Raw genomic sequence first — 72,089 nt, 5'->3', positions numbered from 1 at the left:
AAGAAATGATTTTTTACTATTGAACCATGACCTCTCATCTTACACAAAATTTTCTTACCATCTCACCTCACAGTTTTAGTTTATAGCTATGGGTGATTTATTATTTTGACTTTTCCTGTATAAATCTTTAGAAAATTATTTAGGCATCTATGTTTCTTCGAATAAAAAAGTTATCAACTACAAAATTGTAGATCTCATCGAGATCTACAATTTCATATAAAGTTTGTCTTCATATGACTCTGTATGAAAAAGTTATGAATTTTCCAAAATAGACTATATTTTATTGTAAATGTCGATTAATATAACGAACTGGTAGTGATAATGTATCTATAATAACTTCTAGTTCATGGTTAGAACCGGCAGTGATAATCAAGTATCGCTGTTGGGTTCATGAACCGGTCGTGTTAGTATCACTATCAATTTTTTAGTTGAACCAGTCGTGATAATCAAGTATCTGTCGATTTTTTTAATTAAACCAGCGGTGATAATTAAATATCAATGTTAGTTTTATGAACCGGTAGTGATAGTATTATTATTGGTTTTTTAATTGGACTCGACAGTGATACTTGATTATTACTGTCGGATTTTGCCAGATGAGCTCTTATTTCTGGTTTTTTATAAAAAAAACTGATAATAATATTTTATTACTATTTGTTATTTTCAAACTGATAGTAAAAGTGGGACATGGATGACTTTTTTTAATAGTGTTAATAAGCTTGTAACTGGCAGCCGTGTGTGGGGGCATCAATTCATGGGACAAAGATCTCTTTCTCTAGTGCCAATTATCATCGATGGATGCCGAAAGGAAAGAACATGAGAGCACAAACACAAGCTAGGATGAGAATGTTGAATCGTTTGCCTCTATGTCTCTCTAGTCTCTTCGCTGTAAGATCACGCACCTATCCATAGGAAAGGAAAGGAAAGGAGAGAGGAGAGAGAACGCAACATTGCCATATATAAGAAATGATGAGGCTTGGAGACTTGTTGAGTGTCTGAGTGTGCAGCTAAGGCAAGGAGAGAGTTGTACAGCGCATGCATGCATGCACCTTGTGTTGATGCATGTGACACTACAGGTACTGTGACAAGCCAGTGAGATGTAAGATAGAGGGAGAGGGGCCAAGCACTGACCGCTCGATCGCCAAGACTACATGCACTTCTTTCTTCTCTTTCGGTTACCCTAGCCAGTTGTGCAACGCAAGAGCAGGGCCGCCCCATCTTTTGTTGGTGCCATGCCCATGCATGGGCCCCTCCACTCACCCACCCACCATGCATGCACAGCACGGTCTACCTCTCTTTGCAGTGTGACGCGTGGTACGTACGTGCGAAAGCAGAGCCACCCGTTGGATTCCTGCTCCTTTCGCATCATCACGTACCATCACGCGAGAAAGGACAGGAGAGGTTTGGCAAACGTACGCGTGGTAAGTATGTGCCAAACCCAATTTTTTTTAATAATATTATTTTATTAAAAAAATATTAAAATAATAGTTAAACTTAGTGAGTGTAGAAACATGTCGGTACGCATGGGGGTCGAAAAGGTATGTCGGCGTTTTATGTGCCGACATGCCCCTAGGTGGATATTGATATGGTTTTTGGGCTAGACGATAGTCGATTGAACTGTCGGTATTCCAAGTGCCGACAAACATGTCAGTAAACAGTGTGCCGATATATGGTATTTCAATAATTTTTTTACTTTTTAGTAATATTTTTTAAATTTTTTGAAAAGAATCATGTATTTAATGATGCACAATCAATACAAAATTAAGTGTATATCCATATGGCTGGGTTAGGCATATGTCGGTACTAAACAATATCGTTTATAATATTGAAATTTAAAGTGCACGAAGCACCATTACCCATACACCAACTCTAACAGCGATAATGGCATGTTCGGTGTATTTTTCATTTCATCATAGGTATATACCGATGACAAACCTAACATGTCTTAGAGAATTTAAAAAAGTCACATACAGAAAGTAATGATGACATTGACACATATAATATAATTCTTAAAGTAACCTAGACAGGTAACGATTCTAAACCTAACATACCTTAGAGAATTGAAATTAGCCGATTACTACTGACACTCTACTAAGTGTAGCATGGGTACTTTCCCTTCCTCCCTGCCTTAGATCTAGCTTCACGAGCCCAACATACCCTCTAGCGCTTCCACTCCCTATCTGCCTCACGCACCTCCGATTTGAAGATGTTCTGCTCCTCTCTCCTTTTCTGCTCTTCTTTCTATAGGCGTTTGTGGGTCACCTCTCTCCTCTCGTAGCTTTCATTTTATGGAATTGTCTCCATACCACCCCATGTTGGGTGTGCAGGAACACATCTGCTTCACTTTGCTTAGTATCGATCCACTGTATGAATTCGTATAGTGGTGGTGGAGACTAGCAAAGAAGGAAAAATTCGTAAGTGGTAAATGAAAAATAGTTGTGTTTTAGTTCTACAATATGTGAGTACCTAGCTGCAGTATCCACTACAGATGCTGCCCTCCGATGGGTCGTACTCATAGTTGGAGCATATGAAGAACTTCCTGCCATAGGTGTCCGAGAAGTTGTTGGACTTCCTAACCCTACTTGGGTCTTCACAGCAACACATCGAAACTTCGACCCCAGCAGGAAAAAGATCTGGCATTATCTTCTTCGGGCAAGGATCAGATGCTATTTTGGTAAGGGGAGATGGATTTTGTTTGTTTGGACAAATTGCATCACAGCTGCTATTTATATAGAAAATCAGTGCTGGTTCATGGACTGAGTCCATGGAGATTTCACTTGAAAACCTAAGTCTGAAAAGGCTACATCTGAAAAGCCTACTTATGAAAATGCTACATCTGAAAAGGCTACATCTGAAAAGATCACGTCTGAAAAAAGCTAGTTCTAAAAAGGCTAGTTCTGAAAAGCCTACGTTTGAAAAAATTATGTCTTAAATCATTGGATTAGGCTTAAACATTACGATAAGAGTCGTACGTAAGGCTCAACGGTAATGTTAGCATAATTAATTTGCAATAGTGCATCTATAAAAGGGTTCGTGTAGTTGCAACTGTAGGCATAACGAAACAATAGCTGCTAGAGGTGGGAGAGGGATAACTAGAGAGTCTACTAGCGCGAGGAAGGCACCGGTGATATGGCCATGTTCCTTTGATCCTAGTGCGTACAAGAAGCCACTCGAGAACTTTCCTTTGTAACGGAAGAATGATTTTTGACCACCCCATCATCTGCGGACTTATGACCGCCCGAAAGAGGAGTGACTGAAGTGCTCCCATCGATACGACTATGTTGTGCAGATGTATGATGGTAGGATTAACGAAAGCCGTCGATTATTCCGATGTACTCTTGGAAGGGTGAGAGTGCCAACAAGTCCAGTATCGTATTGTAGGACATTATAGTCTTTAATTTCTATGTATTTGCATGAGTCCAGCGATGACGAGAGCTACCAACAAGTTCAATAACATGTTATTTGTAATTGAATAAATTGCACCCCATCATGTAACTTTATATTCTGGTTGCACACGTAATAATAGTAGGGTTTGTAATGCGAAGGGATTTTATCGCCTGATAGGACGGCACGCTGATACACTTTGAAAGCGGATATGATTGCACGATGCTATGCTTTGGGATGAAATGAGAACATAGGTAATAAAAATGGTTTATATCATAGTTGTGATAAACATCATACATGACATGACAACTACATAATAGAAAGAACATGAACATGTCCAAGTACTGTCTAATGGCGCAATCAAGGGTCGTCGTCATGGCCATAGGCAAGCTTGTTGGTTACGCTCGTCGACCTACACCGGCCAGCTGCTCTGTGACGCACTTGGTCAAATGAGTACGCTAGGGGCTCGCACGGAGGGTGGCGGGGCCGTGCAGCGTCTGCAAGGGTCCTAGGGTTAGGCTGTGATGGCTGCATCGGTAGAGGTGCCCTCACTATCTGCGATGGGCCCTCCTTGTTGGGCGTAACGGCAAACCAGTCTTCCAGTAGGGAGTGCGTCGAGCCAGACACAGCATCGAATGAGCCTAGAACTGTTGCATGGTACAACCATGTCAAATATCGTGTATCACATAATAATTAAATTGTGAGGTGAAATACTGAGTTATCAAATTGAGAGTGACAGACCTAGAATTGTACCACCCGAGCGGAATCTAGGAGTCAGCTTGTAGTGCACCGGTGGTGGCTAAGACAATGACGCTGGTTCCATGTAGAAGCATGGCGTTGTAGCCTTAGTGCATGCTGGAGACCTTGTCTGTGTGCTAGGCTCGACAATGTTCAGTAACCTCTAGCACGATGCGCATCGAAACTCATCTAGGCAAAGAAATGTGAGTCGACACAGACTGGCCATCAGCTTGGTCGGATCAACCCAAGGTGGGACCGACTCCCAGCAGTCCACAAAACCTAGCAACTTCGTGCTAAGATCCCTGCATGCATCCGACTGCAATACATGAGAGAACACATTTAATATAAGAATGCAAGTCAGTAGAATATAACAAGCCTCACGTATCATGGCGTGGTACACCACTGACGACTCCGTAGAGAATGTGTCGGTGATCTCTGGCTCACCCTATGGTGCGTCCAGAGGCACTATGATGCACCTAACCCGCATCGCAGCGTGGAACCAACACAAGTACGTGACCTCTGTCGACGGGTCATAATGGCCATTGGGAACATGGATTTAAACATTTCACGTCGTATGTCCGAGGATTAGAAATAACCACTTTAAACTCCCTCTTCTCCGAGAAGCATTGTATCCTCTCTCCATGCTGCAGATGGAACTTGTCATGAAACATCTGGCCTTTAGTCACCACGATAGAATCATACTGCCATGAAGACTCGTGTCCATCATTCATTGTCAAAATCTCTAATGCAAAATTCATACATTCCTTCGAAATTCTAGCACATGAGTCCACAAATGTGCGACACTCATCATCATCTGTCTCCATCTAGTCCACATGTGCCTCATCCCGCTCCCCCTGATCAGCAAGCATTGCGACCTTATTATCGTCTCCGTGGTTACATTCTTCATTTTCCGTCTCTACCTCACCTGGTGCACTAGTCCGCAACGGAACCTCCGGAACCACACTCCCTTGCTCCTCATCAACAACATTTTTGCCAACAGCTTCTATTGTCCTAGGCCTGACTTCTGTCGAACCAAGATCGTTCGTTTCTACGAGGATGCAGTGGGAAAACCCCATCTCAACCCCAGTGACACAAATTGATGCCATTGCTTCAAACATGTAAGCTCTCAAAGGTCCCACTATCACCTAGTTTTGCGACATCTAGGAATCAGAACCTTCATCGTCAGCCACTAATGCGCCAGGCTAACTTTTAGCAGATTATACAGCCAACCTAACACCTGAGCCCTCCTCATCTCTCCCGGGCTATTCAATTATTTGTCTACATACTAAAAGTTATTCAAATTCACCCTATTGTCACAATGCAAGATAGATCTAAGGCTGTAAAAAACCCAAAACCCCAATACGGTCGACATCACTGATTCAACAACCATACTATACTCCGTCAGTTTAAATAATTATAATCACCATAGAACATCTCTGACAACAAAATCTATTCAACCTCAACACTTGTATTCTATATAACCATCAAATATCATCGCTATTATACCCTTTATGTTGACACTATACCATTCTAAATGTAATGCTGCCAAAAAAAAAACTACTCCATTTCTATTCTAAATGTCCTACAACTATGGAATATTTTTACTATATATTTATAACAATTCGACTTCAAACTATTCTATATTTTCTGACTAATGTAAACTTTTTAAACTACATAAATTGTCCAAATATTCTAGATTACTTCAAACTATTATAATCAAAATTGTCTACCTACCTATAAAATTCCAAACTGGGTATACTCTATGCTAAATTATCTATTATAATCTAATCTAAATTTTTGTGCTCTAAATTCCAAATGAATCTAATTTTTTCCCCTACCATTATAAATACAATACTGCAAAAATCCATAACAATTCAATTTTACAATTCCCACATCGACGGAAAATGTGTAAGTCTAATAATATAAAATTTTCTAAGAACATTAAATAACCTTTTTTAACTCTAAATTATTGAAATATTTGAACTTTTCCAACTATTCTACATTTCCTAACTAACTATACTATATTTTCAACCTATAGCTAATTTCTAAATCATACCTACTCTATTCTAAATTTCATATCCTTATTTTTCTAAATAATCTACTCTATACTGATTTATCTAATGTTCTCTAACAATTTTCCTTATTTTTTCTAACTATTCCTATTTTCTAACTATTTTCTACTATTTTTCTAAGTATATCTAATTTTTCTAACTGTTCCTAATTTCTAACTATTTCCTACTATTTTCCTAAGTATTTCTAATTTTTCTAACTATTCCCATTTTATAACTACTCTAAATTTATAACTATTCCTAATTTCTAACTATTTCTAAAAAAAGAAAAAACTCACCGGTGTCGCCGCCGCCCCTGTGGTCGCCAGCCCCCCCCCCCGGCTGGTCGCGGGCCCGCTGCTGCTCACCTGTGCATCGTTGCCTGCCGCTACACACCAACCCGCGCCCCGCTTGCGCTCGCTCGCTCACTGCGCCTACCTTTGTGTTGCAACGGTCGCACGTGGAATAGGAATCAGCGACCGGGGAATGAATAAACGTCTATCGACATGCAGAGTGCCAACAGACCTAATGTGGCACCTATCAGCACATGGAGTTCTGACATGCCCCTTCGGTCCTTCAACAGGCTGTGTGGCACCCCCGTTTCGCCAGGCCCAACAACAGGCTACGGAATGCAGACAAGACCCCGAGCCCACTGGCATATAGGATATTGCCACACGGAGTGCCGATAAGTCCCCAACCGGTACTTCGCGTGCCGATAAGTACTTATTCTTGCAATCTTGTGAATTTGGCTATTATTTTTGCAATTCTCTAATAAAATAATATTATTAAAAAAAGTCCAAAACAATGTCACGTGAGACAAGGTCACAAGCTAGTAGGGCAAGGTTGACCAAGTAGAATGAAAAAAATGCGTAACTATTATGTTAATTAAATGAGCTACTCTAATTAATAAACACTAATACACACATACGAAGTGCAGTCGGTTCGGGATGGCTTGTACAGTCAGTTCCTAGACCTACTGGACTCAAGCGAATGAGTTATTATCACATTCGGTTCTAATACACAACTGACTGTGAAACTTACATTATCATAAAATTATCATAATCGGTTTTATACTTGAACCAATTGTTCTATGGCTCATTTTCCTAGTTGGTTCAAGCAGAAAAGTTAGTTTTAATTTGAACAGAAGGCATCACAAATATTTAAAATTCAGGTTAGCCTCAGAAATTGCTAGGTATGCCCTCTGAAAAAGCAAACACATATGCAAATTCATCACAGGCACCATATTCACATGATAATATAGTCACAAGTCAAAAGTAAGCGTACAACCATAAGTTAATCGATTGACATAAAACCATAAATCCATCACATTTATCCACAAGTTAATTTGTACAACATGCATCATATTTATCCACGAGATAGAAAAAATTCACAGATTTATCTCAAGTTCATCTACGAATCATTGCCATAAAACTCCTCCTTTGAGAGTTGATGGCCTCCCTCAGTAAAAAGTAGCACATCTCATCTCGGATTTTAGTGGGCTTCTTGAGAGTTGATCAAGGTTCACGTTACCGATCGGAGCTCGGTTACCGAGCTCCGATGGTAACCGAAATCTTGCGGTAACCGCGGTTACCGGTCAAAAATTCAAAAAAAATCGGAGAAAATTCATTCGGCAAAATTTGAATTTTTGCGAAAAAATCGTGTTTTTGCCCTCTCGGTAACCGCTCGGTTTTGGTCGGTTACCGAGCGGTTTGGGTCGGTTACTGAGCGATTTTCTCGTATTTTTATTTGGTCGGTTACTGAGCGGTTTGGATCGGTAACCACTCGGTTTTCTCGATTTATCGAGCGGTTTTATCAAATTTCAGCGCAGTTCAACAAAAAATCTAAAAAAAGGCTCAATCTTGTAAAATCAATAACTAATTCATCTGAGCTTCAAATCAAGTGAAACAAATTTTGTTGGCTTCCTTGTAACATGATTTACATGATAAAAGTATTTATACTCATAAAAAAGTTCAAAATTTTCTGTGAGAAATTTTATTTGTTAAACCAAGTTAAATGCATAGTTTACTCTTTGCTAATCTAAAAATCATGAAACTAATTTTTTTTAGTCTTCTTACATGATCCTATATCTTTTAAAAATACACAAACTCATGAATTAGTTATTGTAACATGCATGATAGTGTAAATGTGTTGCGACTAGATTAATTCATAACTGACCCATCACACCTAAAAAATTAGTGAAACTACTTTCATTAGCTTATTTATACTATAATTTACATAGAAAAAATAATAGTAGACATGAAAAAGTTAATTACAGTGCTGTTTCTTAACATATTCACTTTATGCTTGTGAACTTTGTAAAAATCATAGAGAATTTAATAAAACTCTAAATAAAGTGAAATAAATTTTAAAGATTCTCTTAAAATACGTTTTATACAAGAAAAATATGTGTTTGCATGTTACACTTTTTCTTAACGTGAGTTAATAACTGAGCCGCACGCTTCAATTTTTTTCATTTTTTTCAAACTTTCTCCCTATAGAATATGATGCAAACGACATTATTTTTGAAAATGTTTTTCACAGAAGGTCTTAGAATTGTGTCTAGTTTTCTTTAAGGTTTTTTTTTGAATTTTTTTATTTTTTCGAATTTTTTGAATTCAAATTTCGGTTACCGTTCGGTTTCTGAAACCGGACCGGACCGAGAAGGTCGGTAACCGCGATTTTTGGACGGTTACCGACGGTTTTTTGAACCCTGGAGTTGATGGCCTCCCTCAGTAAGAAGTAGCACATCTCATCTCGGACTCAAGAAGCACGGACTGATCACGTTAGGTCTTCCTCTATGGAAGGAAAAAAACATGTATTAATCCATTGAACATGAAAAGGTGAAAGTAGTACTATATTTAGTAAAATGACAAATCTTATGAATTCTTTGAGGTTCATCTTCAGTGCACGTATATAATGGTAAACATAGTACCATATATATATAAGTTGGGTGATTACCTGAAAATGAGTACGGACAGTCATGGTGACCTTGGATCAGTTGTTCTTCCTGTATTTTAGGGTTATGTCACTACGTGAAGAAAAAAAAAAATTAGTAATAGGTGATAACGAATATTAGTGATGGGTCGTAACCGTAACTGTCACTATTAACTGAACATTAGTGACGGGTTATGACCTATCACTAATAACTAATGAATATTTTTTATATTTTTTAGATATAAAAAAGTAAAAAAAAAATCACCCGAGCCATTCCAACATAGGTCCATCCATATACCTCACAAGCCACACTTTTTTACATTGTTTTCAAGTTTACGTTCCATGGAAATCAAGCCTGCAACCCCCTCCTCACGTGTGTAGCTACCTTACCACCTCTACTATCACATAGTTGTGACATAAACTGGATATTTTATCCTTTTAACATTCTTTGCCGAAGGTCATTAGTGGCACATCATAACTATGACCCGTCACTAGTGACTAATTTTGCCAAATTATAGATAACATGGAGTGCATTCGGTAAAATAGGCATAACTTTTGCATACGGACTCTAATTTCGACCTTTATTTTACTCTACGGACATCTAAAAAAAATTATATATGTTTCTCCCCGACCATGTCAGTTTAAACGAATTTTTTGAGGCCAAAAACGGCTTAGAAAATTGAGTTCTCGTTCCCGGAAGTTTCTGCACCATTTTCAGAACGCGTGTTTGTGTCCATAGCCGTCATACCTTACATCAAACTTGAGCAGAAATATACAATGGTTCCTAGTACTGCTGAGGTGAGAAAAAATAAGAGAAAAGTAAAATAAAAAATAAAAAATATTTACAAATACTGTCATTAGTGACTGAAGTTGGTCATTATTTACGGATTACAAGTTGACATGTCATTAATGACTGACATAGGACGACATGTTACTAATAAGTAGATCATTAGTGATGTATCAAGTTGTGACTCATCACCAATGACTGGTCTAGGACGACCCATCACTGATGACCTTATCGTTAGTGATGAGTCACAACTTGACCCTTCACTTATAACTGACCTAGAATGATCCATCACTGATAACCTTATCATTATTATCATTAGTGGCGGGTCAAGTTGTGACCTATCACTATTATCATCAGTGGCGGGTCATGTTACGACCTGTCACTAATGAGTGGTCATTAGTGACGGTCTATATCTTGTCCTGATCAGAAGGGACATCAGTGACACGTCCTTATTGGACCCGTAACTAATAGAATATTAGTGACACGTGGTGAACAGTCGTCTCTAATATGGTGTCTCCTTTGCTTATTTCTTACATGTGGTGAACAGTCGTCTCTAAGTCTCCTTTGCTGATTTCTTACATAGCATGTCTTAAATATCCTATATGTAAATGAGTGAGAAAAGTTATCGGTCTTATCAATCACTTTAGTATATCGTAAGATGATGATTTATATATGATTTCTTTTACCTCTTTTTATGGCAATCAGGTCTTGGTATTAGGTTGTAGGATAGTCCAAGGGGTCCAAACACCATATGGCTACCACACGATATGAGGAAAACTAGTATCCAATGGTCACTGTACATATCACTACCTCAGAATGGGTTATCATAGACTGTTATTAAACCCTATCATAGATGAGTTTTGTCAAATATTAGTGCCAACAATGTATTCATAATTAAACAGGGGTACTTTTGAGATCAGGGATCGAATAAGAAACAAGACACACAATGTATACAGGTTTGTGCCTCCGATTGGAATAATACCCTACGTCCTATGTGGATGATATTGTATATTGATTATATCGAGTATGAGCAATATGGCTAAACCTATTATGATGAGCCTATGGCTCCTTAGGATACGATCAATACCGCCAATAATCCTCAAATCATACAAGGTCCAATTATAAGAGCACGTGCACGACAATTAGATCACCAGGTGAACTCGTTTCTCTTTGTTCATACTTCCTTGGATAAATTCCTACTAAATTCTTATGATGTTTTATTACTTAGGAACAGGGGAGAAGCACCACAATCTTGTGCTTGGATCATAAGGAGCATGTTCTACGCAACATAGAATCCGCAGGTGTTGTCAGGTGATTGTTGGTGGCACTGAGGAAAAGAAATTTTACTATTAGATCAAAAGGAAAAAGCCTAAAGGCACATCTGTTTGGTAGCACTTACTGTAAACCCGGTCTTGTGTGTCAGTCTACAGCCGTATATCGCGTTGTAGTCAGGATCAGCTCGAAGGTACTTGTCAAAAGCCCCACATAAAGAGGGATCGATTAGGGAATATTTGAATGTTAGAAAAGTTAAATATGTAAATAATGTGTTCTCATGATCCTTTCCTTTTCTCTTTATTTGGAGCAATGTACCGATCAGACTCTGGCAAATATTCTTTTTTACATAAATGTTGTCGATAGAGTGGCAAACATCTAATTTTTCCCAATACTCTAGCTCGAATAGTATTAACTTCTTGTTCCATATTCCTTTTTGTTCATCATCCTTGTAGGATCATTTTTTCTTTCCAATGACAACATTGATATTCTTAACCTGATTGTGGATATCTTCCCCACTGAAATGCCTCGAAGGTAATGCTCTCTTCCTTGTTCCATCAAACTACTTGTCCATGTTTCAATATAGGTGCTTCCTAGGAAGGAAACATCAATGCCGTATATATACTATTTTCTTTGAGTTGTTTAACCTCAAACTGTATGTGTCATCTAAGCAAGAGGGGCAAGCTTCAAGTTTTCTTTTGCTTTGACCTGACAAGTTACGAAGTGCTGGCAGATCATTGATGATGACGAACAATATGGCGTGCAAGGTAAAGTACTCTTACTTATACTGATCCCAAACGTCGATGCCTTCCGACCAGAGTTTCTTAAGATCATCGATTAAAGGACTGAGTTACACATCGATATCGTTACCAGGTTATTTCGATCCTAATATCAAGATCGACAACATAATATATTTTTGCTTATTACAAAGGTAGGGTGGAAGGTTGTAGATCGACAATACAACAGGCCGGATACTATGTGAGGTACTCATGTTACCAAATATATTCATACCATATGTGCTCATAACAAACCTAATATTTCTCAATTCTTTAGCGAACCAACCAAATGTGGAATTAACGATTCGCCATTGAGCGAAATCCGCCGGGTGTCATATCATTGAGTCATTATTATGACTCTCCTTATGCCAACGTATTAATTGGGCCTCCTTTTTATTTGCAAACAAACATTTTAGACCGTGAATTACAAGAAAATGCCACACCACCTTCCTAAGAGGCCCTTTACTTTTCTTGCCTCCATCCCCATCACCACCGTCATTTCTATGCTTATATCGATGAGTTCCACACACGAGGCATTGATCTAGCTCTATATAATCTCCATGAAACAAGATACAATCATGCTTACATGCATGTATTTTTTTTTTATTTCTAGTTCTAAAGGAAAAATTATCTTCTTTGCGTCGTAGACGCCCTCGGGCACTAAGTTCCCCTTCGGTTGCATATCCCTTAGCAGATCCAACAGTGCTACAAAACTCTTGTCAGTCTAACCATAGGTTGCCTTCAGTTGTAGAAGTTTTAGATTCTCAAATATCCGCATGTACTTTTCCTTACAGTTGGGATAAAGTGACGTCTTGAAATCCCACACAAATTCTTGAAATTTAGCAAACTTGTCATTATTATACTCATCATGTCGCTCAACATCCCGCACCATCTGGTTCATATTCTCCACAAAATCCTCGAGATCATTATCATTAAAACCTAATATGTCCTTGTTACTGAGATCATGATCCATATCACAGGGTATAAGTCCTTGAGCCACTCTGTCGACATTGAGGGCCCAATCCATCTCTCCCTCGTTAAGGCCTTCCTCGCCATATTTGTTCCAATATATATAATTCTCTTTAAATCCACGTATGACCAAGTGTGCATGAATATTGTATAGTTTGGGAACTTCTTATCATTCATGTAATCACGACATGGGCAATACATTGCCGTTTTACCATGATCTTTCATATCCTCCAAAGCAGTACTCATAAAGTACTTCACCTTGCTTAGGTACTTCGGACAAGTCCGGGTCTCAAGGTACATCTAACTTATATCCGCCATCTACAATTAGTGTAAAAACATTCATTCATCATTAACAAATATCTTAATTGGGTGATTAAGCATGTAATTAAAAAATTTATATAATTACACTAGATCTATGGCATGAAGCGGTAGATCGGGCAAACCTAGTATCAAATCTAACATAAATATAACTCATTTGTATTAATATTTTGGATAAAAATGCAAAATGACCTATTACAAATTAAAGTATAAAAAATCAAGATTAAATAAGGATCAAAGGAAGAGGAAAGGGGAAGATGCAAACCTTCAAAGATCTAGCAACAATTTAAACTTCAAATGAACAAGATATGGGAGTGTCTCGGGTGAAACCGAACAAAATCGTCAGATCTACTATATGTGTGGTATTATTGAGTTTCTTCTACGCGCACACTAGTTGAACAATTCTTATAACAAAATTAAATCATCGGTGATGAATCGGAATATAACCCGTCACCTATTTTAACTTTCCTAGCTAAAAAACTTTTCAAGCTAGCTAGTCAATTTTACACCAGAGATCTCTTGCTTCTTCCTTGCCTAACGAAGCAAAGATCACAAAAAGTCCTTGCGAATTAGGCTTTCTGTTTCGAAGAGCTTACGTGTAACAGTACTGGTGACCGACGAGGCATTAATATAAACAAACCTAGACGACGTCTAGGTTTCGCCTAATAAACTATCTCGATCAGCGTCGTCTTGTCGTTCATCTGAAAGTTGATGTAAGACATAAAAGTTTTCAGAGGGAGGGATCGAGATATCGAACGACGATCATTCAGTACTGGATGTCAATCTGCACTTACGACGATCGTTCGTTTTAGGCCAAAGCCAAAGACCAATCTTGGTCTGTAATGTCGCCTTCAGTTCGTGGCGATGGTGAGGCTATGTGCGTAGCGTCTCCTTTTCGCTGCACAGATTTCAGCGTCTATAGTTAGTTGTTGCTCTATCACAGCTTTAGTGATCCTCGAGTACTACGTTTCAGTTGCGGGCATGTAGGATTTCTGCCTGACTTAGTTGTAACCTAGAAAATGGTATGCATCCTACAACCTATGTATGCAAAGCCCGGCCACAATCTAACAATTTAGAAAAATGCGACGGCACGGTTTGTGGTCTTGAAAAATGGTTCGATGCCTCTTTGATGTGCGGGACCAGGACACACATGCCTGTCTCACAACGAATAATAACATTTTTCAGGGTCAGTAGGGAGGATCTTCGTTGTTAATCATTCTAATCTCTAATGGTTGTCTGAAGACTGTTTTGTTATTTTTTTTAAGGTGTGTTACCCAGTTTGTACTTGCTTTTTTTACATTCTGGCCTGTGTTTGGCCGAGCACAACTGTATGTATTCAGGTGTTCGCGCGTTCTACCTTTCTGGATAGCTTTTGTTCCAGTTCAGTACTAGATGCTGCGCTGGCGTGGCATGAGTATGGTAGTAGTGTTAGATCGTTCTCTTGTAATGTATGTTTGGGCACGTTGTAATTTCGTTACTCTGGGTAATGAAATTCGGGGAGCACCTGTTCTGGAAAAAAATAATATTTTTCAGAACTGCATATCCGAATCGAACCCGAGACGAAACGAGGACCGAAATGCAAAGCCCCCTGCCGCATCATTTCAAGTGCAACATCGTTCGACGCAGTGGAGCTCATAATTCTTGGCAAATGAGAAGGATAGATCAGAGACGAGGCACTACTGCGAGAGCCTGAGTGGACGCCCTCAATGAGAGGGTCAGTGGTGACGATCAACAGCCAAAGGATGAGGTCTCTCTTGCTTGCTAAGCCCCTTTTGGCAAGCTCTCTTGTTCGCGTTGGTCCGTCAGTAACTACAGTGCCACATCAATGAGATATATCACCAAGACATGCACACAAACCTTGCACTACTTCACTGTTCATCCATTTCCATTATTGAGTTAGGCATAGACTACATATATACAAACCCTGACCTAATTTGTCTGCACCGTGCGTGTGTGTATACAGCAGATATGATCCAACTTTTCGTCTGTACTTGCGAAGAACAATATCGCTGTTTCCTGATGACTTGATTTAGGTTACACGCATGCGTATCAGAGACATGCATATAGGATATGGCCAGAGCTTTGTTGCTGAGGGCCTAACTTACTGTGTCAGAACATCCAATGTATCTCGGCCAAACTGAAGGACTATTGCTTCTACCTGTTCTTTTTTTTAAGAATTGTTTCATGTAAAAGACCAATGAATTGACCTTACTAAACAAATTACTCCAAGGTACTCCTGCTGATCAAGCCCACACATGGACAAACGGCCTGCCTGCCTTCAGGCACTGACTCTCATGCATATAATCAGTCAACTGTTGAATCATCCGCATGCATGATCCAAAAATTCTTGGTCTGCTACCATCAGTGACGCTGACGTTTGATCGTACGTCATCACAATATTTATGCTTATTCCCAGCAAAGCCAGTCAAAGACCAATGTTTTATATTACTACTGTACCATTATGTACTGGAGCATGTAACCTGAAGAAAATTAAGTAATCAATCAAGAACAAGGGGGTGTGCAGGAACCATGTGATGAGGTGATCAACCTTGCAAGCATGCCTTGACCTTTGCATGTGAATTTAGACGGTGGTTGTGTCCAATGCCACCGATTAAAGTATTCCTCTGCATGCATGGCATGTATAAATTAAGTACAAAATGAGAACAACTTCCAAACTGTGCTGAAGATTTCAATAGGAGCTAGAGTACGATCACAAGGATCTTAATTTGTAGTTTATCTCGTTTAATTATTGCACGATTGAATCGCGCTCTGAGTTTGTTCACGGCCATTATATATTTGGCATGTACCATGAATGTGATCGAGTTGGGCTCGATGGATGTGATGTAAAATTTGGCATAACCAAACTAGGGAAGGAGGTAACTGAAGCCGACACGACATCAAATCTAGCTAGAGAGCGACCTATAGCCTATCGCTTTGTGAAAAATGAATAAAAGAGATATAATTTAGTGACGAATCATTACATGACCTATCACTTATATCGTCTTAGGTTGTGATAGGTGTAGACCCATCACAGATATCAATTAAAAAGTGACGGGTCATAATATTATCTGTCACCTATAACATAGATAACGGGTAATGACTACATCTGTCACTTATAACATGATCATAAGTGATAGGTCTCCCTGCACCAGTCATAAGTGACGGGTCGTGTTATAACCCGTCACTTATAACTTGGTATAGGTGATAGATCTCTCTTACAACCCGTCACTTATTACATAGATCTGTTTTAAGAGCTCGTCATCCACTGTGTGGGCGAACATTTACTCAACAGTGGATTTTCACTGGCTCCGTTAGAGATTTTCTAATATCTTGTTGATTTAAAGTTTGAATTGGTGCTAGGTCTTTGAAGATTTGCACCTTCCTCTTTTCTCCTCCTCTAATCTCTATTTGGTAGATTTGTTGTGCTTTGAGTTGTAATCAGCCATTTTGTATTTTTATCCAAAATCTTAGTACAAATGAGTTGTATTTATGTTAGATTTGATACTAGGTTTACCCAATCTATCACGAGATGCTACAGATCTATTGTATTTATATAAAATTTTTAATTACATATTTAACCGTGAAATTAAGCAAGGAAAACCACAGCATGCAGGCCCCATATGGTGGAGCTGCCCGATCTATTGCAGCAAGGCAAACCACATCATGCATACCGCATATGGTGGAGCTACGATCTACGACGGTACAAGGGACATCGTCGAAGCCATGAATCGGCATGTGTTATATGAAAGTTGTTGAGATAATTTTTGATTACATAAAAGCTATATCAACTCTAGCACGTAATTTTGCGTGGGACATCTTGCTAGTTTTACTTTTTTTAAAGTTGTACCTTTTTTCGGTGGCATAAGATAGGCTTCAATAACACAACTTAAGCATCATAAAAATTCAAAAAAAATTGCAAAAACTCATTTACATGATAGGAGATTTTATTTACCCACTCACAAGAACTTCTAATTCAGTCTTACACTTGCAAATTTAAAGTATTTTTAAATACCCCTTAGATCCATATGTCGCTTTGACCGTCACACGTGTGCACCACATGGCCGTGGATCCTACTGTGTGACCTCCGTTGGCTTGTCCAGCATAGCAAGCATGCAGATTGGCTCATCTCCATAGCTCTCACGGCTCGGCTCCACTACATCGCTCCCATCCCAACTCCCGAGCTCGTCGCCCGAGCGCCCCTCTGCCCAACGACGATCATTTGCCCAGCGTTGATCTGGCTAGTGCTAAATTTGCTAGCGTCGATCATCTACTTAGTGCAGAGGGCTTAATCGCACCGATCACGACTGTGCTGATCGTGGTGATTACACCGATCGGGTCAACTCGGGCTGACCGTCGTGAGAGCTATGGAGATAAATCAATCCGCCCGCCCGCCACGCTGGACAAGCCAACAGAGCCCGTGCAACAGGATACATGCCCAAGTGGCACACATATATAACGGTCAAAACGACATATAAATTTAAGGAGTATCTAAAAATATTTCGTGAGAGCTATGGAGATAAACCAATTCGTCTGCCCACCACGCTGGACAAGCCAACAGAGGCCATGCAACAGGATCCGCGCCCAAGTGATACACATATGTAATGGTCAAAACGACATATAAATTTAAGGGGTATTTGAAAACATTTCGTGAGAACTATGGAGATAAGCCAATTCGCCTGTCCACCACACTGGACAAGCCAACAGAGGCCATGCAACAGGATCCACGCTCAAATGGCACACATATGTAATGGTCAAAACTACATATAAATTTAAGGGTATGTGAAAAAATTTAAATTTACAGGTGTAAGACTATATAAAATTTTTTATAAGTGGATAAATAAAACCCCACAATCATGCAAGTGAGTTTTTATCATTTTCCCTAAAAATTCAGTTGCGTACGCATGGAAAACCCCAAAATGTTAGCTATCCGAGAGACGGATCCGAAATTAGACCCAAACAAAAGCGATGGATGGCGTTTAGCCGCTTTTTTCCTACCTCGATCACGGGAAAAAAGCGGCTTTCGGCGAGGAGTCGTAACCCTCACGAACACACGTGCTGTTGCCGCGTCTCGTATACTCTCCCCGTCTCCTCTCTTGCTCTCTTCCTTCCACAGTGCTCGGCTCGTCGCCCCCTTAAAGCTCCTGGATCCCTTCTCCCTGCCGCTCCCACAGTCCCACTCACTCGCTGCCACCACTACCACCGTCCCTGTTGCGCGACCAGTGCCACCCACCTCGATCGCCTGCTCACATGGCTCGCTGTCCCGTGGATTCGGTGGCGTCCTAGTGAGTAGCTAGTGGGTGGGGAGCCGCTTCATTGGTTGCGGGGTGCGCTCTGTCCATGGCACTCTGTTTCTTGGTTCCAGAGTTCGCGTAGTGCGTGTCTTGCTGTGCTGCTCGCTCAGGGGTAGTTCCTTGCCGCGTCTTGGTACGATGACGGCCGCAATGGCGTCGCCCGTGGCGCGGCGGCTCTTGCTCCCGGTGGTGGTTCTATTTGCGGTCCTCGCCACGGCGGCGGGGGTGGAAGAGGTGGAGGGCGGAGCGGCGGCGCTGCGGGAGTTCAAGCGCGCGCTGCTGGACGTGGACGGGCGCCTCTCGAGCTGGGGCGGCGCGGGCGCGGACCCGTGCGGGTGGGCCGGCATTGCTTGCTCCGGCGGCGGCGAGGTGACGGTCATAACGCTCCACGGCCTCAACCTCCACGGCGAACTCTCCGCCGCCGTCTGCGCGCTCCCGCGCCTCGCCGTCCTCAACGTCTCCAAGAACGCGCTCTCCGGCCCCATCCCCACCGGCCTCGCCGCCTGCCGCACGCTCGAGGTCCTCGACATCAGCACCAACGCCCTCCACGGCGCCGTCCCACCGGAGCTCTGCGCCCTGCGGGCCCTGCGCCGGCTCTTGCTCAGCGAGAATCTGCTCTTCGGCGAGATCCCCGCCGCCATCGGCAACCTTACCGCCCTCGAGGAGCTCGAAATCTACAGCAACAACCTCACCGGCAGGATCCCCACCTCCATCCGCGCGCTCCAGCGCCTCCGCGTCATCCGCGCGGGCCTCAACGACCTCTCCGGCCCCATCCCCGTCGAGCTCACCGAGTGCGCGAGCCTCGAGGTGCTCGGGCTCGCCCAGAACAAACTCGCCGGGACGCTGCCCCGCGAGCTATCCCGCCTCAAGAACCTCACCACATTGATCTTGTGGCAAAATGCCCTCTCCGGCGAGGTCCCGCCGGAGCTCGGGAACTGCACCAACCTCCAGATGCTCGCCTTGAACGACAACGCCTTCACCGGCGGCGTCCCCATGGAGCTCGGGGCGCTGCCGTCGCTCGCCAAGCTGTACATTTACCGGAACCAGCTCGACGGCACCATCCCACCGGAGCTCGGGAACCTGCAGAGCGCACTGGAGATTGACCTCTCGGAGAACAAGCTCATCGGCGTCATCCCTGGCGAGCTCGGCCGGATACCAACGCTCCGGCTGCTCTACCTCTTCGAGAACCGTCTCCAAGGTACCATCCCGCCGGAGCTCGGCCAGCTGAGCAGCATAAGAAGGATTGACCTGTCCATCAACAACCTCACCGGCACAATTCCGGTGGACTTTCAGAACCTGGGCAGTTTGGAGTACTTGGAGCTCTTCGACAACCAACTCCATGGTGCCATCCCTCCGTTGCTGGGGGCCAACAGCAACCTCTCGGTGCTCGATTTGTCGGACAACCAGCTGACAGGGAGCATCCCTCGTCACCTTTGCAAGTACCACAAGCTCATGTTCTTGAGCCTTGGGTCGAACCACCTCGTCGGCAACATCCCTCCAGGAGTGAAGGCTTGCAGAACTCTGACGCAGCTCCGATTGGGGGGCAACATGCTGACCGGGAGCCTCCCTGTCGAACTGTCGCTGCTGCAGAACCTGTCATCGCTTGAAATGAACCAGAACCAGTTCTCCGGTCCAATACCGCCTGAGATTGGCAAGTTCAGGAGCATAGAGAGGCTGATCTTGTCCAGCAATTACTTTGTCGGACAGATCCCTGCTGACATTGGAAACCTGACGGAGCTTGTTGCCTTCAACATTTCATCGAACCAGTTGACTGGGCCGATTCCTCGTCAGCTAGCACGGTGTACAAAGCTTCAGAGGCTTGATCTCAGCAGAAACTCTCTCACTGGAGTAATTCCTCAGGAGCTCGGTGCGCTAGTGAACCTGGAGCAGCTGAAGCTATCAGACAACAGTCTGAATGGAACCATTCCAAGAAGTTTTGGAGGCCTTTCACGGCTCACTGAGCTGCAGATGGGAGGCAACAGTCTGTCTGGTCATGTCCCGGTTGAGCTTGGCGAGCTCACTTCCCTTCAGATTGCTCTAAATGTAAGTCACAACATGCTGTCTGGTGAGATCCCTACACAGCTAGGCAATTTGCACATGCTGGTGTACCTGTACTTGAACAACAATCAACTTGAAGGAGAAGTTCCTTCCTCGTTCAGTATGCTTTCCAGCCTCCTGGAGTGCAACCTTTCTTACAACAATCTCGTCGGGCCACTTCCCAGCACCCCATTTTTCGAGCACCTGGACAGCAGCAGTTTCCTTGGGAACAATGGACTTTGTGGTATCAAAGGGAAAGCGTGTCAAGGTTCATCAGTGTCATCCTACTCAAGCAAGGAAGCAGCAGCGCAGAAGAAGCGCTTTCTCAGGGAGAAGATCATCAGCATTGCCTCCATTGTCATTGCATTCGTTTCATTGATGCTGATTGCAGTTGTTTGCTGGGCCTTGAGAGCCAAGATACCGGAGCTTGTATCAAGTGAAGAGCGCAAGACTGGGTTTTCCAGTCCTCACTACTTCATGAAGGAACAGGTGACCTATCAGGAGCTTATGAAAGCAACCGATTGCTTTTCAGAGAGTGCTGTGATTGGAAGGGGTGCTTGTGGCACAGTCTATAAGGCTGTCATGCCTGATGGCCGGAAAATTGCAGTCAAGAAGCTGAAGTCTCAAGGAGAAGGTTCCACCATCGACAGAAGCTTCCGAGCTGAGATAAACACACTTGGAAATGTCAAGCACCGCAACATTGTCAAGCTTTATGGCTTCTGCTCCCATCAGGACTCCAATCTGATCCTGTATGAGTTCATGGCAAATGGTAGCCTTGGAGAGTTGCTTCATGGCAGCAAGGATGCCTATCTACTGGACTGGGACACACGTTACCGGATTGCTCTGGGGGCTGCTGAAGGCCTGCGGTATCTTCACAGTGATTGCAAACCGCAGGTCATTCACCGTGATATCAAATCGAACAACATACTACTCGATGAGATGATGGAGGCTCATGTGGGGGATTTTGGTTTGGCAAAACTTATCGACATGTCCAACTCCAGAACAATGTCTGCTGTTGCCGGTTCATATGGCTACATTGCACCAGGTTAGATCTATTACTGAACCACTGTGTTAGTGATTGCACCTTAAAGTTCAATCTGCTCTGTGTAAACACCTAGTGACATTTGATTTCATATACCATAGTATGTACACACAGTTAGATGTGTTTTTGCAGGTTGCCACATATAGTAGCACATGGTAGTTTACTCGACCGTTCTTGCCAGCACTAGAATGTCAAGTTCAAGTTTGTTAAGCACTATGTATGGCTTCTAATGATGTGCTTCTTGTTGTGATGCAGAGTATGCCTTCACCATGAAGGTCACTGAAAAGTGTGATGTTTATAGTTTTGGAGTGGTTTTGTTGGAACTATTGACTGGGCAATCTCCAATTCAGCCTCTTGAGAAAGGAGGAGATCTTGTCAATTTGGTAAGGCGGATGATGAGCAGTATGACACCAAATTCAGAAGTGTTTGACAGCAAACTGAATCTGAACTCAAGGTTAGTTGTAGAAGAAATGTCACTGGTGCTAAAAATTGCGTCGTTCTGCACCAATGAGTCACCCTTTGACAGACCTACCATGAGAGAAGTCATATCCATGCTGATCGACGCTCGAGCATCCTCCTATGACTCATTTTCATCGCCAGCATCGGAGGCGCCTACAGAAGATGATTCTTCTTTGAAACTTAAGAGGTGACATCAAGTGACCTTATGCTTTTGTTAAAGAATTCTGAACAAGCACTCAATCATTGGTTTTGCCCCTGCTTGTTTTCATAGTTGGGATTATACCTGCTAATTTTCAAGTTGGGATTAGACAATATCTGATGTTTACTATATTGTTCTAGTGTGGAAATCAATATGCTACCAGTCTATGGCTACCAAATAGTTCAATCATGTCATGTAATTGGTTGTGCATGAAACTGATTTAGTGTAGACCAATCACTTGGTAATCTGAGACATAGGTTAGCTAGCTAGAAGTACAAAATATATGCACCATCACATTGTCTTTAGTTGGTTATATCAGGAAAAAAAAGAGTAATGTGGTTTTGATTCACTTCAACTGGACAAATTAGATGCTTACCAGTAAAGTTTTCGCTTGTTTGGCAGGCTGATATAATCATTTTTTACCAGTCACGTATGATGTATCAAGGGAGCATCCACAAGTAATTGAGTTCATAGCTGAAGCCTGATGGCCATCTAGTGCATGTGCTATTGAGCTTCAAGAAGTTGTTGACTATAACCTGACTTCTAATGGAAAGGAGATCTTTCTGATTAACCACCTGTTGAAGGCTTGAAGCATTTGAAGTGAAGTTGTTCACTCCTACCTCAGAGTGCTCTTTCAATGCCAATGGAGACAGACACCTATTGAGTGTTCCTTTTCTGAAGCACTCAGGCAGATAGGTTCAGTCAGCAAAACATACAGATTCACTCATCACTAGCTTGATATAGTAGCATTGCATTGTACATACTACATAGACTATAGTATGCCTATAAGAAATAATGATAAACTAACCTCTGAATTATTATTTTTATTTTCTTTTTGACTTGCCACTAACTGTAACATGATGAATTCAAACAAATTACCATATGTGGACAAGCCTGCAGCTGCAGCCTCCTCAGTACCAAAAGTGGATGCCTTGACCATCTTTTTCAGCTCCTGTTGGGTTTGACTTGGTGTCCTGCAACCTGCAAGCATGTCATCAAAGGCACACAAAATTAGGTGGTACTCCTGCAAGCTCTTGATAAAAGTGTGCTAGCCTGATCCATGCTGCCACGGCTCAAAGGCAGGTTGGAATGCACTTGCTGCTTTATCAGACTGCACGCAACAGCTAACGACACCTAACAAATAGTAACTGTACACTGAAAATTCATGGCTTTTAAAAGCTTTGGAGCTGACATGTCGACGGCATGCCTAAAATTCGTGTACTGCCAGGAAAGTGAGATAATCTGACGAGAAATAACTGATTTATTCAGAACGTGTATCTATTTTTCATAAGCAGATTAACTGAAATGCAAGGCAGACTGTACTCTGTACACTCAGTGTTGGTACATTACAATGTTCAGAATGCAGTCTGTTAGCATATGGACTACCTGCAGCCGCAACCAGCATCTTTCGACCACACATTACTAGCTTTTCACAAATCAGGGAGCAGTACAAAATAATCACCGGAGAAAAGTTAATTTTACATCTCAGACTCAGTAGAGCTGTGTATTCAGCACACAACAGGGGAACAGACTTGACCACAGATGACTGCATCTGATAAATTGGATCACGAGTTCTCTTCTCGGAACACACAACCAAGAACCATAAAAATGTCAGGGGTAAATGTCAGTTTAGAATGGAAAGGATTACAATGGCTTCTGATAGGGCACTCCAGCAAGTCTTGCACCGAAAATCTCACCTCCACAAAATGAATACAACAACAGCAGGCAGCAGAAAAGAAAAGGCAGAAGATGTCAGAGTAACGGCGATGACCAGAGTAGATGTCTGAACGGTGATCTACTTCCAAGAAAGGAATCATCCCCAATGCACTTTTGGCAGCTTCAAGCAACGGATGATGCTCAAAGAAATAGGTTGCAATTATTTGAAGTCTTCAGTCTTCACATCCTGTAAAGTGTCAACAATGATGATTTCGGTCAGATAAAAGAGGAAAACATGTATTGTGCGCATTGTTTCAATTCATGTAATGAACTGGCTGAGACTGTACAGTTATTATCATCAATAACAGAAAATACATTATATTGTGTTCTTTCTCATCTGTCACTCACAATAGTTTGGAAGGCTGACAAAGCAGACTGAGACTGAGCTGTGATACTTCATATATACAACTACCCTTTTTAACCGAAAATGGATAGTGGAAATAACTATTTTAAAAGAACACTCTTTGGTTCAATCCAGTTTACTTGATAGAAGAGCATTGAAGCCATTTTAATAAGGTTAATCACAATTGCAGGTCAAATAACCAATTATATTGGTGACTTGACCAACCCTCCAGGGATGATTATATTAGCATACATAGTAAAATCAAGGTCCATTTCACTAGTCAGGGTAAATATTGAGCATAATGACAAGATATAATTCTCAACAGCTTTCTACTTATCAATTATGTAAATATATTCCAGGAGTCCAGAGGAGCATAGTAATCAGGAAGACCTTAAGTCAAAGATTCTAACAAGTATATCATATATTATATGTAAGGCTAAAAATACAGATAATTTCATGCTTCTTAAAAATAAAAGAAACATGGAAATACATGATAGTTATTGGGAGGTGAAAAGCTTAACATTGCCATTATGTAGTGACCAACTTTACTGGCAAGACTTAAATCTGACCACCATAAGAAACTTGGAGCAGATATATGCAGACTAGAATCTGACCACCATTCAAGCTTACTCCTATGGCCCAAGAGCTTGTTCGATTTAATTTAGGCAAATCCCAGTTTTCTTACTGTGTGCATAGCCTGCAAGCCATATAAGCTAAGCTAGGTAAATATTTTGTCAACACCATTCATAAAGCCTATTCAAACTAGGAGGCCTTGTAAGCCACTTGCTATATTTAGCTTCTGTTGAAACAGGATCCAAGTTATAGTTGAGACAAAACATTACTTTTTTGCCATGTTGACGAGTAGCCCTTATTTTGGTGATAAGCCAAAACTCGAGATAACAAAGCCTATATGTAGGATAATCTAATTATTTAAAGTGCTTAGCTTTGCATCATAAAGTCTCCACTTCGTGAGCTTTCCAGAAGTAAGATGGGGAAACTACATTCAATGATATCTAGGGGTTTAGCATACATTATAATCTATATAGCGTCATTCAAGGAAATCATAAAATATAAAGGCTGTGCTATAATCAAAATTAATTCAACCTTTTTCATGATAGCATAACTAATAGCAGTGTCCTTTATTTAATTTCTCTATTAAATATCTTAACAGGTAAATGTAAATAGTTGGTCGAGAACGGAAAAAGACAGCTATGAAAAATAGTTCTTCCATAAAATAAAAAAGTATGGTCTTGACAGTGATATCCTCTATCACACTACGAAATTAAGACTGAGAATCTTCTATGACTATTGACTACTAACTATTTTATCAATGCAAACTCCATAGATAATAAGACTCATGAAATGCATTATTAAGAACTCAGTTTTCTGTAACATTCCTTCCCCAAAAAATAGAACTAGAAAAGTGTTAATGTAACTATAGCACTAACTACTAGTAACTGTTGGGTGCAACTGCAAGTGATACTGTGCAAACCACAGACCCTCTTTTTTTGCTGTTGTACGTTTTATCCTTTTCTTGTCAGATTGGAAGAACACAAAGCAATTGCCCTTGTTTCTTAATTTTGGAAATGAGAAAGGCACTGTCTAGTTAAGCACGACTAGAGTTTTTTTTTTAGATAATGGGAAAACCGTTCCAGCCTTTTGCATCATGTGATGCATACATCCTTGCATCACGACTAGAGTTACTTTGAAACATTTTACCACTATTATTATGTTCTTCATGCACATGCTAGCTAGTTTACTTGTGGATACCAATTACAGAATAAAGAATACTGTGTAAAAGAGCACCGGTGTAACCGAGATTAGAAGTCATGGTTGATGTGAAAATGGATGGCATTACATCATGTGAAAGATCTAGTATTCAACAGAACAATATTCATATTTTGTGTAAGTTTCATTACTAGACTAGCATTTGATAGTTCACCCTGAAAGTATTCAATGGTAATCAAGTATTGACAATAGCACGAGAAGATCATGGTGTACGGTTCATCCTTTGAGGGATATAGATGTTTTGTTTTATTAGAACAGCTATTACAAAAAATTGGCCGCCTAGACCGCCTAAGCGCTAGGTGCCACCCTCCCACTTAGTGTCGAATCACCACCTAACCTGCTTGATTGATGCTTAGGTGCTAAGCGCCATGCAACCACCCGACTGCCCAGCTAGTGCCTAGTGCTTTTTAAAGCACTGATTAGAACTCAGATTTAAATACACCATAGATATCCTAAGAAGACTAAGACAACAATATCTTACTTATTTTTCAGGACATCAATAAATTATTAGCATAGTTTCCCTGTTATGTTTTTCTTATTTGTGCAGTTACATATTATTCTTGATTTCTCTTCTCATCAGAAAGAGCTGAAGATCCTTATTTCCACCACTATCACAGATACTTCAACAGTCCATCAGAACATTAATTGTGCATGCCTTATGGTCCATCTCTACTATAAGACTCAGGCACTCAGCCAAAAACTTATGAACTCAATAGCAGATGAAACTCCTATAACCATACCAAAATGAATCAAATGAAAAACGAAAGACTTCACTTGGATACCAAGTGCTGTATTGTTTAGCAAGTACTTCAGTCTGTGTTTTGACTCTGAAAAACATTCAAGCATGGTCAAATTATGTGTTTCAACCAAAAAAGATTTTAGCTCTGTTCTCAGTTGAAGTTTCAATGCATTTAGCTCAATAACAGAAATCTATGATATAATAAAAGATGATGATTAGAATTTTACAGCTGCTAAGAAAAAAGAGAATTATGCTGTAAATTCTTTTAAAAAAAAGCCATACAATTTTCGGGGGACATATAACATTAACTGTTTGAATTTTTTTCAAGGAGCAAAAGATAATATACTTATATGAACTACATTAATGTTTATCTTCTGTAAGAAGCCATTTTCAATTAAAGATATGGTGGAGCCAAACTTCAATCCTTCCAGATAGATTAAAACATATGAATGTGGCAATGTTAATGGGTGTGACAATATTGGCATTCTGCATGCCAGGCATAGGGTAACAATATGTGCAAGTTGAGCTCTTATGTGTAGTTGAAGGTATATGGTATTGGGATTTGACAATAGATATGACACAAGCATCATAGTTAGATATATTGCGTCAAAGAGATTATGGGATCGAACCACACAATGGCACGGGTAAAATGGATAGTTTTAATAAAAACGAGAAGCTTAACTGTTTGAAATACCCAATTTTTTATGTTATAAGAAGTACAGCCCAAAGATCAAACACAGTATCAGAGTAACCTGCCAAAAATCATAGCTTTTCATTACATGAACAAGAGTTTGTTTTAGCTAGTTGCATACTCAGCTCTTGTGAAAAATCTTCTAGTGCTTGCTGAAGAAGAACATGGGAAGGAACTGGTCAACTATGCTATCACCTCTACCTGAACCTTGCAAAAGTACTTTTGGAAATGTGTTTAGGCTATATGACAATGCTAGCTGGATGTTTTTATTGCTTCATAGAGATTTCAGGGTTGAGTTGTGCAATTGCACAGGTAACAATTGGCTAGTTTCAATATATGAGCAACTTAAATTGTTAAAGGCACAACTTTGCTCTGTGAAGTATAGCGAAAACACCAAGCACATTATCTGGATTACTTTCCAAATATCATAGCTTTTCATGGCATGGAAAAGAGTTTGTTTTGGTTAAGCTTAGATGCATATTCACCTAATGTGAAAAGCTGCAGTACGCGCAGAAGAAGAGGAAAACATGGGGGAAGGAAATGATCAACTACACCACTAACTCTATTGAAACCTACCAAAAGCCTATTTGGAAATGTGTTTAGACTATACTACAATGCTAGATGGTATTTATATTGATACCATGTTTCATGTTCATGCATTTGATCATAGTACAACTGACCCCTTTCATGCAATACTACTACGACAACGTAGCCTGGGCTTACTACAGATTAAGGCATTAAAAATCCAATGCCGGGCAAGCAGAAGCCATGTGATTGGCCTGTCTCCTATGAAATTGTTGTTGGGTGGAACAGAACACCAAACCAGATCCCTCTCCGGTGAGTCGTGAATTGACACCTGTGCTAATTTGTAAAGTTGGGCCAAATGCTCCCCCTAAAGCCTTGACACTCGTCAATTGCAAAGAACAACCTGAGGGTTTTATGGAATTTAGGGACACAAGGCCACCTCGAGAGCCACCAAAAGGGAGAGATAATCATATCAAATTGGCAAACGGCAAGCATAGGAACCTTAAATTAAGGCATCAAAACACAAGCAGCCAAAAAGCAAAGAAGCTAGAGAGTTCACCAGCTTACCATCCAGAGAAGCACTGTATTGCGCAGCCCTTGATCAGTTCTTGCCCTTCTCCTTCATGTCTGCGTGCTGGAACCCGTTCCAGAGCTGGAAAGCGGCCAACTGGCTCTCCGCCATGGACAGCGTGGTCGCAGCAGCGGCCGGGCTGAACAGGAAGGGTATGTTTGGAGCGTCCAGTGGAGTAGACAGCCTCTGGAGCTGGTGGTGGTGGTTGCCGGAGAGGTGCGGCTGTGAATTGGACTGAAGGGTCCCCCTACTGTTGACGCCCACAAGACTCGAGGACATGGAGAAGTTGAGGTTGTAGTCTCCGGCGGGACCTGACGCCGCCACCGCGTGGACGGGCATGAAGTGGTCCTGCAAGAAAGAGAACTGCGTCATCTCCGCGTGCGGCTCACCTCCGGCGCCGCCCGTGGCGACGGTGACGGCACCACCCGCCAAGCCGAAATGCTGCGCCGGCGCCATGGAGAGCGGCGCAATGTTGCCCAGGTGGGGAGCGGGGGAGGCAAAGGTGTGCGCCAACGCGTGCCCGGCTTTCTGGGGCTGCGCGAACCCGATGTAGTCGGCCGTCTCGGAGACAGCCATCGGCTGCCACGAGGACGACTGCTGCTGCTTGTGCTCGGCAACGGCGGGGGCGGTGGCCGCGGCCATCCCCGTGAGCAGCTCCGTGAAGGAAGCCGCCTGCGCCGATGTGCTGGCCGCGGCGCGTCTCCCGGTGGCGGCGTCGTCGCCAGGTTCCTTGTCCTTGTCCCTCGCGACGGCGCTCCGCTCGCGCGCGCGCTCCCTGGCCTTGACTCGATTCTCGGAGCGGGAGAGCGAGAGCACGGAGCCCTTGCTGGTCTCCGACGTGCTGCTGCACCCCGATCTCGTGAGCTGCTGCTGCTGGTCGTGCAGGGAACCTTGGTCCGCAGCGCCCTCCGGCGCCGCATCCTTGGCGGCGGCGGACGCGGGGTGGGAGGGGAACCCGGCGGCGGCGTCGAGCGAGGGCAGCTTGTCGATGGCTGCCGCGGCGGCTTTGATGAGCCACTCGATGGCCTTGCTGGGCTGGTCGTAGCCGAGGCGGTCCTGCAGGTCGTAGAACTGGATGGCGGTGGCGACGGAGAGGCGGACCCGGCGGTCTCGGATGCCCTTGGCCGTGTACACCTTGCTGTGGCGGTCCTTTCCCCCCGACGCCCGCGAGACGCGGTAGATCCGCGACGACGGGTGCTGCTGTGCCCACGGCGTGAGCGCCATCCGCCGCTTGGCGTCCGCCTGCGCCTCCTCGCCGTCGGCTTCCTTCACCCGGCCCCGCTTGCGCCCCTCCCCGCCGGTGGCCTCCATCCCGATGCTGCCCCCGCCTCCGGGCCTACCATGCCCCAGCGCCGGCGCCCCGCATTGGGCCGGCGCGCTCTGGGGTGCCAATTACTCCACGGCCACGCGGGCGGGTAAAGATTCGACCAGCGCTAGCTGCCGGGGCAGTAGCAACGAGCAGGAGATGGAGTGAGCCGGTAAAAGCGATCGGCTCGGGCAGTGGGAGGGGAGGCTGCTCACTTTGCCTTGGCCTTCTTTCGTCGTCAGATCTGGTGCGGCAACGGCGACGGCGACGGCGTCGGCGCCAGCGGGGGCGATCGGTGCTTGTGATCTGGAGGCGATTCGGTGGGCGAGTGATTTGGGGACTCGAAAGGCGAGGTTTTTGGGGGTGCGGGACTGAGACTGACGGACGCTGCTAGCAGCAGCAAGTTCCAGACTTCCAGTAGGGTGATGACTGACGAGGACGAGCGGGGAGAGGAGTGAGATTTTATGAGCAGCGAAAGGGCAGCTGGTGCGCGGAACGAGGGTAGCTAGGGAGGGGCCGAGGCTGAGTCGGCAATGGCACGGCCGGGTCTACGGCCACGGGGATGGGTTGGTTCGTCAGCCAGGCTCGCTGGCATGCGCCGCGGTCAGGCCACACGTCGTGCTCACCGGCAGCCCGTCACGGCTGCCGGCCGGGTTGCGGGGAGGAGAGCAACCGCGTCGCTGTCAGGAGCGCGCCGATGTGATCGATCCACCCATCAGTCCAGTACTCCAGTCGATCAGAAAAGCAGCTTGCCGCCGCGCCGATGGATCGATCGCACTTGGTCGCCTTGTGTACGACAGACAGCACTTGTGCTAAGTACTGTTGGTCGTGCTGTAAGAAGGAAATGCTAACACTCAAATGCAATGTACTGTACTGTACTATCGTCTCGTGAGAGTGTCCAACCAGATTATACCTTGAATTTTTACATTTTGTTTTATTAAATATATTCTAGAAATAGATTTCTGCAAAAATATTTTTTGAAAATAAGTCCTTTTGCACAGCGCCAAATACCCGTGATTGAATAGCATGGCGTCTTAACATTTAGCGTTATATTAATGATCTTTTATTTTGAACCTAAAAGATAATACGTGGTAATTACGATAATATCAATTGTTACGGCGTCATGCTATTTAACTACGGCACTAAATATTTTTTTACGAGAGAAAGCGTTAATGTAATGGCGCCATAAAATGAGTCTTTTTTAACATTGTTTTCCTATAAATTCATACTTAAAAAAAAGTTTTTAAAAAGAATGATATGAGCCCATTTGGCACCAAAACAAAACAGCGATACCACCGCATGTCCAAAACGACTAACATTTACAAACATAACAATTCCCCTTCAACAGGTTACTAGCTCCCGAAAAAAAAAGGCACATACCTACTTATACAAAATTGAAAGGTTGGATCTGGCGCCGCTGCTGCAGGTTGGGCCTGCCCAGCTTGAATTGCTCCATCAAATGACCCTTGTTTTTACTGCCGGTTGGTAGGGTTCTTCCTCCATCCAGGAGAGCCAACATTTATCAACACCTTTCGCAAGCCAAGCGAAGAAGACTTCAGCGTTGGAGAATAAAATTGGTTCGCAAGCGAAGAAGCGTTTGTTTGCTTCTTCGTGTGGCCAATGCGTGCGTCAGTAAGGAAGAAAACTTTTAATCAATGCAAAAGATGCATAAAGCTAGAGAGAGAGTGTAAGGACAGCTATTTAACTATTGCGTCTTAAATAATATCTCTTAAATAATATTTCACATGTGTTTAATATGGATTTTCTTTTAGTCGGTTTTTCGATTTTAGAATGAGTGGTAATCTGTTTTATAATAGAGATCTTACGGTAATCGGTTTTATTATTTTATAATGTATAATTTCCTGTTTTATATTAAGGATTTTACTTTGGTCAGTTTTCTTGTTTATATATACATGCAGCTAGGTAGACTGAACTAATTTAACAACTTTGTATGCTCAAAATCATTTTACTAGTATTAAACTATTAATATCAGCGGAGCTTTTTGTAACAAAAACAGCTGGAACATTTTGAGCGGCGCGCATTATTGCCCATGGCCTACTCCCCTGTATCTCTCCGGTTGCCCCAAGAAAAAAAAGCACAATGTTCATGCTTGCATGCTTGCTTGATGCATCATTTGCCACCTAGCTCGTTTTGCTCTTTTTCCTTCAGATTATCAGTAAAAGAAGCGAGCTTTTCCCTGAATCAAGTTGCAACCTTTTCCATCTCCCCTGTATAGTAATGTATGGAAACCTGATAGCAGTACAATAATTTCTAGCATTTTCTTGTGCTCCTTCCTCCATTCTTTTAATGAGAGTGTATTGGCATACTATAAGCTTTTCATACCCTTCATTCAACCAGCAAAACCAAGGTGGTTCTTCAAAAAGAAAACATTTTTTTCTCAAACAAATTTGCAATGTTTTTTGACATCCGGCCCAGTTAAGAATTAGGACAAATTGTAGTCAATGCATGAGGGTGTGAAAGTTTAGTCTCATCTTGCTTTGCTGGCTTGAGTACGACCTAACATATAAGCTTAAGTGGTCCAATAGCACGAACCCCAAGTTAACATTTTTACGCGAAGTGTGCACCAAAACGTAAGCAGGTTGGAACAAGTGTGTGGTTAACCCGGTGTATGGGTAGGCTAAGACAGATTTGGACCCTAGAATATTATAGTTTTCTTAAGTAATTTTTTGCAATCTATGATAAAATCATGAGAAATAAACAAGTAGTAGCACAGTAAACATGTACTTAAGCCTCGCAATTATGCAGTTACTGTTAGTAACCGAAAGCTGAGCCTGTGATACAGTGATAATGCACAGAGATGCATTCTTGGAGGAAACACAAAGTACAGTGATGGTAATCATCGCTTTTTGCTCCCTCGCCATGTCGTTTTGACACCCAAAACAGTGGTAGATCCAGAGAAAAAAACAATGGGCTCTTCCTCTTTTTCTTCCTCCTCCCCTCCTCTTTTTCTCTTCATCCTCCTTCTCTTCTTCTCTTCATTCTCTTCCATATACCCAAAAATTGAAAGGGGGCTCCCAAGTGTTGGATCCGCCGTTACCCAAAGATATTATTGTTCAGTTCAGCTGAGTTTCACTGGGCTCATGTCTTGTTCTTGTGCTGTGCATGCTCTCATCTCATTCTCATCTGCCAATAAGATAGAAGAAGATCAAAGAAGAAGAAAAAAGGTGCCGATATTTTTATATGTCCTTTTGTGGTTGTCATTGCTTCCAACAAGGTCCAATTATTGTTCTAACAAAGGTTGAGCTTGTAAGAGAAAATTTAACCTTGGCTTTTCATAGCCACGTTACAAGCTTCTTGCCATCCTTGTGCTTCACTTTGCTCTCATTTCATGTGTGTATTACCTACCTTATCTACAATCTTGAGTCACATGAGGGGATGCAAAAGCTAGCTACCAGCTTAATTAGCTTTGTTATAATGCTCTTGATGACTATACTCATGTTTGTGACAAAGCCACTTTCTCAAAAATCAACATTAATCTAGGGTTCAAGCGCATGGGTAGATCTTGGTGAGGTCAGGGGGGCATTCTACTCCCTACCTCCTTTCAAAAATCAACATTAGTTCTTTGAATTCAAAGCACTAGTGTTTTGTATATTTGGTTGCTCACATAGACACATGCCACCATGTCATTGATTTGCTAGCATTTGATTACTACTTGCTAAGAAACAGGTGGTTCAGGACAATGGATAAAATGAGTAAGTGACAAATAGGAGAACTCCATGTTGTGGTCATTTTAAATTGCTTGCCTTTCTTCTTCTTTTTTTTCTCATACCAAATCTATCAGATATGTACTCTCAGATATGAACTATTTGGAAGTCAAATGATTTGATTAAACAAACGGTGGATTAGATCGATGAGGTCAAGTTCTGACATCTGTACACTCTTATTAGTTTCCTCCAACCTTTTGTAAGCTTCATGTCTATGGGACCATGGAAATAGTTTACACTTTTTTTGGGTACGGCAGTACTATGAAATAGTATTACAATCTATTTATTTGGGACAAAAAAAGAGAGAGAGAATTGTTTGGACGTACGTGTTCTTATCAAATATACTGGAAGAAGTATCGGGTTTCTGGGGACCATGGTAATTTTAAGTATTATCGCTCCTAAACGAATTTGAGAGCGATAGAGGGCTAATTGTTTAATACAAGTTAGAATTGGATATAAGAGTGGAGAATAATCTAGTACAGGTGCCTTTTCTTTTTTTTCAACTATTTTTGATTCAGATAGTACAATTCTCCAAATAGTATATTTCATTGGATATTAAATCCAAGAATATGTAAACAACAACTAGCGCAAACCCTAGAGTTGTTGCATGAGCTTCTACACGTACCGTCTTCTATTTGATCCACCGAATCATCTATTGGCAGTTTGGCACAAAGACTACTCAAAATCTATATTCCTGGACTGTAAAAACGATATACTAATCTCTCACTCTAGACCCCTGATATTGTAAAATTGGAACCCTTTTCTTCGCAAACAAAAAGAAATGGTGTTTTTGGTATCGGCATCGTTCAGAAATGTAGGCACAGCACTTGCAACAGCGTGTATCTTGTATTAGTTGAAACACAAACCTTCCGGCGCCGCGGCTCGATCAGCCTCAATCTGCGTATAAACTTTTTTTTGTGAACATTTCATCCAGTAACCGAACATTGCTACCCCACAAACAATATCATCAGAGTACCAGTTCGCCAGGTCAGGCTGCATCTGTTCTTCTCCTCCAGCAGCTGTGCTGCCAAGCGAAGAGGCCGAGCTCTCCTGTGGAGCAACCGACAAGTGAGACTGTGAACCTGGCTGCTTGAATGCATCTGTCCCCTCCTCCCATCATGGCTCTCCTCTCCTCTCCTCTCCTCTCATCTTACACAACAGGGTGGCTGCTGGGGCCAGACAGTTATGGAGCTTGAGCACGCGGTGCTGTGCCATTTGGCCATGGTGATGGGGGTTCCTACGCCGTTTTTCGCCCTGCCGGCCGCTGCATCCGCATCTACTGATTTTGCTCTGGCAAAAGTCCGAGTGGTACAGTAAATCGTGAATGTGCAAACAGTACAATGCAGTCTATTAATGTAGCAAAACACTGCAGAAGCTACTGTAGTGAAATGGTACTGTAACAGTACTGTATCATAAAATGTCAGTCCATTGATCTGGCTAATAGAAAAATACGAACTACAATTTACTGTAGCACCTCTGACTTTACAAATCCCCGGCCGCTAGTACTGCACTGCAGCAAGCGAGGTGAGAGTGAGACAGCCTGCTCCTGTTTGACATCACTGAGCAAGAAAAGATATTGTGCCAGAATTTGGTCAGGGGAGGAGTTAAAAGGAGTCAATATAATGGGTTTACTGGCTCATACAGTTAAAGTTGCATGTCAGATAACTCAGCTGAAAAGTGCAGCATCCTTTTTCTCGAATTTCTGTTGGAAAATACTCTAGGACTGCATGTCAGATAACTCAGCTGAAAACGGATGTTGTATGTGCACCGTACCGCGGTAACTTTGAACTCTTGTTCTTGCCTTGCATCACCTTCACTACTAAAAAAGCCTCATCGCCGGTTGAAAAATGATTTCACTGTCGATTTTTCAACCGACGCTCTTTACTCGGTACTGATAGTAGGATACTATCAGTGCCGGTTACCCACTCGACACTATTACTATTTTCAGAGAATAAAAAAAATAGTGGACGGGAGCAGCATCAGAGCCGGCTCTGAATCGAGCCGGCTCCCACTGCCGCTCCCCTTCTTCCTCACCACCCTCCTCCGCGCCTCCCCGTGCCCCCTTCTTTGCTAGAATCAACATACATCGAGCTCCACATACACAAATCAAAACCACAAAATCGAAGGTAGAGGTGACTGATACACGCATTAACAAAGAAAGTACATACACACATACAAGCATACACCCAATTCTGCTTGCTACTAAACACGATCCAAATTTGCTCGAAGAAAGTACATGCACATATACACCCAGAGCTTGTTCCTTTACTTCCCTTCAGCATCGAATTCGGTGACGCCCGATAGGGAGGCCGACAGGCAAATGAGTGTGCACACACGGGCACCAAGCTGCACCGCCACTGCCACGTCTCGCCTCCGAGCGGACAGGCGTGAGTGTGGGCACCGGGCCACATCATCGCCGCCACGTTGCTCCACTTCACGGCCTCCACTCCTCCAGCGCTAGCGCCATATCATGGCTGATGTCCCGAGCACGTTGATGTTGACTCCCAGCCCAACAGCCGACCTGTTGGTCATTGACGCCGCTGGTCGCGGACGCTGAGCTGCATCTAGGGCGCGTTCGATGTGGGCGGTAGTGTGGAAGGTAGAGGCGGAGGGGGTGGTGTGGAGCAGGGCAGAGCAGGAGAATGGCACCGGCATGGGAGGGCAATGGCGGATGAGACGGCGGGAGCCGGATTTGGGTGGAGTGTGTGAAGCAAAGAGATAAGGGAGAGAGAGAGAGAGAGAGCCAGATCTAGGTGGCGTGTGTGAAGCGAAGAGATAAGCGAGTGAGAGAGTCGGGTGTGTGAGTGAGAGAGAGAGAGAGAGTCGGATGGGACAAATGTCGAGTTAAAATCCGATTGGATTATAAATTCAGGTCCAGACAGTATCAATACCAGTCGTAGATGGAACCGGCACTGAAGAAACACTATCAGTGACGGTTCATAGCTAGAATCAGCACTGATGTATCAGTGTCAGCTCTAGCCATGAATCAGCACTAATAGTCCTTTTCAGTGCCGGTTCTTAACGTCTCAGTCATTGTTCATGTGCGAGAGTTTAACAACCGGCACTGATATGCATTCAGTCATGATTTTTACATAATTGACACTAATAGGACACTACTTATGACATGTTGTATAATAGTGCTTCTACCCTTCGGCTAAGCGTGTACTATAGAAAATAATCCATCTCAGGTTTGTAGCATCTTCATCGTCTTAGGAGAGCCATCAGAAAACCCTAGCTATCTGTGCTGCGCAAGATATTGTTTCAGGTGAGGTTAGGTTCTCTTTTCATTTGTTTACGATCGTCTCACATGAACTGCACAAGAACTTATGTGCATGCATGGTACGGGTACTACCACTTTTCTTGTAAAGAGGGCATGTCACAAATCTCCAAGCACATCATCAATTGCAAAAGATAAGAGTAGATAGCAAACCCTATTCATATGTTTCAATCCAAAAGGCATCTAAAATTGCAACCAGATAGTAGCTGAATAGCCCCAATGCTGGCAGTATATTACTCCCAGTCCTACCTGGGTGCAATGTCCACCTGTGCTGACAGACATTGTCATTTGTAGGCATTATTCTGAAGTTGGTAATAATACTTTTTACTTATGATGTCTCAGATCATAGGAGTAATAAAGTTTGATTACTTTTTTTTTCAATTCAATACATATATTAAACTAGCGGTATCGATTCTAACTTGGTGCTACGCTACGCTCAATATTATAAGATTCCCTACACATGTGAGCATAGACGATAAAGAGCTTCTATATAAAGAAAACCCGGTGCAAACAACTAAAGCATAAACACGAAGACAATAATAAGTCATATCAGAATGAGATCTTCACATAATTTATATACCACACAACCATCGCACCTAACTAAATTGTTTCAGAAGACGAGGCAGGCATGATAGCGCAAAATCAAGCAAGATGTGGCAGATACTTTTAGTGTTACTCTATCCACACCACACCGAAGTGAAAAAGAAAAAAAAAATCACACTCCTACCCATCCAAAGGACGGATGAAAATATTTAACGCCTCTTTCGCAAGAGGGGTTAAATAAAATCGACAAGTGGCGTTGCCCGTACAAGAGCGGCAGGATAAAGATCGCTCACCCCATGAAAAGAACGATATCCAAAAGCTGGAGATGCGTATTCTCGTACTCCCAAACAGCCATAACCACGGGAAGGTGTGGTAGCATGCAATATTAGACCATAAACTAATCACATCCAATACCGTAGCACCTAGTTAATGACTAGCCCTAGCCCTCGAGCATTATATTGCTAATCATTCCCTAACGGTGCCGGCCATGCCTGCCTCCTGACGCAAATCCACGGCGCAGCGCTGTCGCGGGCGCACCGGCCGTCGAGATCGGCGCCACGGCGACGCGTGGCCGGAGGCGCGGTGGTTTGCCGGAGCAGGAGAGGCCAGGAGGGGGTGTCAGGAGTAAACAATGGGGTTAAAAGTGGCTTAAAAGCCGGCCTGCGCCTAATTTTAGATCATAGAGGGAGCTGGCTCCATCGTGCATCTATGAGTGGCATGAGTAATAATGTTGTTTAATCGCCAGCAGATCCAGAGCCAGGCTAAACACTCGATTAGTCTAATCGCTGTAATTGTGTAGCTGTGTAATCTAATGTGCCAAGTGGGACGTGTACAGTCTCTCGGCGGTTTCGCGACACTTGTCCAGCTCTGATTGGCTGCGGCAGGACACGTTTCGGAGCACTAGTGGCTGCCTGCTTTGTACTAGCGGTTAAAAATGTTGCCTCCATTGTCACCAATATACTATTTTGATCCCTAATTGTAAATATCAAATGTGTGTAATATAGCAAATTTATAATATTTTGAAATTATTTTTCAAAACAAATCAATCGATACCATTTTCAAAAATTCAATTGAAGTATTTTAAAAAATATAGATGGTCAAAGTTTAAAGGGTTAACTGCATGTTACCCAAAATAACATTTTTTTGACTGCATGGACTAAGTGAAAAAAGCATCTTGGTTTGCTAATCTTGTTATTTAATTGAAATTTTTGGGTAGCTCCCATGCATGGACCAATAACGAGTCTTAGTTAAGGATCGATCCCCGCTTAATTAGTGGTGAATAGTAAGGGCACGCACAAATGTATGATATATATCAGTTGTCTGTAAGAGCCTCGCCACATAGGATTTTTAATGGTGTGAAGGGATCTTAATGAAGAAAGAGAAATACAATCTGTAATGTAACACGTCAAACGAAACCAAATGTCTCCTGTACTATATTTATTATGAGCCAATGCTAATAAACTACTGGTTCTAGAAGTTGTCTCTAACGTTGTCTTTTTCAATGACATTGAGGATGTTATACACAACAATTGTCTATACCTTTGTACATACTCTAGTCTAGTAGTCAAGTGCTGATTAAAATGGTTAAGTACTGACATTTTGGCTCTTAATTAGCTATGGATCAGATTCTTACCTACTTGTTGCTTAGGTCCTACTACCTCCGTTCTTTTTTACTTATTGTTTAGGACATCGATATAGTCTCTAACAAGCACGTTTGATCATTATTTTTTATAATTATCTTTTGGTAAAAATTGATAAAAATTAGATGATATCAAAGTATTTTTTATGATAAATTTATTACTATCATTTTCATGTGTTAAATTCTAATAGTTTTATGTATATTAGTGGTTAAAGTTTATAAAATTTGACTGCACATATTCTAGAACGACATCTATATGAAAACGGATATAGTATACAACTAGCTCTAGTGAACTCTTGAGCTGCGTGCTATTCTCTCCACTCACGAAAAAAATCGTTATCTGTGATGAAATGCCAAGCCTTTTGAATTTTCACAACTGATCTCGTTACTTAAATGAAAATTTTGTGTATCTACACTATTCATGGACCAATCACGAGTCTTTAGTTATGGCGGATCGAATTCCCACTTAATTAGCTGTGAATAGTACTCTAACTAAGATAGTATTTGGTTCGCTAATTTGTAACGGTATCCGATTATATGGTTAACTGATTGCCTTTGTTTATGTTTGGTTGGAGCGGAGCACAATCAGATACCATGGAAGTGCTTATTACCGGCTCAGTTCAAATCTGTTACACCTCGATTTGAACACAAAGCCACACTCGTCCCTTCCCCACTTCAAGCCAACTCGTGATACCGAAGCCCCAGACGCCATTCTCATGAGCAAGCACGGCTGCTGGAGAGCACTTGCGTGAAAAAAAAAATTTATAAGACCCTTTGGTGAAAGATCCCCGTAGTATCTTGATTCACGTCTGATCCAACGATTCCGTGTGTAAGATAGGTAGGTCTTTCGAAAGGATGAGATCTTATAAAATTTTCTTTTACTGACATGCGACAGTGCATAGAGATCTAGCGATGACCTCAGCTGACCGGCGCGTGCGACTGGTCGAGCGTGAATGGATCTGACGGGGAAAACAACTTGGACGAATCTTCCAGCGAGTGTAACCGGAGAGCACTTAAATCTGTGCAGTAACACGGTGGGTTTACAAGCCGGTCTGGCTCCATGCGCAATGGGCGAACTCGCGGATATGGTGGCAAGCACGGGCGGTGAGTATGAGCAGCCGACGAGCACATGATGACGACCATAATGTTGTATAGGCAATTAGCACATTATCCGGTGAACGAAGCACAACCATAGTATTTGATATCATTACCAAGTGGAACCAAACAAATATATCAAGTAATCCACTATTCCATTCCCATTTCCCCTGTAAACCAATCCCCTTTACATTTACGTTACCGATCTATAAATCAAACACTATTTAAAAGTCAAGTGCTGATTAAAATGGTTAAGTGCTGACGTTTTGACTTTCAGTTCAACTCTTACCTATTTGTTTATTAGGTTCTACTACAACATGCTCTAGTGGTCTCTTGCGATGCGTACACTATTCTCTTTGTCCATAAAAAATGTCGTTTTGGGTGGTGCAAAGCCAAACCTTTTGAACTTTTACAATTGATATCGTTTCGAACAATAGAAAATGGTACTAGTATAGGCTTGTCCTGCAGAGTAGTTCTGTAATTACAATTTTTTTTTGTGCTACATAAGTATATTACAGTAGTGACTTTCTGTTTTTTTGTGCAATTTTAGTATCGGCCAACCAAAATGAAAGGTACAAAATTATACCACTAGTATTACCGACCATTGAGGCATGATAGCAGTTACAGTTTTGGTGGTACTTAATACATTCCGTTTCTTAATTTTAAGCATGATAACAGTTGTACTTAAATAGTTGTATTTTAGTATTAGCTAATAAAAACGTCAAAATGTTTACATAATTAACATAGTTCATGTTTGAAAAAATTATTAAGAAACAGTACGGGAGAAGCTACAGAATACAGATAAGACTATGAACCATAATATTCTTAACAGAAGTACTTAAACAATAATTTTTTTAAGTGTTTAGTGTTGAAAAAATAGCAAAATATGGTGTCTTGCTAGGTTTTCACGCCTTCTAGCGAAGTTGGATTCAAAATTGACTTTTTTTTTTTTGGCTTATGGGTATGTATGTAGGATAGTGGAGCTATCTCTGGCTACTACCTTTGACAAATAGTGCAGTTATGGAGGGCTATAGAGCTCATATATAGCGAAAGGTTGTCACGTCACTTCGCATTTGAAATCCAAAACAGCTATTGTGCACCTAAAGCACAGATATAAGATATGTTTGTTTTTTTTTTTCCACTCTAGCCCACTAGCCTTACTTGGTAAGGTTAAGTAAGATAAACCTTGTTAGAAGAGGAGAGCCAATTGCACTCTCTTAAAAGTAAGGAAATCTTTGTCCATTTTATTCAAATTCAAACTAAGCAAAGGAACCAAACATATTTACTTAGGCAATGGTGGACAAAGAAATCAAACATATTCATAGGTAACTATTTAGAACCTTGGTGATAATCAAATGCATGCATCCATCGTTTAGGGCATCCACAATATGCTAAAAAACCAGATAGTAAGGGCTTATTACCTGGTAGTAGTCATTGTAGGAGTCGCAAAAAGATTCATCGAGTCGGCAATAGCCTTGCTACCGAGTCATAAGCATTTAAAAAAAGATTTCTCCCTCCTCTCTCCCCTCTCTCTCCCCTCTCTCTCCATGGCACACTTGGCTTGGCTTACTACCTCCTCTTATCTATAAGTATTATGGAAATTGTAACAACTAAAATTCATTTTATGTAGGATTCACCTTACTACCTAATTGGGTAATATACATTGCCCTTGCTCTGGTGATCACATAATGTTACCAGTGCTGCTTTTGGAGAATCGTATGTAATTCAGTCCAATACTATGACCTGTGAACCGCTACATAGCTGCGATACGTGCAAATTCTTATTGATTTGCTCCTACTTCATTTGATTATATATGTTTGGGTTTGAATTGAAAGAAGGGAGGCGCTGGAATGATTAGGCCGTGAGCCCATGGGCTGCAGCACTGACGTGAGAGCTTTGTTCGATCTGCTAGTGACCGCGGGCCATGTGGCGAACAAGTCCGTAGGCGGTTTTTCCCGCCCTACAGAGTTTTGCTTCCTTCCAGCCAACGAGGGAACTGAAAATCGTATCATCTATTCGGCCCATCAGGACTACAACAGGCAGACAATTTTTTAACGATGGAATAAAATGATCTTAACCTCTGCATCACATGATGCACAAAGCCGTTCATTATTATAGGGTTGTGACCCTTGGCTACCATACCACAAAGAATTAAACAGTTTAATGAGAACCAAAGTATTAAAAGTGAACTCTCAAGCAGTGATTCAGTTGCTAAACTTTCACTCATGCTTGGAGAAGATTTCTATCAACATGGTCTTCAAAAGACGACATGCTTCTTTTATGGGGTGGTGTTCTTCCTCCTTCTGCAACAAAGTCCATAAACGAGTCAAATGGGTAGCCCTATCTGCATAGAAGAATGAACTTTTGATATGTCAAAAACTACATTATTGCGGCTTAGCCACATAGCCCAACATATGACACTTGTTCCAACCAAAATTTGATTCTTTAGTTTTGGTCTCGCCCCATAAAAACCACGTTCCAAACATATTAGAAATTCTAGTAGGAGGCGGTAAACCAAATGTTATTTGAATCACACGCCGTATAAAATCTAACAAAGTGGCAATAAAAAAGAATGTTGCATTGTTTTGTTGACATTACAAAAGCAGCATTTAATACTACCTTTTCATTATTGTTTTGCTACATTGTGTTTTGTTAGAATTACTCCTGTTAGTAAGTACCATAATCAATCTTTTTTTTAGGAGAGTTTGTGCTTCCAAATGTAGCGGTACTAAAAATGATGCCATTATTTATCAATGCTCTATACATAGATTGGACAGAAAGTCGCACATGCCAATGCAACGGCCAAAATGTATCATGTTGGTCACTGAGCTGTACATCTATTTTGGCTACAAGCCCCTACCAAGCGATTAACTTATTCCCTACTAGTGCTCTTCGAAAAGACACATTTAGGGCATCAGAGTTTAAAACTTCCGCTACAATTGCGTTTTTCTTCCTCACAATGTTATAAAGGATGGGATATTGCTCTTTAAGCGTTCTACGACCAAGCCAAACATCCTCCCAGAAATGAATTTGAGTTCCACTTTGCAAATTAAAAGAACCTAGATTAAAAACTTTTGTTTGACCTTTATGAGTCATGTCCAGAATTGTGAATCCCCATGTTTCTTTTCAATTGGAGCAACCGTTTTGTTTTTCAAATACTTGTTTATAAGGAGATTTTACCACACCCCATCCTTACTAATTAATTTGAATAACCATTTACTAAGTAAATATTTATTTTGCACATCAAGGTTTAGAATACACATACCACCTAGATCTTTGGGAGTGTCGGATTCCGAGTTGTATTTCGTGTGTCCAAATTTTCTTTGCCGAATCAGACAATCAAATCCGTTTAACATCCGTGTCCGTATCCAAGTAACACTGAAAAAATCTAGATATGTAATAGCCTAGTTTCTTCAAGATGCCCCTAGGCACTTCAAAGAAAAACAACATGAACATTGCTAGACTACTTAATACTAAATCAATAAGAACAATCATGCCTCTAACCGACATCAGTTTGCTTTTCCAACTACAGACATGGTTCTGTAGCAATTCAAAATGAGAAAACAGTGTAGCACTGGCCTCCCACAACCGCAATTCATATCATCACACAGACGAGAACATATCATTGATACCATTATAAATTATTGAAAGAGCGTTACCAAAATATCTTACATGGATCAAAGGACCACACTCGGGGTTGCAGCTAAGTATAGCAATAGTGTAGTTTGGACATCTTCAACTCAGAGTTCAGGGAAGCGGCCCAACGAGATTGTTGTAAGATAGGTTGCACCCAAGCAGGCTCGAAAGCTCGCTGGATGAGGAAGGAATTTCTCCTTCAAGCTCATTGTTGTTCAAGTACAGGTACTTTAGAAATTGTAAGTTTCCTAGCTGTGTTGGGATCTCAGCTAACAGATTGTTGTGGCTGACATTTAGAACAAACTAAAGGGCAATGAGCTGGTCAAACTCAGCCGTGATATGACCAAACAAATGGTTGCCTCCCATCTACAGCTCGACTAGATGTGAAAGGCCTCCAAAACTCATCGGAATGGTTCCATCCAGACTATTACTAGCCCACCAATCTCCTCAAAAATTACTCTAGGGAGAAAGTTTCTGCTCAGATAAAGCCTCTCAAGCATTGTACTTCGTGCTAGCTCCCAAGGAATCGGCCCGGTGAGCTGGTTCGATGAAATATTGAAGAAGAGAAGCCTCATCAAGTTGCCAATGGCAGCATGGATCTGTCCGATAAAGTAATCATCGAACATGTTCAGCCTCTCCATGCTCCTCAAGCTGCCAATCTTAGGCGGTATCGGCTCAGAGAACTGGTTTTGGTTTATCTCAAGCGAAGTCAGGTTCTATAGCAACAACAGCTCGACAGGAAGGCTACAACACCCCCACGTTCAAAATCTGCTTATCCCAACCCACCTATGGGATAGGCCCATATATGCATAGCAGCCCTCTTACACCTTTTGTTCTTATTTTAAAAAAAAAGGTTAACCTATATGTGCTATGTTTAAACTGCCTATGCTTATAATGTCAGACCCCTCCTTTACGGCTCCACTATGCATCCCCGTACCAGTCCATGGATTAGCCGATACGCATAATTGCAACAAAATCAAACATCACATGCATACATCAATTAAAATATAATATTTAGAGTATCATACAGAGTTTAATACATCAAAGGCTCGTAGGTATAATTTAACGGTCTTACAACATAGCAGATACAATGGTACAACTCAATCCCTACTGGCAGTAAGACTCCACCCTCGACGTAATCAATCTCTAGGTCTTCATAGGAATCCAAATAAGCAAGGGTGATTATATAAAGTAATTAGCAAGTCCTACCTCAAGGGGATATTTGGATGCATAATGTTAGAACAAGGATAAGGCTATAGAGTCTTTTGGCAGAAAGCTAATTTTTTTATGCAAGGGTTTATTTTCCAAAGACTAACATAAAATAGTTTGAGGAAAGCAAAGTTGAGTTGGGATTGTGGGGTTGTTGGCCCTAAGGGTGATACATCAATCCCACTAGTTCTCAAGTTTTAATAGTTTGTAGACACCCAATCCTCGCCAACTCAAGGCACACAACCTGCTTTTCCAAAAGCATGGCATACAACTCACTCATGCATCAAGGAGATAGATACTCACACCATAGAGCTAATTATTGTGGTTGAACCATAGCTTGTCCCTAACTGTGGTCATAACTATTTAGATAGGTTTACGCTCTGGAGAGGTTGCACAACTTTACTCACAGAATACGCATAGATCTTAACCTTAGCAACTGGTAGTACTGACGTAATGAGACTCGGCACCCTCCCTGCTTTGCCACGATATCCACTCACAGGACACTAACCAAGGGCACATGTTCACATGGCTCACATAGAGTTTCCACTGGATCACATGACTTCACATAGATTGCATGTGCCTTCTTCTGTCTCCCGTTGCCACTATAAGTTTACGAGTGGGTACCGAGCTAAGTCAAAGGGGTTGGGTTAAGTCCTGCCATATACATGACATGTAGTTGTATGGTTATACACTACGTAAGATGTCACAATGAATTGATCCTTATACGACCGAGGCAAATATCTCCTAGCAAGAACATCAGACAGACGAACTTTGCTCCCAAGGTAATTCACACCACTATGGGGTACCATACTCATCCCACCAAAACAATATTTGGGGTTTCATTAACGCCTTTCTTATCACACACACACACACATCAAGCACACAACATTTCACACTTTTTGAAAAGACATGATTAATAAGTAACTATCATGATTCTTTCATTTAAGCAGAGCAATCATAAGCATGTTAGTAAGCAAGCAATCATCCAAGCAATCAATATAGTTGATGTTAGAAACCTTCTCAAGGGTTTCAATAGAATGTAGATAAAACAATAACAAGACATGGTATATACAAGTTAGGTCATAACTACTTAAATATTTTAAATTAGATTTAATGACCTAAGAATGCATATTACTATAGTTTAAACTCAGTTCTACTGGTTGTGTTTGAAATCATAGGTACAACATGGTTAAGGTATAGGACTTGCCTTCGTAGTGTTCTCGTTCGCTTCCTCTTCGTACTCCGGTTCCTCCAGGTTCTCCTCGAATGTTCCTTCATCTAACATACTCAAACAAATGTTGATAAGCGCTTCTCCAGAAATATAAAAAACTCTAAGTAAAGGAACTACTGCTACGGAAGCCAAAGGTAGGTTCTACTGCTATGTGAATCTAAAATATGAGGGCTAAGTGATTACTCTACACTATTGAGTATACTAGGTGTGACTATCTGGCGAAAACTAGATCAAATAACTATTCTAATCTATTTCCTAAGTTAAAGAGAAACCCTAATCAAATATAACATAATTAAAGAAACTATACTGATTAACTAGTTGTGAGGCAGCTATTATGGTTTCCGATGAGTCTAAGAGTGCTTGTGTATCATCTTCCCTAATTCATAATTATTTAACATTATTACTTAATTAGCATGTATTAGCTCATTAACTACACTAATTAATTTACTATTTATATTAATGGAAGTTACTTATAATTATTATCTACACAAATTAAACTAGTATAATCTATGCACTAAGATTTTCTCTATAGCTTAAAACATGGCTATCTAATTTTTTCTAACTAAAAACTACCCTTAAACCATGCACTAAGATTTCCTCTATAGCTTAAAACATGGCTATCTAAATTTGTCTAACTTAAAACTACCCTTAAACTAGCTAAAAGGGGCTAATATAGATTTACGGTAAAGCTTAAACAAAGTAAATAAATTAAATTAAATACTAATTAAATTACAAAAGTTATTACGGAGTTAGAATGGAGGAGAAACGGGCTTCTGAAGATGTAGGATTAAATATGAGAAAAATACCCAATCAGAGGAAGGTAAATGATTGCAGAAACTAAATTCAAAATTGAAACCACCCTAATCAAATATACGATTTATTCGCGAAATTCAGTTCGGGACAGACAGCTATCACGTCACTAAAATCGATGCCCAGAGAAACCAACAGTTAGATTGTCCTAAAAAAATTTCTACAAAAACTAGACGACCATACAGAACTATTACCACAAGAATCAAGTAAATCGGACATTTAGTTTTAAAGATATAAAATTCGCAGTAGACTATGACAGACTATGATAAAAATAGATCAAACGTAAATATCTCAAGAATTACGAAATTTTAACCAACCAAATTTCTCACGAAGTTACCTTGATGCTTGATGATGATTTTGGATAGATCGAACCAATACAAATCATAACGAACAAATGATCCACCGAAAATCACCACGAAATGATGAAAGCAATGAACACAAAACAAACATACGAAATATTGATCTTCATTGTATAAATAGGTTCAAAAGATGCATTACTCCTACGAAACCCTAATTTTCCTCTCTATTTTCTCTCTGCAAAATAGATTGGTTTTCTATTCTACTATCTATTGCTACAGTACCCAAACGATGGACTGAGAATCGCTACAAGATGTGACCGACTCCAACTCAATCCCACCCAAGCCTCGGTGCCTCGGCCGGCCTGCTCCCCTGGCCTGCGACGCCATGTCAGCCCAGCTCTCAATGTCAGCTGCTGGCCACCTCCTACTCTAGCCTGCTTTGTGCATCTCACCAGCAGGCCACCTCGTTGCACTATGCCAACGTAGTTCAATCACCGAAAAAAAAGTTCATATTGTCTCCCTCAACTATTGCTCAAATATGTTTTTTTTCCCGAACTGTAAAACCATATATCCCACCTCCTTCAACTATTTAAACCAGTGCAATTTACCTCCTTAGCTGATTTTGATGGTGGTTTTGCCCTACGTGATGACAACTCAGACGGTGAGCTAGCCCTTATTCAGTCGCTGGCAGGTGGGATAGGGAGGCCCACTTGGTCAAAGATGGCGGTGTTGGGGAAAAATCCCTAGGCTAAGCTTCATATGACGGTGACTCACCGGAATTGGATTGATCTCTAGCGAGGTCGCATGGATGACGACGAAATGCACATCTATGGTTTCTACTCAACAAGGCAAACCTGGCTAGGGGACTCACGGCGAAGCGGGCACAAGAGCTCCCCGGAGTTTGACCCAACGACGGCACCAACGAAAACAAGCTACGGGCCACTAAACAAAGCAATAATCACCTCTACAACATCACAAGCGCATCATGAACCTAAAGCGTAACACCTCGACAGCAGCCAAACTACGATGATGGCAGACGATGATGATGCACGGCGGAAAAGCATCATGATATCGAGGTGATGCTTCCTAACCCCGACTACGCGCCTATGGCATAGTCACAGCCCAAGACACCACGAAGCTCCCTCGAGCATTGATTGATGTTGTGATGCACCGAGAGAAGCTGGCACTATTGAACGTCCTCCTCCGGTGCCGCATGTCGTCGCCTTGCCGCTAGAGGTCACCGCCGCCCAATTGCTCGCGCTGACACCATCCTGGAGGTCACAGGAGTCCGCTCGAACCACCGGTTGCCCCTACGACGCATCGTGGAGAGCTGTCCTCAGCGGCCCCCTGCTTCAGCAAGAGGATCCCGTCACCGTTGAGCTGCCTTGATGACGCTTTGATCTATCCACCGCCTTCTTGAGCTCCACGATACCCACTAATGCTGACGTTTCCATCCTCTTCTCATGCAGCGTTGTCAGCTCGATCTTGACTTCTCCTGTCTCCGGCATGCTCCTGCTACCGCTCCTCACCGTGCAGCCGAGCACGCCGCACATGAATAGTCATACTATGACACTTCGCTCCATAGACAACGTCTCATAGTGTAATGTATCTCTATCACATCATAGCTCATACAGCTCATATGATCTTCTAACCTGTCTTGACCTTAGTTTCTATCTAAACCTAGTCCTAGTCTTGTCACTGACCATGTTTACCCTCAGAATGACTCCTGCACATGAACAAAACCAAATAACCATATTGGAGCACAAGTTTCACAAACTTGACTCACGTCAGTCCGCGCAACACCACTTACACGAGTATGTTACACATATCAAAAACGCAATTAACACTATGCTACCATGAGCTTCATCGTCACATGCATATCTACACATACACATCATCTCTAACTATGCTACCATGAGCATATCAAGTACATCATCGCATACATATCATCTACGAAATGTGCTTTTATCAATTTCACAATTACATCTATTATACATTTGCTAATTTTTGAGCACTTGATCTGATTTACCGGGAGGTTAATTAGGAAAATTTAAAAAGGAATATTCTAGGGTCCGGCTTTTGATGGGGCCCACCTATCGGCCACTCACGGGTCCACGTGTCAGGGGCGAAGAGATAAGGGTGGTCGAGACATGGGAGAGGGAGAAATTTTAGATTATTTTATTTATTTTTGTTCTTCTGTTATGAGAATTATGGGTGTGACATATAAACTGGACACAATATGTCTAGACTGTTGGTACTAATATCACCACACCAAGATATTTTGACCACACAGGCCTAAACTATAACAGACTAGTGGGCCGAGGCATCACTGAGGCTCCCGGTCAGCATGTTGCCCCACAATTTGAGTTGGATCAGAGTTCTGCAAGCCTTCACTCCTGGAGGGATGTTGCCGACGAGGTGGTTCGACCCAAGGCTCAAGGTGACGAGATTGTGGTTCTTGCAAAGGTGAGGGGGGATGCTCCCTGTCAGCTGGTTGTGCGACAAATTGAGCACCCAGAGGTTGCTGTTGGCCCCCAGCAACGGAGGGATGGCACCATGGAGTTGGTTGCCGGAGAGGTCCAAGTCCTCCAAGCTGCCCAGGTTCTGAAAGTCCACCGGAATTATGCCGGTGAGGTTGTTGATGGACAGGTCAATCATTCTTATGCTGCTCATTTGGCCGAGCTCCGGCGGGATAGTACCATGCAGACGATTCTTGAAGAGGTAGAGCAGCTGGAGCGTGGGTATCCGGCTGAGCTCGCCAGGGATGACGCCGATGAGCTTGTTCTCCGAGAGGTCAATCTCCAGTGCGCTCTGCAGGTTCCCGAGCTCCGATGGGATGGTGCCGTCGAGCTGGTTCCGGTAAATGTACAGCTTGGCGAGCGATGGCAGCGCCCCGAGCTCCATCGGGACGCCGCCGGTGAAGGCGTTGTCGTTCAAGGCGAGCATCTGGAGGTTGGTGCAGTTCCCGAGCTCCGGCAGGACCTCACCGGAGAGGGCATTCTGCGACAAGATCAATGTGGTGATGAGGTTCTTGAGGCGGGATAGCTCGCGGGGTAGCGTCCCGGTGAGGTTGTTCTGGGCGAGCCCGAGCACCTCGAGGCTCGCGCACTAGGTGAGCACGACGGGGATGGGGCCGGAGAGGTCGTTGTAGCCCGCGCGGATGACGCGGAGGCGCTGGAGCGCGCGGATGGAGGTGGGGATCCTGCCGGTGAGGTTGTTGCTGTAGATTTCGAACTCCTCGAGGGCGGGGAGGTTGCCGATGGCGGCGGGGATCTCGCCGAAGAGCAGGTTCTCGCTGAGGAAGAGCCGGCGCAGGGCCGGCAGGGCGCAGAGCTCCGGCGGGACGGCGCCGTGGAGGGCGTTGGTGCTGAGGTCGAGGACCTCGAGCGCGCGGCAGGCGGCGATGCCGGCGGGGACGGGTCCGGATAGCGCGTTGTTGGACATGTTGAGGACGGCGAGGCGCGGGAGTGCGCAGAGCGCGGCGGAGAGCGCGCCGTGGAGGTTGAGCCCGTGGAGCGTGACGCCGGACACCTCTCCGCCGACGACGGAGCAGGCAACGCCGACCCACCCGCACGGGTCCGCGCCCGCGCCCCAGCTCGAGAGGCGCCCGTCCACGTCCAGCAGCGCGCGCTTGAACCCCTGCAGCGCCGCCGCCTGGCCCTCCAGCTCAGCCGCCACCGAGTCTAGAACGGCAAAGAGAAGCACCGCGGGGAGTAAGAACCTCGCCACGGCCGACGCCAGTGCCGCCACCATCGAACTAGGCCGCGGCAACAAACTACCCTAGAGCTGGAGCAGCACAGCGAGACGCGCACCACGGCAACTCTGGAGCCATGAAACAGAGTGCCGTGGACAGAGCAATCGGCAACCGAGGAGGCCGCCCACCACGCGGTAGCCACTTGGGGGAACAGAGCTTTAAGGGGGGCTGGCATTGGGCGCGCCCGAGTGGGGGCGGTCATTGTCAACCGCGCTGGAACCGGCACGTCGAGCCGGTGGTGCGCGAGGGCGGGCGGAGGGTGTCCGAGCCCCACGGTCAGGGACACAAAAAAAAATGGTGGGCTTTTACCATATGCGTCGAGGTAGGAGAAAAGCAGCAGCGTTTTTGGGTCATGAAGTCAATTCAACTGCCACGTAAAACACGATTGGGTTGGGCCATGAAGTCAATTCAACTGCCACGTAAAACACGATTGGGTTGGGTCATTAAGTCAATTCAAACTGCCACGTAAAACACAATTGGGTTCTAACTCTTAAAATTCAAATAATTTATCTATTTTTATTATTCATTCTCGTCTCCTAATCTCTCTGTTTTATCGTTGACTATAGATATAAGACATGTTTTAGTAATAAAAATAAATAAATAAATTAGAAGAAAAATTGGTAGATAATTTTCTTCTCTTTTTTTAATCTCATCTGAAATCAAATCATGCTGTCGTTTCTGACGTATTCGTTCAGTACCGCTTTTATAGCGTATCTACATCTCCATATATTGAGTTTATGTTTAATATTACAGTATCTAATATTTATATTTTTATTACAACGCACGAACACTTAGCTAGTTGTACATAAGAGACGGTTTGTGCAGGTGCGAGCTTGATCAGAAGGAGTCTCAATCCATTGATCTTCTGCCTAAAATGATTCTTCTATTTTGCCGAGATGCTTTCGCTGTTGTGACACGGAAAGTTTGACCTTCGTTGACAAAGGTGAGCCGAAGCAGATAGTGTGATTTACACGTGCGTGAGTGTTTTCGTCAAATTTATTTGTATCTGTGTGATAAGAGGGACACTCACGAGTGTGTAAATGTGATGTGCGTATGTGATGATATATGCACGCGTGCTTCACAATTGTAATAAGAAATACATGTGCGGGGTACAGATAAATTAGGTCAGGCATTGTATATGTGGAGTCTTTGCCTAACTCGATCATGGAATGGACGAACAAGAGGGCTTGCAAAATGGCGCAACAGGCAAGAAAGATGTCATCATTTGCCTGTCGATCGTTACCACTAATGACCCTCTCAAGACATCTATGATCTATCCTTTTCAGTTGCCAAGAATCATGGGCTCCACTGCGTCGAACGATAGATGTTGCGCCTGAAATGATGCAGCAGGCCAGGGCATTTCAGTCTCATTTCCATCCCCGTTTCGATCACCCAGAGTAATCGAGTTGCAAGAGGAAGAGACCCGTCGGACGCACGATAGCTTGCATTATGGTACTACTTTACTAATAATCAAATTCATCCATGCGTAATATATCAGTCAGTAATTCATCCTTGTGTTATTCACTTATTAGTAATTGATTGTATTGCCTTCGGTTTTCAGAAGCCACAGTGTGTGGAATGAGTCTTAGATATCACTGACTTATATATTCGGTCGGTGATTATACTTATGCCTCTGAGAATCTCCGTGGTTAGTGGACGTGGTTGTCATCCAACCAACAGGTTTTGATTCTCACCTTCTGTATATTAATGCTAAGTGGATGTCTCTCTTCTCCCTAGTCGAGTTTTTTTTTTATGCTTAAGCACCTCTGATCTCGTTCGAATTTTGTGTTTCGATTTGATGATGTTTGGGTGAAAATCAAAGGAGATGACTCTGGAACGGACGGAATCTCACGAAATAGGATATGGAAAAAGGTTACCATCTCCAGCAGTGCCTGTAAATTTGCAGAATCCAGTGCAAACACTGTAGTAGTACTGTTTATAGAGCTGGCCGTGGGTTCAGAACAGGAAAACACCGTCGGGGTTACTGTAACAGTACTGTTCTGACAGCGGGATCGGAGAGAGAAAAAAAGGAGTAGAAGGTAGAAAATGGGGTAGCTGCTGGAGATAAAAAAAAAGGAATACGGTAATAGTGATAGGGGATACTGTAATAGTGTTTTTGAGGATAAAAAATTAAAGTAGTTACTGGAGATGACCAGAGTGAGGCCCAATGGAGAATCAGTCGAGTTAACTCCAGGACTGGAGCGGTATATGAACGTTTTGGAGCAGCTTCGGGAGCTCCTTGATGCTGGTAATCATGAAGAAGTTGAAGGAGCTCCTTAACAAAAGAAGTGACTGACATAAAAAAAATCACTTAGCGAAATAAAAGACTATCTTTCAGTCAAAAACAAAGAGGTTTAGGATCCAAAATCTCAATGTGCATAAAATATATCTCTACCCTATAAATGATTATTTAGGGTCCATTTGGATGGCTAGACAGAGCCATCCGGGAGATGGCTATCCACGTTTACGTGGTGTTTGGTTGCCGATTGAGTGGATGGAGTGGTCGGGTACAGAGGAATATTCCTGTAGATTCTGGATGGCTCGGTCTGGCCAAATTGGCAGGACAGAGCCATCCAGTTCGCCCTCGTTCCGTACGTGTGCATGTTGTGATTTTTCATTTAATTCATGATTTTATTTGAAAGTATAAAAGTGATCTAAAAATTCTAAATATTTTTATGATCAAATTAGAGCTAACTAGCAACTTATTTTAATTAGTTTGATCCAAAAAATATGAGCCAATATTTAATTAAAATTCTTTTAAAAGCTATTTTTTAACTTCCAGTAATTTTAATGCTATAAATAAATTCCCAAAAGTCTAAAAAAGTTCACTAATATTCTTCTAATTTGATGTACTATAAATATGAATAAATCATCATATCCACTCTAATCTACCAACTAAATAGAAAACTGGCTCATTCTGTCCACTCTCATCCCACCAGCCAAACAGAAAACTCGCTCATCTCATCTATCGCAACTAAACAGAAAATTGGATTATCCCATCTAGAAAAACATGAATAACCCATCCTATCCAACCTCGGTCTCCATCTAAAGTCACCATTAAACTATTTGGTGACAATGGCAAATGGCAAGAATTAGTAAGGAACAAATATTTGGGAACGAAATCTTTGTCTCAGCTCCGGTGAAAACAGGGGATTCTCACTTCTAGGCTGGAATGATGAGTGTGAAGCATCATCTGCTACACTTTGATACCTTTAGTCGCAAAAATGGATCACAAATCAGATTTTAGAGGATACGTGGTTAGTATCTCACCACTATGTAATCTCTACCTTAGTCTGTACAATATAGTGCAAGATAAAGGAAAAATAGTGGCCCACACGATACAACCACCTGATGTGAATATTATATTCCGACGGAATCTAAATGGGCCAAAATTTCTAGCTTGGAATAGCCTATTGACAAAACTAAATGACATCAATATCACACGAGAACGGAATGAGCTCAAATGGAATTTGACCAAAAATGGATAATTCTCGGTGAATTCCTTATATAAGGCACTAAAATTTATTGATACAATGAATATAAATAAAAATATATGGAAGTTGAAAATACCCACTAAAATCAAAATCTTCCTCTAGTATCCGACAAGAAGTTCTGCTAACTAAGGATAACCTAATAAAAATAAAATGGAAAGAGAGTTAGAAGTATTACTTTTTTCATAAAAATGAGATAATTAAATATCTCTTCTTTGATTTCCAATTCGTCCGTTTCACATGGTTCATCATCCAGACTGCTATAAATCTTTACCAGCCCCACAGCGTATCACATGTGATGGGAAACTGGCTACGAGGTATTAGTTATAGATTAAAAACACATATACTGGTTGGAGCGGTGATGTTATGCTGGTCGTTATGGCTATTTAGAAATGACACCATCTTTAATAAACGAAAAATTTAATCCCCTTTGTATGTTATATACACACACGCTGACTCCATACTTGGTGTGTGTTTTAGCAGATAGACTCATAAGAGGTGGTAGTTGCGGCATGTATGCAACTGGAGGAGGAGATCAGAGTGCTCTCCGCCAAACGTGAATAAGATTCTAGGCTTTGGATCATGAGCCCACTACAATAATACTGCCAGCTTCAAGTTCTAAAGCCAGAAGCAAACTCTTATACGGTTGCATCTTCTTGTTATAACGATAAGAGATAATAAAACTTCTTTAATCGGAAAAAAGGAAGAAGTTGAAGGAGCGTTGCAGCAGAAAGCTGCTGCTATTCAGGAAGAGGCTCTTAAAGCTTTGAAAAATCTGGAAAACCTTGGTGCTTCTACGAGGGAGCAACGTGATATTTTGGCTGCTCGGTTAGAACAATGTGATAAAGGAGTCGAGGAATTGTAGGTTCTGCTTGTGGAGGAGAAGAACCGTGCAGCATGAAGACGTCGAAAAGTCATCAACTCAGGTGGAGGTGGAGATTGTTGCTCATTCTATTATTGTTCCTCCAGTCCTCTTCCCCAGTTTTGAGTCTCTCTCGTGGCTTGTTAGGAGTTTTGATTAGTTGCCGCATTTATACTGCACGCCTCCCCAGTTTTGAGTCTCTATCATGGCTTGTTAGGAGTTTGGATTAGTTGCGGCATTTATACTGCACGCCTCCTAAATTTCATATGTCTGAAATTTAGGTGCTACGCAAGCCGAGGGTTAGGGGAGGATGTTGATTTGGAGGGGAGTGAGGGTTTTCTTCATTGCCGGACTTAGAAGAGGTCCTAGGAGGGAGGGAAGCTGGCCCGACGGAGGAGGCGGGCGTGAGGGTGGAGCGGTAGGGACGCCACCGGTCGTGGGTGGCGGAGGACATATAGTGGGTGATGTTAGGGTGGGGGTGAGCGGACATGGCCCGGCGGAGCCAGGTTAGCGCGGCGGCGGTGGATCCGGTGGCCCTCACGCTGCCAAAGACGGGTGGGGTAGGGGCGAGCGATGCTATCGATGGGGAGAAGAAGAACAGTGCGCATGTGAGAGAAGGAAGAAAGAACCAGTCTGTCCGATTGAAATCCGATGGCTGGGGAGCATCAACTGAATCAAACCATTTTTTTTATGCGTGTTTGCCCGATCTTTCGAAGGTAATATGATAAGTCAACTAGTGGAGTTTCGACGTTGATAATCCAAAGGCTCTAACCAGAATAGATCGAGAACCCTCGCAACTACTACACCACTACTTCGTAGTTATCAACCGTGCCAAGACACGATTGACCTCGCCAAGAAGAATTTTCTTGCAAACGAATCAAGAACACATGCAAGAATAGATAGATGTAATCAGAATATTGCTAATTACCAATGAAGTGCTCGAGTTGGGGTTCCACAAACTGAACAAGCGGTAAAACTGTATAAAATAGAATAATCTAAGCAAAATCCGAGCCTAAACTATGACGGCTACTGTGTATATATAGGGGGCGTGAGGAGGTCGACCTAGGGTTGTGCAGCCATAGAAAGAGGTGTACACAACCTGGACTCCGACCCCGACGTGATTACAAGACCCAATTAGGTCCAAAACGGTGGTGTAGCAACTTATTTCTTTAATTTTGACTAAACTATAAGGAATATTTGGTCAAGCTCATATCCATTGGAAATGGCTCATCGTAAGCTTTCTAAAGTGTCAAGATTGACTAAAATAGAGTTCGTATAAGAGAGTTATGCCTGTTTTACTGACATGTTATCCTGTGACTCGACCACAACCACGACTTCAACCACAACCACGACTAGAGCTCAGCCTCAAGTCCGAGTAGACCTGGCCTTTGAGGGGTGACGTCCGGGTAAGATTGCGGTGCTTCTCTCACATTCCTAAGCAATAAAACATCGCAAGAATTTAGTAGTAATCCATCCAAGGAAGCATGAACAGCGAGAAACGAGTTCACATAGTGGTTTAATTATCATGCACGTACTCTTGTAATTAGATCTTGTATCATTTGAAAATTATTAGCGATATTGATCGTATCTGATGAAGTCATGGGCACATCAATTTTTCAAGCGTATGAAAGATAGCATGACCCTTTATACTATAATAGTAGACAGTTTCAGCTTGTGAAACTGAAGTAAGGTTGATGAACAATTGAGCCTGTTAAATAATTGCTCCTTTACTACACTGGCTAGTAACAACTAACGACTACTATCTCTCAGATATATTTTTTCCTTGAACAAATGGCATAAGAGTTGCCGTTATATATTAGAAGGAATAAAATCTAGGAAAAAAAATAAAAGTTCAGTGCTCCTCAAGAGCTACAAAGAAGTCATCTGGCCCTCACACCAACTGGAGCCAGGGATAGAAACATTCTCTGAAAATGAGGAAAAAATACAGCTGCAACGTGCTTAAGCCAAAAGCCAGAAGACCACTACATAACAGAGGAACTTAAGAGTGGCAAGAGCTAAACGGCGTTGGTCAATGTCTTCCTTGATCCGCAGTGCAACTTGTGTAGTCGTGAGTGTCTCATTTTGGAAAGTTCTTCAATTTCTTTCCTTCCAAATGTTCCACCAAAAGTACATTGATGTTCCATCAAAATCCTTTCTTTAAGCTTTTTCAAACTTTTTCCTTGCCTTTTTCCACCATTTGTTAATTGTCATGGACTCATTGAAATCCAGTAGGTTCTAAAAACCGAGCTACATAGTAAGATCTTTTCATACTTGCTCCGAGAATGGGCAATTTTTGCACAAATATGTTGGTGTCTCATTTTCTGAACAGAAGAGTTTGCAGGTCTGATCTTGCGGCCAACCTCTCCTTGTGAAGTTTTTTGCCGTTAGTATCTTTCTCTACATGAGAATCCATGCGAGGAATCTGCAATTTGGTTATGCCTTCCATATCAGCATCATGCTTGGTCTTCTTAAGCAACCTGCAAATTGAATCTCGTAGGCACTCTTTGTAGTGTATTCCCCATTTACCGTCCACCTCCAGGCGATTGTGTCCGGGATTTCTCAATTCAATGTGATGCCCTGGATATCTTCCCAAAGCCTCACGAACTGAGTGAGTTCATCATAGCTTGTTAGATGCCCCAGGTTAGTGATCCACCGTTGCTCTGTTAATGCTGTTTTTTTTTCACCACCTTATTTTTCCTTTTGGTTTTCGCATATAATGCTGATGCCAGGTTTCTGGGGGCATGCCCATGTACCCAACAGGAGTTCCAGAAAGATGCTTTCAGCCCATTACCCACTTTGACTCATGTGGAGGCGTGAAACAAGTCTTGATCAATCTGATCACATGAGGTCTTCATGTATGTCCACGGTCTCTCTTCATTTTTTCACCTAAACCACATCCACCTCAACCTGAGAGCTCTCACAAATCACTGAAGATCCAAAACACCTAAGCCTCCCAAGTTTTTTGACCTGCAAACCTTTGCCTAGTTGACTAGGCAGTGGCCACCCTTTACATTTTCTGGTTCATCACATAGCCAGAGGAAACTCCTACGAATCCGATCAATCCTTTTCAGCAATCATTTTTGTAGTGGGAATACTATTAGATGGTAGATTGGTTGTGAGGACAAAACCGTTTTTAGTAGTGTCTCTCTTCCTGAGGTCGAAAACATCTTTCCTTTCCATCCTGACAGCCTACCACTGAGCTTGTCAATTAAAGGTTGCATATCCACCTGACGAAGTTTGCGTATATGTAGTTCCTAGGAAATTGCTAATTTTTCCTGGAAAGTCTTATAGAATATGTTCTAATGGGATCTCTTTGCAGCGAATGGGGAAGATTTCCATTTTACTCAGATTGTCTCCAAACCAGAACATTTTCCAAAAACCTAAAGGATTTCGTGCATAGCGTACAACTCTATACTATTTAGGTTTTTGAATATGGCTGCATTGTCTGCATATAATGAGTAGCAGTGGTTTGAGGATGTTTCTTTGAGCAACCATTTCAATTATCCGTTGTAAGGGGACAGTAGCAAGGATAAAAGCATAGGAGATAAAGGATCTACCTACCAGAGTCCGCGTGCATGCTGGAACTCTTTTCCCGGAGTTCCATTGAGGAGCACTTTTGATGAGGCGGTGGCTAAAAGGACCGATATCCAATCTCTCCATTTTTGTCCAAAACCCAAGGTTTGCAATACTTCCATGAGGTAAGCCTAGTTTACTGAATCGAAGGCTTTTGATATTGAAAGTGCATCTGGGCCCCCTATGTGGGTTTTGGATAAGTGATGACAAGAGATTAAGGGACTAATGAAGTTTAATGAGTTTATGAACAGGTATTAGTCCCATGGAAAAGTTAAAAGACGCTAGGGACCCTCAAAAAGGAAAAGAGAAGCGGCATGTGGATACTCAATGGACTTCAATTTATTTTATTTTGAATTTGAGTATAGGTATGACGTACTATCAAAAGGGACGAGTATAGATTATCTTGAGGATATCTCAGTGCTCAAAGTACGCATTTAACCTAAAGATGAGAGACACAAATAACCCCACAAACACCAGGAATCGCTAAGTTGTTTTCTATATCCGGATGTTCTGGGTGAAATTCAGAACATCCGAGTTGCAAGAACTTCCGGATGAGGCTCCGGGAAAGGGTGCTCGATCTGGTTTTTCAAACCAACCTGAAAGTTCCGAGTTGATCCGGAAGTTCTGGGTAGCCGAAACCTCCGGATTAATTCCGGATTGAGGTTCTCGGGTGCTCTTAGTGTCTGGACCTGGAAGTTCTAGAAGGGTTCAGAACTTTCAGAATATGGTGATCTTAATCCAGACCTTCCGGATGGAGTTCCGGGTTGGGGTCCTCTGTGTAATGTTCTTGTGTCAAGTTGGAAGTTCCGAGTTATACCAGGAAGTTCCAGGTTAAGCCAGAAAGCTGTGGAATGGCTAGTTTTGGGGGGTTGTGTATAAATACCCCCTCACCCCCTTTCACTTATTTGTTGCTGATCTACCATGAGATAAGAACATTCTAATCCATTTAATAGCTCTCCCCACTCCCTTTGGCTTTAATTCTTGCAAAGATTTGAGTGTTGGGTTGAGAGATTGAGATTGAGTGCTAGTGAGCTTCACTCTCACCTTTGAGCACTTGAGTTCTTCATCAAGCCGATTGATCCCGTGTTTGTTACTCTTGGAGCTTTGATCTCCTAGACGGCTAGGCATCGCTTGTGAGCACCCTAGCTTGTGGTGTACCGCAAGATCATTTGTGAAGGCTCCTCCTTGCCTCTACAAGGGAAGAGGATATTGAGTAAGCCCAAGCTTGATCTTGGTGGTCGCTTGGTGAGAAAAATGGTTGAAAGAGATCCGACTCTTTGGAGCTCCTCAATAGAGACATAGGAACCTCTTTGGAGGGGTCGGAACTTCAAGAAACAAATTTGTGTCTCCTTTGCTTACTTGTATTTGTTCTTATGCATTTTGACTTTTGGGTGATTTGCCTCAATCTACGTGGTTGTGAGTTTGTGGCTGCAGGTGAACAGTGAAAAGGTCTCGAGACATCATTTGAAGCATGTGGTAACACTTAGAATTAATTAGATTTGCTTATATGTACTTGAATTTCGAATTCGTGCTCTATAGCCAGAAAGTTCGGGTTGACCTCGGAAGTTCCAGTACCCGGAAGTTCCAGATTGAATTTAATCTGCTGTGAAGTGTTAATTTTCAGAAATACCTATTCACCTCCTCTAGGCGACATCTCAGCCCTTCAATTGATATCAGAGCCTAATCTCCTACAAGGTTTCACCGCTTGGAGAAATTGAAGATGTTGGCATCCAAGGAGAAAAGTCCGAAAATCCCGAAGAGTCCTAAGGATGATTCTTCGAAGTCGGGCGATAGCAAGAACAAGGGAGTTGAAATCAGTTTCAACTATGATAAATTGAATGCATCTCATTCTTATATTTCTGTCACGTCTCAAATCCATAATCATTAAATTAAGCCTAATCATGTGTCATTAGTAACATGTTTAAGTTTGATTAATTTTATTTTAGAGCACTAGAGTATCTTGTTTTAAGTCAATTGGATGAGAGAAAAAATTCGGGAGAGAAAGAAATGAATTCGCAGTAGAAATAGGCTTCTTTCTCTAGCATGTGGGCCCCACTCGATGGGCCAAGCACCCCTTCTCCTCTTGGGGCATCAGCCCCTACCAACTCCCTCTCTCTCCCTCCCACCGTGCAGCCCAAGCTCTCCCCTCTCTCAAGCTCTCTCTCTCTCTCCCTCGTTTCCTCCCTCTGGAAGCCAAATCGAGGTACACATGTGGTATTCACGTGATGACTAGCTTATAAGCTCCCCATCCATCTAATTCATTTGCATTTTCCCGGAAGATTCGAGCCGTTCTTGACGTTTCTTGGTGTTCTTGCTTGAAGCACGAAGAACCGCGGTTGGACTCCTCTTCCCGTGTGATTTCTTCGTTCCCTTCATCACCCGGTGGTCACCAACCTCCACAAGCATATTTCCCCAATTAATTTGGATCATATGTGTCTAATGTGATAAGATATGTTTTATGCATGTTGTTGAACCGATGTCAGGTCTTGTATGGGTAGAACCTATGTTGATGTATTACACCTCGTCATGAGTTATTGATGATCCATCTCCTTATAACCGGGGTTTAACTTGATGATGGTCTAGTTTAAAAGTTAACCAAAATTCTTAGCCATAGATAGATTTTCGGTAAAAGTCGAGCGGTGGTTCAAACCCCGTTAGCGAGCTATAGGCTTTAATTACCATCACATTGATGACAATGTTGGGTTGATGATGTTGGTTGGTTGAGTAGTAAGGATGAGGCGAGATGTGGGCGGTGTTAGGGGTGTTTCTCCTACCCTGATGTGGAGTTCCCCGGGAAAGGTCGGGAGAGGAACTCGAACACCGTAGATGACTTGCGTCGCTTAAGCATCGATCGTTATTGCAGTTGACTCTAGCACTTACCGTACTTACCACATGTCGATCTAATGGTAAGATAAGCCTAATACCTCTGTAGTTGTGATCATTTGAGTTTGCACATCGACAATGTGAGCGGACGAGCTTGTAAGAGACACTTGAGGTTGCTCCGGGAATTAACTTAAGTGGGCTCCGCACCGAGTGATGCCTGATTCAAATGGTTGGAGCTCATTGGGAAAGGTTGACATGAGTACCCCCTTGGGTGGACTTATGTGGTCACTCAAGCCGTATGGTCCTCGAGTTTTGTGGGTAAAGTTGTAGCCCCTATAGAGTGTAAAAACTTTTCGAAATGCCGCGCTTTCGGTCATGAGCATGCTTTTATCCATTTGTAGTAGTCATAGAGTTACGAGTTTGGTTTGAGGTAGTTGATGGGTTGAGATGGTTCTTTACAGATGTTATTACTATGGTTTCTCTTACACATGTTCAGTTGATGGTTGTGGGTTAGATAGTTATGTTGGTTAAGTCTAGAGGCTCACAAATGGTTTTTTTTTTCAAATTTTGCTTTCACATATAAATTTACTTAACCACATGGTCGTATTTTTGCTAATATCCCAATTCATAATCCTTAGAGTCGGGTTATCTATAAGTACCCATTATGGATTAAGTCTTGTAAGTACCTTCGTACTCACGCTGCTCTTTCAGCCGCTACTGGCGAGGAGGAACTAGTCTTTGGCTATTTCATGCCCGTCGAGGGTGGTGGCGGGCATGAGTAGGTAACTACTCGGAGGTCGTGCTTTTGTGATGGATCCTAAGGGCATATGGCTCCATTCTCCTTTTTGTTTTTTATAGCTTTAGCTTCCGCTGTATATTTCTCTTTTGTCTAGGAGTTGGTTAGTTTCAGTCTCCTCCTAGCTCGTTTTTGCTGTAAATTGTAAGAAATTGTGAATGCTTAAGAACTTGTAATATAATTTAATTACTCGTTCTTTGTTAATCTTTGTTGTGATGTGACATATTGGAAAGGCATGTGTTTCGATCTTGGGCACAAAACACGTGTCGGTACTACCGGAGCGGTATTTTGATTAATCATTGAAGTCATGATTAAGTAAATGATCAACTTAATGATTAATTAGAATATTGATTGGACAGTTCCTTACAATTTCCGCGTCGTCCGAGTGTGCACCATATTTTGATGGCACGTACCACGCCGCTTGGAAGCATAAGATGAAATTGCATCTAATATCTCTTAATCCAAGTGTTTGGAGAATTGTTTGCACAGGTTTTGAGCGACCCGATGAAGACATAGACCTCACTCTTGAACAAGGGCAAAACCTCCACCGCAATGTACAGAACACAAGCGTGCTACTTAATGCCTTGAGTCCCGAGGAGTTCAATAAGGTGGATGGGTTTAAAGAGGCCAAAGCGATATGGGACACACTTCAAGTAGCACATGAAGGCACCACAAGTGTGAGAAAATCAAGAATAGAGCTTTTAGAAGGGAAATTGGGAAGATTTATGATGGAAGACGATGAAACCCCCTCAAGAGATGTATGACCGCATGATGGTGCTTGTGAACAAGATTTGAGGGCTTCGAAGTGATGAGCTATATGACCACAAGGTGATAAGAAGATTGTTGAGAGCTTTCACACCAAGAAATCCCACCTTGGTAACACTCATCCGTAAAAGAAGGGACTACAAGAGACTCACGCCAAATGATGTGCTTGGAAGAATTCTTGCTCATGAGCTCATGGAGGTGGAAGCTATGGAAGTAAAAAATCATGTCAAGCAAAGCTCAAGCTCTAAGAACAAAGATGTTGCATTGAAGGCAAGCAAGATGAAAAATCTAGTTCAATTGAAGAAGAGAGCTCTGATGATGAAAAAATTGCTTTCTTTGTGAACAAGTTCTATAAATTCTTGAATAAGGGTGGTTATAGCAAGTACAAGAAAGACAAGTCCAAGAAAAGATAATCCAAGAGAGCTTACTATGAGTGTGGCGAGGTTGGCTATTTCATATCCGAGTGTACTAACAAGAAGAAGAACAAGGACAAGAAAGAGAAGAAGAGCAAGCCTTACAAGAAGAACAAACACGAGACCCACAAGAAGATCCATTCGGGTCAAGCTCACATCGGCGAGGAGTGGGACTCAAACAACTCTGACTCTGATGATGAAGGGGTCGGCACAATCGCCATCCGCTCCACTCCGCCGATAAGTTCACTTTTTGGTGACATGAGCAACGACGACGATACTCCCATTTGTCTTATGGCAAAAGGGCGCAAGGTAAAATCACAACCCAAGCTCCTAGATAGCGATAGCGATAGTGGCTGTGAAAACTAGCTAAAAAGTTTGAGTAAAAATTCCATAATTAAAATGAAAGAACTAATGAAGATAATAGAGAGCCAAGAGGAGATTCTCGAGAAGCAAGAGGACTTGCTTATCCTTTAAAAGGAGAGAAACATTGAACTCGAGAAGCTCCTTGCTAAAGAGAAGGGGAAGGTCGAGGAGTTGACCAACCAAGGTCAATAAATCTATTGCTAATCTAGAGGTTAGCAATGCTACACTTCAAGAGAATTTCAAATATTTGGATGAAACTCATAAAGCTCTTGAAGTGCAATTTGATGCCTTTAAGAATAGCACTTCCTTCTCTAATGATGCAACTTTGCTCTCTAATGTTTTCACTAGTCAAAGTTGCTCTCGTTGCTATAATATTAATATAAATACTTATGCTACTAATGCTCAATCTTTGCAAGCATTACAAAAGAAAAATGAGAGGCTAAATGTCTGGGTGAAATATGGATGCATCAAGACTTATCAATCCAAGGATGCCCTATACAAGACCGTTAGTGGTCAAGGAAACAAGAAAATGCAAGGGCTTGGATTTGATGCCTATGAAAGCAAGTCAAGTGAGCGTGTTGCGGTGAATGGTAAGGAATACCTAAAGTTTGTCAAGTAGAGTGGAAAACCACATACTCACACAACACAAGCCAAGAAGGTGATGGAGAATGGCAAACAACCCCAAGGCCATGCTCATCAAGCTACTTTTTATGCTTCTCATATGCTTAAGAGAAATCACCGTAGTAAAGTGGTTGCTCTATATGTTGGTGCCCGCACAAAGGACCGTGTTGTGAAAAAGAATGTGTGGGTGCCAAAGGTTCTTGTGACTAATATGAACTGACCCAAACAAATTTAGGTACCTAAAATAAAAGTTTAATTTATGTTGTAGGTATACTCCTCCGGTAGAACAAGTTGGGTCCTTGATACTAGATGCACCAATCATATGACCAGAGAGAAGAGTATGTTCTCATCATTTGAAGAAAATAGAGGATCACATGAAAATATTGTGTTCGGTGATGATGGGAAAGGAGAGGTAATGAGTCTAGGTAAAATTTCTATCTCAAATGATCATTTAATTTCCAATGTACTTCTTATTAAGTCTTTGAGACAATAATTTATTATCCGTGTCACAACTTTGTGAAATGGGTTACAATTATCTTTTTACTAATGAGGGTGTGACCGTCTCTAGAAGGGATGACTCCTTAATAACTTTCGCCGGTTGTTTGAAGGGCAAGCTTTATCTTGTTGATTTTTCAATGGATAAAAGTGAAGTTTGAGACCTGTTTGATTGCTAAGTCTAGCATGGATTGGCTATGGCACTGCCGACTAGCCCATGTTGGAATGAGAAATTTATCTAAACTTCTAAAGGGGGAGCGCATCCTAAGACTAAAGAATATTTCTTTTGAGAAAGATAAGATTTGTAGTGCATGCCAAGCGAGAAAGCAAGTTAGAGCTCCACACCCTGCCAAAAACGTGATGACGACCACAAGACCATTGGAACTTCTCCACACAGATCTATTTGGACCAATTTCCTACATAAGCATCAGCGGTAACAAATATAGTTTAGTTATTGTTGATGATTATTCTTGTTTCACTTGAGTATTTTTTTTTTTTTGCATCATAAAAGTGAAGTTCAAGCTACAATCAAGAAATTTGCAAGAGGATCCAAAAATAAGTTCGATGTGAAGATCAAGAAAGTGAGAAGTGACAACGGAACCAAATTCAAGAACACTCAAGTTGAAGACTTTCTTGATGAATAAGGCATCAAGCATGAGTTTTCAGCCCCTAATCCCCACAACAAAATGGGGTGGTTGAAAGGAAGAATATGGCTCTCATTGAGTCGACAAGAGCCATGCTTGATGAGTACAAGATTTTAGATCAATTTTGGGTGGAGGTTGTCAACACCGCATGTCATGCCATCAACCGGTTGTACCTCTACAATATTTTGAAGAAGACTGCATACGAGCTTCTAACTGGTAACAAGCCAAACGTGTCATACATTAGAGTTTTTGGTAGTAAGTGCTTTATTCTAAATAAGAAGATCAAATGTTCTAAATTTGCACCTAAGGTTGATGAAGGTTTTATGCTTGGATATGGCAAATGCATATGCATACTGTGTTTTCAACAAAACCACCGGTTGTGTTGAAACCACGCGTGATGTGATATTTGATAAAACTAACGGCTCTCAAGTAGAGCAAGTTAATCCTAATATTTTAGGTTACAAAGAAATTCCAAGCGAGGCGATCAAAATATGGCAATCGGTGAAATCAAGCCTCAAGAGCCCCAAGAGTTGCAAGGGGATGAAAGCAATCAACATCATCTAAGAGTTGCAAGTGGACAAAAGTAATCAACATCATCTAAGTTCATCAACTCAAGTGCAGCCACTTACATCAACTCAACATCAAGACCAAGGTCAAGATCGAGCTCATGGTGACTCCAATAATTTCTTTGATGATGATGAAGTGGAAGACATGCAAACCCAATCCCAAGTGCAACATCTAAGAGTACATCAAAGCGTCCAAAGAGATCACCTCGTGGACAATATCCTTGGTGATATACAAAGAGGGGTAACAACATGTTCAAGAATTACAAATTTTTACGAATATTACTCTTTTGTTTCCTCTTTGGAGCCTTTAGAGGTAGAAGACGCACTTAGATATCCGGATTGAGTGATGACCCTACAAGAAGAGCTCAATAGCTTCAAAAGGAAAGAAATCTGGTCCTTGGTGGAAAGACCCAATCAAAATGTGATTGGCACCAAATGGGTCTTCCGTAACAAGCAAGATGAGAATGTGATTGTGACAAGAAATAAGGTACGGTTGGTTGCTCAAGGCTTCACTTAAATATAAGATTTGGATTTTGATGAGACTTATACTCCCGTAGCTAGGCTTGAGTCAATTCGTATATTACTTGTCTATGCCACTCACCTTGATTTTAAGCTATATCAAATGGATGTAAAGAGTGCATTTCTTAATGGCCCAATCTCTGAATTGGTGTATGTAGAGCAATCACCCAGATTTGAAGATCCCAAGCTCCCTAACCACGTGTACAAACTCCATAAGGCACTCTATAGGCTTAAACAAGCACCTAAAGCATGGTATGAATATCTTAGGGACTTTCTTATGAAAAGGGCTATGAGATAGGAAAAGTCGATACTACTCTCTTCACTAAAAGAATTGACAATTATTTTTGTTTGTCAAATATATGTCGATGATATTATATTTGGTTCTACTAATCAATCCTTTTGTGAAAATTTTAGTAGGATTATGACCAAAAGGTTTGAGATGTCAATGATGGGAGAGTTGAAGCTCTTCCTAGGATTTTAAATCAAACAACTCAAGGAATGGATATTCATATGACAACTCAAGAAAGGTAGTGGCCGCCGGATCAAGAGAGCAACTTGAGATTGAGGAAGAAGAACCTTCTGAGCAGCAAGGCCGTACTTTTGTTGCAGCTTTGAAGTTGCACATTTTCAATATGGATATCGAATCAGCTTGGAAGAATGTCTTTTGATTATAAAGGCAAGTTGGGGCTTTGTAAGAGAGAAAGAGAAAAGGACCCTTATGAATATGAGAAGCAAGCCACCAATTACAGGTTTCATTCTAGGTTCCAACAAGACTTCTATACCTCGGTAATCTTTCAAAAGAAAGAGCCAATCACTTCAATGCAGTGGATTGATTGAGACTATATGGCCAAAAAGAATAATCAAGAATTCAACACCATCATTGCAACATGTGAGGCAAAGAATGTGAAGAAAATCATGGGTTTTAAGTATGATTGGAGTGTTGAGGTGATTGCACAATTTTATGCCACTCTTTATTTTGACCATGATGAAGATCTAACCATGAGTCGGATGATAGAAGGAATAAGATATGAGGTCAAGTACAATGTGTTTGCATGTATGCCTGGATTTGATATACGTGACAGTAGCAAGGCAAAGATTCATGATGAGTTTCAACTCTCCGCTGACGAGATGCACTATATGTATGATGATAGCCGTGAAGTTGAGTATAGGAAAATCAAAGGGACCTTTTTATGAGCTCATCAATAGAATGTTACAAAGGACCCTAGCTCCTAAAGGTGGGGATGCTACTAATGTTCAAGGAATCACTCAAAATTTGCTTGCAAAGATGGATTCTAATGCCGAAGCTTTTAGTGTGTTTGACTTTATTTGGCAAGAGATTCGTCTTACATCCATCAATCCTATTAAGAGTTGTGCTTATGCCCCATACATTATGTATATGATTGAGAGGGTGACAAAGAAAGTGTTTTTGAAAGAGGTTAACCATGAGCCCTTGAGAATAAGACCAAAGGGTGGTCAAGCTAGTGGGCATGCAAGTGTGTCTTCTCCTCCTAGGGCAGCTCCAAGGCATGGTTCTTCTTCTCGTGGATCATCCTCTTTTATCAAGAATGCTCTAAAGGCTATTTTCAAAGTTTGTACCCACAATGCAATCAAGATCAAGGAGGATAAGGACCGCACCAACTTGAGAATAAGAAAGCTTGAAGCGAGGCAAAAGGAAATTCATGCTCATTTGGGGATTGAGCCTCCTAGCTACCAGTGGCTTTCGAGGAAGAAGTAAGTGAGCCCGAAGTGTTTGAGAATCCTTGGACTTGGTATGATGCAGCTCAAGCCACCACTGCCAGTGCCGGACCACCGACTACTACTCGTGCTTAAGATAGTGATGTTGAGGACACCAAAGAAGATCTTGGAGGAGCTGAAGAAAGCACAAATGAGGACGATGATGACAATGGTGATGAGGATGATGACTATGAGGAAGGCAGTGACTGAGAACTTTTCTTATTTCTCTTTCCTTTTTGGTGTCTTGATGCCAAAGGGGGAGAGAATGTATCTTTCTTTCTGTTGTCTATTCTTCTGCTAGAACCTGAAAGTTCTAGGTGAATCTGGAAGTTCCGGATTCTGTGGCAATTTCTATTCCCTGTTTCCCCTTTTCAGCTAAATATTTATCTTTCCGATGCTGGACATGTAAGAATTTATTGTAATGGTGTGTTGAACTATGTGGTGTGCTAGTTGTTGAACTATATTTTGTAAGACTCAATTATGCTAGTGTGAAGCCTATATGATGTATGGTGTAATGTTTGTTTTATCTTGTTTGTGTAATATATCTTGTCATATGCATCACGAATTTACTTGTACACTCACATGTGTTGTTGCACCCCGTGGATGCTAAGATATAGGGGAAGTTTCCACAAAATCCTTTAAATATGTGCATTTGATGTCAAAATCAAATTTATCCAATGCACACATTTATGGTGAGCTCACCATATATCTTAGGATTCAAAATATTTAATTCAATTATCTTTTGTAAGCTTTAATCGTGTTCTCATCAATCATCAAAAAGGGGGAGATTAGGTATGTTGTAATATTAAGAGGGATGCGTATAGATTGATTTGAGGATGTCTCAGTGCTCAAAGTACCCATTTAACCTAAAGATGAGAGACATAAATCACCCCACGAACATCGAGAATTTCTAAGTTGTTTTCTATATCCATATGTTTCAGGTGCAATACGGAACATCCGGGTTGTCTGAACCTCCGAATGAGGCTTCGGGCAGGGGAGCTCGGTCTGATTTTTCAAACCAACACGGAAGTTCTGGGCTGATCCCAAAGTTCCAGGTAGCGGGAACCTCCAGATTAATTCTGGACTGGGGTTCTCGGGTGCTCTTAATGTCTGGACCCAGAAGTTTCGGATGGGTTCGGAACTTCTGGATTCTGGTGATCTTAATCTAGACCTTCCAGATGGAGTTCTGGGCTGGGGTCCTCTGTGATGTGTTCTCGTGTCAACCCGAAAGTTCCGGGTTAAGCCAAAAAACTATGTAACGACTAGTTTTTAGGAGTTAGGTATAAATACCCTACCACTTATTTATTGCTTACCTACCACGAGACAAGAACACTCTAAGCTATTTAATAGCTCTCCCCACTCTCTTTGGCTTCAATTCTTGTAAGGATTTGAGAGTTGGGTTGAGGCATTGAGATTGAGTGCTAGTGAGCTTCACTCCCACCTTTGAGCACTTGAGTTCTTCGTCAAGCCGATTGATCCCGCATTTGTTACTCTTGGAGCTTTGAGCCCCCAGATGGCTAGGTGTCGCTTGTGATCACCCTAGCTTGTGGTGTGCTGCAAGATCGTTTGTGAAGGCTCCTCCTCGCCTTTGCAAGGAAGAGGACATTGAGTAAGGACAAGCTTGATCTTGCCGGTTGCTTGGTGAGGAAAATGGTTGAAAGAGGCCCGACTCTTTGGAGCTCCTTAACGGAGACGTAGGAACCTCTTTGGAGGGGTCTAAACTTCAGAAAACAAATTCGTGTCTCCTTTGCTTACTCGTATTCGTTCTTGTGCGTATTGACTTTTTGGCGATTTGCCCCGATGGCTGTAGGTGAATGGTGAAAAGGTCTCGAGACATCATTTGAAACTTGTGGTAACACTTAGAATCAATTAGATTTGCTTAGGCGTACTTGAATTTCGAATTCGTGTTCTATAGCTGGGGTCCGGGTGGAGCTCGGAACTTCCGGTACCCGTAAGTTCCGGATTGAATTTAATCCACTACGAAGTGTTAATTTTCAGGAACGCCTATCCCCCCCCCCCCCCTTTAGACGACATCTCGACCCTTCAGATATATCTAGCTTAATGAACAAAGCCAGATGCTTATTTCTATGAAGCTCTCTGATCACATTCTGCACATATAGAAAATTGTCGTGAATGCACTTCTTAATTATAAAGGCGCTCTGGCTTTTGTATACACTTTCATTTAGCCTTGGTGCCAATCTATTCACCAGCAGTTTGGTGATCAATTTTGATATGCTATTAATTAAGCTTATGGGCATGTAGTCTCCTACACTTAGAGCTTCTGTTTTCTTTGGCAGCAACATAATGTTAGCATTATTCACTAGGCTCAATCTCCCTGTTTTGAGGTGGTAGAAATCTTGTACTGCCGCTATCAAATCATCTTTCACAATGAGCCAACATTTCTTGTAAAATAGTCCAATGTACCCATCCAGACCCGGTGATTTTTCAGCTGTCATTGATTTGATTGTATCGTGAATATCTTGTTCCTCAAAAGGCTCTTCCAGTTTTGAGAGATCCCGTGGATGATAGCCAAAACTATCCTAGTCTAGACGAACCTCTCTTTGCTTATGCATTCCTAGCTGCTTGACAAAGTGCTTGTGCAATTCCTCTTCTTTTTGCACCTGGGAGATAGCAATACCGGTGTCCGATTGAAGCTACTGGATGAAATGCTTCCTCCTTCTTGTGTTTTCCTTGATTTGGAAGAATTTTGTATTAATATCTGCTTTGATAATCTAGGTTAGCCTTGAGTGCTGTCGTGCTCTTGTTTTATCTATCGCTGCGAGGCCTAGTGCTTTGTCCTTGAGGTACTTTTTGAACTCGATTTCATCTGTTGTTAGTAAGCGGTTTTTCTGAGCCACATCCAACCTGTATATGACCTCTTGAGTGATGTACAAATGCAGTTTCACATCTCCTATTGTTTGTCTTTTCTAAGCTTTGATCACTTCAGCCGCTCTGTTTAATTTTACAGGCAGCCGTAGAAAAGCGTCCTGGGTGTTCACCGGCTGCGCCCAAGAGTGTTGAATTGCTTCCATGAAACCAGGCATCGATACCAAGTAGGACTCGAAGCGAAAAGCTCTATATGTGTTCTAGCCTAGCTCTCCCTAAAGGAAGAGGGGGCAGTGATCTGATTTCATGGTGGCAAGAGCTTGGAGATTTGCATCTAGAAACAGGAGATCCTAGTCCGTTGTACAAAAGAAGCGATCTATTCGCATTAGTGTCATAGTATCCTGCTCGTTGGACCAAGTGAAGCGTCGACCATGGAGTTTGATTTCCTTG

At 42.2% G+C, this 72,089-nt stretch overlaps 2 protein-coding genes and 1 pseudogene across 2 annotated transcripts; 1 reads left to right on the top strand and 2 right to left on the bottom strand.

Annotated features, from left to right (window-relative positions):
* The first annotated feature begins 18,253 nt into the window (after positions 1 to 18,253).
* LOC133890488 (leucine-rich repeat receptor-like serine/threonine-protein kinase At1g17230) lies at positions 18,254 to 23,547 on the top strand. The gene is made up of 3 exons (XM_062330872.1): positions 18,254 to 21,596; positions 21,849 to 22,239; positions 22,654 to 23,547. Exons 1-3 carry the CDS (start codon positions 18,653 to 18,655, stop codon positions 22,661 to 22,663), a joined length of 3,345 nt encoding a protein of 1,114 aa, XP_062186856.1. The 5' UTR covers positions 18,254 to 18,652; the 3' UTR covers positions 22,664 to 23,547.
* Positions 23,548 to 23,688: 141 nt separating this feature from the next.
* Positions 23,689 to 30,668, bottom strand: LOC133890489 (transcription factor PCF6-like). The gene is made up of 3 exons (XM_062330873.1): positions 30,146 to 30,668; positions 28,621 to 30,061; positions 23,689 to 24,154 (listed from the first exon to the last, which is right to left on the bottom strand). Exon 2 carries the CDS (start codon positions 29,933 to 29,935, stop codon positions 28,655 to 28,657), a length of 1,281 nt encoding a protein of 426 aa, XP_062186857.1. The 5' UTR covers positions 29,936 to 30,061; positions 30,146 to 30,668; the 3' UTR covers positions 23,689 to 24,154; positions 28,621 to 28,654.
* Positions 30,669 to 49,550: 18,882 nt separating this feature from the next.
* On the bottom strand, positions 49,551 to 51,300 carry LOC133891006 (leucine-rich repeat receptor-like serine/threonine-protein kinase At1g17230; annotated as a pseudogene).
* Between the last annotated feature and the right edge of the window lie 20,789 nt (positions 51,301 to 72,089).

Source organism: Phragmites australis, chromosome 14, assembly GCF_958298935.1.
Source record: "Phragmites australis chromosome 14, lpPhrAust1.1, whole genome shotgun sequence".
Lineage (NCBI taxonomy): Eukaryota > Viridiplantae > Streptophyta > Magnoliopsida > Poales > Poaceae > Phragmites > Phragmites australis.
The sequence above is the reverse complement of the archived record's forward strand: the minus strand, read 5'-3'. Positions and strand labels throughout refer to the sequence as shown.

Bases quoted from the DNA above. Each gene is read 5' to 3' on its own strand.
- LOC133890489 (XM_062330873.1), bottom strand. From the start codon at position 29,935: ATGGAGGCCACCGGCGGGGAGGGGCGCAAGCGGGGCCGGGTGAAGGAA.
- LOC133890488 (XM_062330872.1), top strand. From the start codon at position 18,653: ATGACGGCCGCAATGGCGTCGCCCGTGGCGCGGCGGCTCTTGCTCCCG. The intron at 21,597-21,848 runs GTTAGATCTATT...GTTGTGATGCAG, and splicing joins ATATGGCTACATTGCACCAG to AGTATGCCTTCACCATGAAG.